The sequence below is a fragment of the Crinia signifera genome, chromosome 4, assembly GCF_055691185.1.
Source record: "Crinia signifera chromosome 4, ASM5569118v1, whole genome shotgun sequence".
NCBI classification, from domain to species: domain Eukaryota; kingdom Metazoa; phylum Chordata; class Amphibia; order Anura; family Myobatrachidae; genus Crinia; species Crinia signifera.
Genome location: NC_139220.1, coordinates 310,196,920 through 310,269,008, shown reverse-complemented (window position 1 = coordinate 310,269,008; position 72,089 = coordinate 310,196,920). Strand labels below are relative to the sequence as shown.

The 72,089-nt window shown below is 44.1% G+C and overlaps 1 protein-coding gene across 1 annotated transcript; it reads left to right on the top strand.

Annotated features, from left to right (window-relative positions):
• The first annotated feature begins 16,023 nt into the window (after positions 1-16,023).
• Positions 16,024-71,619, top strand: LOC146073333 (uncharacterized). Its single transcript, XM_083180510.1, has 17 exons — positions 16,024-16,210; positions 16,440-16,505; positions 28,495-28,569; positions 35,572-35,637; positions 42,527-42,598; positions 47,012-47,119; positions 49,239-53,006; positions 54,801-54,905; positions 56,544-56,659; positions 58,149-58,210; positions 59,229-59,359; positions 60,091-60,147; positions 61,704-61,872; positions 66,208-66,375; positions 67,681-67,778; positions 68,537-68,598; positions 69,997-71,619. The coding sequence occupies exons 1-17, from the start codon at positions 16,024-16,026 to the stop codon at positions 70,042-70,044; spliced, it is 5,358 nt and encodes a 1,785-aa protein (XP_083036636.1). The 3' UTR covers positions 70,045-71,619.
• The last annotated feature ends 470 nt before the right edge of the window (positions 71,620-72,089 follow it).

The following is a 72,089-nucleotide window of genomic DNA, read 5'->3' as shown; positions in this document are numbered from 1 at the left end:
TCTAAAGGTGGCCATACATACGCAGATTTATCTTCAGATCTGGCTGGATGGAACAAAATCCTGGTTATGGATGAGAGCAGATGACAATTGACCATTTGCTTGGAAATGCTGGAAAACTGTCACTCGTCCATGACCATGTTTTTGTTACAACGAGCCAGATCTGCAGATAAATCTTACTAGTGTATGGGCACCTTAATCCTGGTTGCCAATGCATTGATGAAAGACCAGACAAAATATATCATAAGGGGTGTACACAAGCTTCGATTTGACAGGTTTTCAATTCGATTTTGCTCTTTGAAGAAAAATTTAATGGAAACCGAATGGATTTTAAGATGCTTTGGATCTGTATTCAATTCGATGCACGCTCCCGTTTCCTCTATATCGAAAAGAAAAATAGACTGTGCAGGCAAGGAATTATCAAATTAGATGCAGTAAATCGAATGTGTGCACTGCACCTTGAATGTAAATCAAATTCGATATCGAAATCGAATCGAATTCAAAAGTGCAGATCGAATGTGAAACCGAATGGAAAATCAAAGGCAAAATCAAAATGTGGTGGAGAGGGGAAATCGAAATCTTATCAAAAGCAAATTGATGCGTCTGTACGCACCTTAATGCCAAATTGAATGCAAAGATCCAAAGAGCCTAATCTAATGGAAAAACGAATCGGACATCGAATCTAAAGCAGATTGAAGCGTGTGTACACACCTATAGCGTTAGCATACTGATTACAGTGTTGCCTACAGAAGTGTGTGGAGCAGTGTTCGGCATAAGAGACATGGGAGACATGTGAAGTTAAATTTGCAGGTTGTGTTGGTAGTTTCCATGGCTACAGATGCTGCCATGAATGGTCGGTTATTCACAACATCTCAGCTACCACAGGTGGCCAAAGGAATCAGGGGATGAGGAGCCAGGAAGTCTGTGTGATGTCACAGGGACACTTGGTTGTAGTTTCCTATTCCCTTCATGATTCCTGTGTATTTCCGGGAGATCCCAGCGGCTTTGCAGATATAAACTTGATAATGATTACTGTATACACATTTCCCAGAGTTACTATACATTGGATAATAAACATTTGTACTTGTCTCTGTTTGCACAAATTTAGATGTCTCAGGTTTTACTACAATAGAAGAGTCTTCAACTTTCTACACTGATCCGTCATCCAGCACTTCTCCAGGAGGTGAGACATTTATATCATATAGTACTGGGATTGTACCCGAATATTCCACATCACCTACAGGTACTGACAGGGCTGCCAACAGAAATCTTGGGGCCCGGTACACTGATATATCTGATGGGCCCAATACCCCGCCCCCTTGAGCAGATCATTTTTAGTACACTGCATATTGAACGTGTTTTTTTATTGTTACAAAAGAAAACTACTTAATAATCACTAATACCGGAGGGGGGATCCAGGCAAGTACCCTACAGGAATCCAGGCAGGTGCCTTTATTATCCATTGCTAGGCACTTTACTGCTGCAGATATGCTTACAGACCCTGAGCCCCTCAGAACCTTGGGGCCCGTCACAAGCTTGGGGCCCAGTACAGGTGTCCACCTTGACCCCCCCTGTCGCCTTCCCTGGGTACTGAACCCACGCCATCTATCTATCTATCTATCTATCTATAGAGTTCCGCCCTTTACATTCCACTGAAACTGCCCTGACCAAAGTCACTAACGATCTACTATCGGCTAAATCCAAAGGCCTCTTCTCTATCCTCATCCAGCTTGATCTGTCGGCTGCCTTTGACACTGTTAACCACCCTCTCCTGCTCATCACCCTCCGCTCCTTTGGCATCACTGGCACGGTCTTCTCCTGGTTCACCTCATACCTCTCCGATCGCTCCTTCTCCGTCTCCACTCCGAGCTCCTCCTCTCCTACTACCCCGCAGCCAGTTGGTGTTCCCCAAGGGTCAGTCCTTGGCCCTCTCCTCTTCTCCCTCTACACCACCTCTCTGGGCACCCTCATCAGCTCCTATGGTTTTCATTACCACCTTTATGCTGATGATACCCTAATCTATCTCTCCTCCATCGACTTATCCCCATCACTCCTGTCCAAGGTCTCCGAATGCCTCACGGCCATCTCAGGCTGGATGACCCAATGCTTCCTGAAACTAAACATGGCTAAAACTGAACTTCTAATCTTCCATCCCCCGAAAATCCCCTCTTCTCCCACTATCTCCATCAGCATTGGTGAAACCGAGATCACGTCTACCGACCAAACGCGCTGCCTCGGTGTCATCATTGACTCCTCCCTCTCTTTCACCCCCACACATTCGTGCTTTCTCACAGTCTTTTTTTTTTTTTTTATCCTTTTTTTATTGTTTTCCATACATTTAAAATACAAAACAATATACAAACAATTAACAACAAAATCACTAACATACAACATAAATTTACCACTTTTTACAAGAATGGGTACATAATAGGCTCAGCCTGGCGTAAAGAAACCATTGAATCTTTTCAATAGTACAGATTTCAATATTTCACACAACGAAATAGGATAAAAAAAAAATAAAAAAACAAAAAAAAAGTAAAGTGTGACAATTGTTGATGTGTTGTGATTCTTAATTACTAAATGTTTCTTATAATCTATTTAGTGTACTCGTTTGTGCCATATACATACAGTGTAAATGCCAACTTGTCTACTATTTGTTTACTATGTGTCAATTTTGTGCCCCTGTATATATAAAAAAAAAAAAAAAAGGCGTGTTGTGATTCTTAGCTAATGACCGTGTATTTTAATCTATTTAATGTAGTTGTTTGTACCATGTATATGCAATACCAACTAATCTACAATTTAATTACATAAAGAGTATGTAAATGTGCTTACTATGTGTGAATTTTATGTGCCCCTACTATACTTATATATCCCCCCTCCCTCTTACCCTCCCATCCTATTCTTTCCTTATCCTATTGTGTCATGGAACATTAAGCCAAGGCTCTGCATACCGTAGTTCTTAATGTTATATAGTAGAAAAAAAAAAAAAAAAAATTAAATAAAAATAAAAAATTTTTTACTTGCCAACATTCCAATTTTCATCCATTGTCAGTTGGTTTTTTCCCTTCTTTTTTTTTTTTTTTATCTTTCCCTTTTATTATTAATCTTACTCATTTTGACTCCCTTCTCACTTCTATATATATATCCATAAGCCATGTGTATTAATAATAGCTCCTCTTATAATCTCCTCCATTCATAGAGATTACTATAGTCTACTTTCATGATCATGTACAGAATTCCATAATATCTTTTTGTATACCAGTCTGTCACGGACCCACCGGTCGCCTGCTCCGATACGTCAATCTGAGCAGCTCCGGCCGTGACTGGGGTTCACTTAGGACACTCAGGTCCTTTCCTTGAGGTACACTGCCACCAGCCAAAACCTGATTTTAGCGCTTGAAACTGCGCAAGGGGCGGCTTGGCTCGCACCTGACCGCACAATACAATATACAAATGGTAACACGCTGGAGCGTTCTCTTCTGAGGCTAATGAGTCTTAAGAACACAGAACCAGGACTGAGAATATGTATTATTTATTCCTAGAAATACTACAGAGCTTTAGAAAATAGTTACAAGATTTTACAATGATTTTAAAAGTACACACGAGTTTTAAATGCAATTTCAGAAATAAAATAAAAAGGGAAAAATGACAGAACCGTAGCTTACACTTAAGTACCAATCCTGACGTGGGGGGGTTCTCCACAAGAAATCTCTCGTCACTTACAGCCTGTTTGCTAGACCCCCAGGTAGTGACACTGACTATAGGGAGAAGGGTCTTAGTTATACCTTGCAGACTCCCTCATCCCTCCCACCCTTGGGATTTTTAACCATTCCCTTGCTGAGCCTAGTGAAAGTCCCTAGATATAGGATCTTTCCCATAAAGAATTTGTCCCTGCTTTGAAGTAGATTTTATACATTCCTCAAGTGATAAGAGGTAATTTAGTGCAGGGCCAGAGCACCTTTTGGCCTGTTGGCTAGACACTATTGCTCTCCCCCCCAATCTGGTTTATGAGGGGTCTCAGATCTTATCTTACATCCTAACTCCAGAGGAGTCCACAGATGGCTACACTCCCTGGGTCACCAATAGTCCACACACATAATACATGACATGTTCTGATTCTCCCACATAATAATCACAGGCGGCATGATTTTACCAAACATACCAGACATACATTGATTGAACAGATAATCATAACAGGAGGCATACGTTAATTTGATCGATCACCTGATCTGATCGTTACACCTCCCCCTTTTAAAATGGTGCACCGTCTCATCAGTGCGCTAATAACTACATCACCTGGACAGGTAGCAGTGGTCTCTGTGCTGAGACAGACTGCCACTGATTCTGCGGGATCTGTACTAACACTTCCCTATACTTGGCATCTGTCATGGCACCACCTGACGCCATAGCCGTGGCTAGGGTGGGCAATGGGCATAGTCCCTGTCCCTCTCGCAGGAGATTGCAAACTAAAAGCACACAGGTGTCCTCGAACCCATAGTCTGTGAGCACACTGATATAGTGGGAGCTGTGCCCTTCCCGGCTGGTATTGACACAGCCCACCACAGCTGTGCGTCGGACTCCTGGACACGGATTCTCCCCTGCAGCTGGCAGTTTGGCCTTACTCACTGAGATCAGTACCAGACCATTCCGCCACACCCCAAACGCCCATCCCCCTGGGACTCATAACTCGGCACGTTTAACTATACCACAGGTGTGGGGCATTCTCCCAGCACTATATACGGACTTAAAAATGTCTTCCCAGCACCTCTCCTGAGCTGACTGACCCCCCCTCCTTTTCACTGGGGGGAAGGTCCACTCACTCAACACCTCACACCTCATCCTTTTGTGAGGAGATTCGCCCTCTGTGTCTGTGTGTGTGAATTGTGAAGGGGGGCACGTTTCTGCAAGGGGGAATACCAGCAGGTCATTGTCCCCTGTCTTGGGAACATCCCAGCTCGGCCTTTCCGAGGTTAATGGAGCTGAGTTTACCTGTGCTTCGCGGGCCCTCCCACCCTTCTGGTTACACACAGCAGCTTCCCTACTAGCCACTGGCTCTATTCCTGACACAACCCTCTCACTGTACCCAGGGGTATCTTTCCCACTTCCCAGGTATGGGGCAGCCTGTGCAGGGTTGATTCTCAGTTCTGCGTGGAAAGCCAAGCTTTCCATGGCAGTCCAGGACACCTTCCTGAGCCTGACCTTCCCTCCCAGACCCGCAGGTTCTGTGGCTGGGGTGGTGCCACTGAGGTTCTCAGGAGAGGCATCCGTTATCCAGTGATGCTGGAAAAATGCACTCTCTGGAGGATTCTCAGTGTCTGGAGGGAACCCCTGCTGTGTTCCTGTAGCTGTGTTTGTGTGGCTACAGTAAGGAGGGGGGTTTGGGAGGAAAGCTGCAGTAAGGGACACTCTCTCCCTATCTGACAGGTCTTCAGTGCACACAGGACCCACCGGGTCACTTATTATACCTGGTACCACATTTCCCACAGTAGCGCAAGACATCACATTATCAACAGTAACATCAATATCATAACCTGGGGAGACATCCTGCAATACCTGCAAATTAGCCTGTGCACCTACCACAACACATGGGGCCCATCCTGCTGGCTTACAATTGCACCATGGCAAACCCGCTATATCTGGATCCCATTGTCTCTGAGCAGGAATGGGGTTATCTGAGCATGTTATCACCAGTAACTTATTGGCAGGTACATGCGCTGCCTGCAACCAACTCAGATCTGTCCCATTTGTGCAATTAGCGTCCCCGGGCACCATGTCACAACCAGACATCACTGGAGGAACAGGGTTAACATCTAGCACAGCAACATGAATGACATCACCAGCAGCACTCCTACCACTGGTGAGTGAGGGTGTCTCATTCCCAACTAGATTAGGGCATTCATTTAACCCCACAAACTGGCAAGGATTACCCACTATACCTGTCTCTAACTCACCCTCCACCTCCACCGAAGGTACGGCACTATCACAGATCATCCCAGGGGCTTCACACAAAATAACAACATTGCAATGTTCAGCATGGTTACATACTACCTGAGATGCATCATATGGTTCAGAAGGGTTAGCGACATTGACAGATATGTGTGGAGTTAATAAAAGTCCCACATCAGTAGTCCCACACATACTTGTGTGCATACAGTCAGAAAGTCCCATTCCTATTTCCGACATAGTCTCTTCCCTGCATACTTTCACTATGCAGTCAGCCGCTTCCGGCAACAAATCTGGAGCAACGGGTGGGAACATGCTGCTCACATCTTCCAGCAGTTTAAACTGGGCCTTGTGATGTGAGGTCTCTGGAACAGGTTCCACACCGATTGTAGCAGGCCCGGGTACCATGTCCATGAGGGAAACCTTGGTAGGCTGTGTCGTTGGTTCCATAGCTGGTGATAGAAGCTGTTCCAGGCGATTCCTTTCAGCCTCTGCCCAGCGGCACTGCTCTTTCCACCATGGGGTATCAAGCTTTTTACAATCATACGCATATTGCTGCGCTATTTCAAAACAGTCCGTCAGGTCTCTCAGCAGCAACCAAGGAGTCGCATCGGGACCCCAGGTTAGAAACTCGCCGCGATACATGCCGAAAACATTGCGCTCATCATTTCGTGCATGGGTGAGCCGCTTGATCATCTCCCAGCGGGAATTGTTGGGGCAGGAGATACCTTGCAGCTGACATTCTGTAGTGAGTTCCTCTGGGCTCATAAGCCTAAACGGATAATCATCACCATATGGGTCAGAATACTCACTGGGCTCTTCTGGTGCTGTAGGGGATTTGTACTCTGCAGTCTCCCTGACTGCCACACATCCTACAGTCTCCCTGGTGCTAGCAGAGATGTCAGCTCTCTGAGCATCGGTGGTAGTGTCCAGGGCCAGCTCATTACTCACAACCAAGCTGACACTCACTTGGCTTCCTCTGTCTGCTTCCAAGACAGGGAACTGTGCATGACGCGGTCCGATGAAATTCGCGTCAGCGGTGATTTGGGACCTCTGTCCCTTGTTAGGCTCCCCATGATTGATAACAGAGTCCACATCATGATCCAACACATTATTTACTTCCGCAGACAGTAAAAGTTCAGTACGAAGCCCATCTCCTGCTAACTCAGTAGCCACGGCAGATAAAGTCTCACGTAAAGGTTCGCCATCATGATGCCCTGTATCATCCTCCACTGGTTCACCAACAGCGATCAGCCCCCTGAGCCTCACCAGTTCCAACTGGTACTCACGCTCGGCCTGACGCTCTGCAGCCTCTTGTACGGCTTTGCACTCAGCAACCTCAGCCTCTCGTCTGGCTTTGCGCTCCGCAGCCTCTCTGTCGACAATGGCTTTGCGCTCCGCAGCCTCTCTGTCGACAATGCCTTGGCAGAACTGCACCAGCTGCAAAGCGAATACGGGGTTCACATTCTTCAACTGCCTGCTAGCAGCTAGAAGGTCGCTCTGCAGTGTAGACTTGCTGGGTCCAGCAGAAGTGTTTGACCCTGGCGCGGAATCGTTTGTACTGTCCAGTGCTGACTGAGCCCCTGGGGTAGGATTGTCCATGGACTGGTTTCCTCCAGCAGCTAGAGTCCGATCGGCATCCACTAGTGCCTGAATCATACATTTTCTACTCTGGCCAGACCAAGGGATATTCCTCTGCACACACACGACCGCCAGGTCATCTCTCCTCATCTGCTGGTAATCAGCCATCCTGAGTCTCACACTTGTCAAATAAAATGATAGGAAAGAAAAACAAGAGAAGGGAGGGAACAGAAATTGCATCCACTGTGTGACTTTTAAAACTATAGTAAAGCTCTGAGTTATGATTCTGGTGATGTGGGTATTTCTCACAAAATTCTACCCACACTCACTTAAGTTCTTAAAGAGAAAAATGAATTCTCCACCCCACCGCTTGCCGCCAAATGTCACGGACCCACCGGTCGCCTGCTCCGATACGTCAATCTGAGCAGCTCCGGCCGTGACTGGGGTTCACTTAGGACACTCTGGTCCTTTCCTTGAGGTACACTGCCACCAGCCAAAACCTGATTTTAGCGCTTGAAACTGCGCAAGAGGCGGCTTGGCTCGCACCTGACCGCACAATACAATATACAAATGGTAACACGCTGGAGCGTTCTCTTCTGAGGCTAATGAGTCTTAAGAACACAGAACCAGGACTGAGAATATGTATTATTTATTCCTAGAAATACTACAGAGCTTTAGAAAATAGTTACAAGATTTTACAATGATTTTAAAAGTACACACGAGTTTTAAATGCAATTTCAGAAATAAAATAAAAAGGGAAAAATGACAGAACCGTAGCTTACACTTAAGTACCAATCCTGACGTGGGGGGGTTCTCCACAAGAAATCTCTCGTCACTTACAGCCTGTTTGCTAGACCCCCAGGTAGTGACACTGACTATAGGGAGAAGGGTCTTAGTTATACCTTGCAGACTCCCTCATCCCTCCCACCCTTGGGATTTTTAACCATTCCCTTGCTGAGCCTAGTGAAAGTCCCTAGATATAGGATCTTTCCCATAAAGAATTTGTCCCTGCTTTGAAGTAGATTTTATACATTCCTCAAGTGATAAGAGGTAATTTAGTGCAGGGCCAGAGCACCTTTTGGCCTGTTGGCTAGACACTATTGCTCTCCCCCCCAATCTGGTTTATGAGGGGTCTCAGATCTTATCTTACATCCTAACTCCAGAGGAGTCCACAGATGGCTACACTCCCTGGGTCACCAATAGTCCACACACATAATACATGACATGTTCTGATTCTCCCACATAATAATCACAGGCGGCATGATTTTACCAAACATACCAGACATACATTGATTGAACAGATAATCATAACAGGAGGCATACGTTAATTTGATCGATCACCTGATCTGATCGTTACACAGTCCTTCTACTATCTAGACACCAATTAATCTTGCACCTCCCTACTTAATCTTGATGTACACCATCTATCCCACTTTTCCTGATATTTATGGATGGCTCCACGAATTTTAAACATAAACCGTTCATGTCGAGCAACTTCATTGACCAGTACCCTCCATTTATATAAGCTAGGGGTATCTGAGGAGTACCATACTCTCGCTATTATTACTTTAGCTAATGTAGTAAGACATAATACATATTCATATACAGCTGCCGAGTGTGACTTTTCCAAATCAACAGCATATAAACAAGTCAGTGGATTGATAGTAGGGAGTGATGGAACTGTAGATTGTATGTCTCTCCACACTGCCTCCCAGAAGCTAAGTATACTCGGACATAACCATAACATATGCCAAAACCCCGCATTGTCACTCTTACACCTAGGGCAGCTTGAATTATCTATAAACCCTACCCGTTGGAGAAATACCGGAGTCCGGTAGGCTCTATGAAGAATATAGAAAAAAGTTTGTCTGAATCTGATATTCGGAGAAGTGTGCCTTAATGATCCTAGTATTTGTGCCCATTGTTCATTTGAAAGAGACCCCAGATCTATTTCCCATTTCAACCGTAGTTTGGCAAACTGATCTGGAATGACCTCATCATTAATCAATTCATAGATTTTAGACATTTTTCCTTTCTGCCCTAGTTTAAGTAGCATCTTCTTTATAGGTGAATTACATAGCTCAGGGGGGCCCTGTGGAAACTGAGCATCTACTGCATGTCTTAACTGAAGATACCTATACAGAGTTTTGTTTGATACCCCAGCTTTCCTTCAGTTGTTGAAAGGACCTGAACCCACCATGGCTATATAACTGCCCTATTGAAACCAGGCCCCTAATGCTCCAAATATTATCATTAGATATTTTGAACAATTCTGGGTACCTGGTATTAAACCATATGGGGGTAGATTCATCCAAACCCGACCAATCACAAAATTTATGAATAAATCTCCATATCATTAATATTTGTCTAAGGATATGTGGTAGTTTAGCTATTGACCAGCCGGATAGTAAAAATTGAAGAGGAGAAAGAGAAAAGGAGGGAGAGCATTTCACTTGCTCAGATAGAAAACCCGCCATTGTTAGATCTATCCTATCATTCACCCATTCCGTCATATATGCCAATTGTGAGGCTACGTAATATAAACGCATATTGGGTAGACCTAAGCCGCCTAATGACTGCTTCTTACAAAGGATTTTGATTGAGATTCTGGCTGGACCATTGTTCCATATAAATGATAATAATACATTCTCTATTTTATCAAATATTTTCTTTGAAATATATATGGGCGAATTTTGTAGTACATATATAAATTTGGGTTGAATGGCCATTTTAAATAAATTGATTCTGCCCAAAACCGATAATGGCAATTTTCTCCATGCCTGAGCTCTATCTTTAAAATTCTGGATAATTGGGTCAACGTTTTGTAGTATATAATCAGTGGTATGAGGCACAATCCATACCCCGAGATACTTGAACCGGGTGGTCCATTGAAGAGGTGAATCTACACATACACTCTCTGGAATCTGCCCTGATATAGGAAATATATGTTATTTTTGCCAATTAATCAATAATCCAGAAAATGCCCCAAATCTATCTATAATCTGAAATGCGGATTGTAGCGAGCCTTCTGCATCCTCCAAAAAGAGAAGTGTATCATCGGCATAGAGGGCCACTACGTCTATTGTTCCTCCTATTTTAATCCCTCTAACCCCCTCTGAATTTCTTAGTAACCATGCCAGGGGTTCTATAGCGATAGCAAATAATGTTGGTGAGAGGGGACACCCCTGCCTAGTCCCTCTCTCTAATGGGAATGTATTTGATGTATACCCGTTTACTGTCACCCTTGCTTGGGGAGCAGTGTATAGAAGCTGGACTAATCTAATGAATCGTGGCCCAAAAGCAAATTTACGAAGTACTCCCCACAAATACCTCCATTCTATGGAGTCGAAGGCCTTGGCGGCATCCAAAGACACCACCACTGCCCCCGACTCCACAGAAGCTCCCCTTTGGAGATGACAAAAGAGTCTGCGCAGATTCTGAGAAGTGGATTTCCCGGGCATAAACCCGGTTTGATCCGGGTGGATTATAGTCGTAATACCTTTATTTAGTCTAGATGCCAATACTTTTGCTAAGATTTTAACATCGGTTGTTAATAATGAAATTGGACGATATGATTCGGGGAGCAAGGGGTCCTTTCCTGGCTTCAATAACGCAATAATATTAGCTTTAGACATGAAAGTGGAAGAGATCCCCATTCATATAATGAATTAAATAAATTTAAGAGATATGGAGAGAAGAACTTCCTAAAAATCTTGTATACCTCTCCTGGAAGGCCGTCACACCCTAGGGCTTTAGATGCTGGAAGTGCTAATATAGCCGCATCTATTTCCGCTTCTGTAAACGGAGCATCCAACGCCTCTGCCTCCATCCTAGATAGTATAGGGAGTTTGAGTGACTCTAAATAATCCTCTAAGTGCGTCTGGGAATAGGAGGCTCGGGAAAGGTATAAATCAGAGTAAAAATCACGAAACGCCCCAGCTATATCAACACCTGAATAACAAATATGCCCACTTGGCTTCTTTATTGCTTGAATTATATTACTATTACTCAAATCTGCCCGTGACAAATATGCAAGATAACTACCATTTGCTTCAGCTTGAAAATATCTCTCGTGCCCCGCAAAAAGAAGCCTACGCCTAGATTTTTCATATAAATAATTCACCCATTCCTGTTGTGCCTCTTGCCACTCCTCCCTATGTACCTGTAATTGTGTGGTAACATATTTATTTTCCAGGTGTCGGGTCTTAGCTTCTAAACTTTCTTCTTCTTTTCTATGCTTCAGTTTAATTTTAGATATACTTTTTATGAATAAACCCCGCATATATGCCTTAAAGACCTCATGTTTGATAGTCGGGTCACCATAGGCTAAGTTGTCTGCTTGAAACCACTCCCATCCTATAACCATCTCCAGGTTATCCTCCATTTGATTCAACCAGAATGGATTAAGTTTCCACATCTTCATTCCTCTGTCTGAATTCGTCTGAATAATTAGAGAGACCGGGGAATGATCAGATATTCCTCTGGACAGGTAATCTATCTCGGTTACATCTGGAATTATTTCGGGTGAGATTAGAGCCATATCTATACGTGAGAGGGTGTGAAAAGTCGCAGAATAACAAGAATACTGACTAACATCTACATTACGCTTTCTCCATATATCTACCAAACCCATCTCAGCCACTAGTTTTGAAAAGGGCGTAGAAGAAGAGGTTTTCACCTTATGTGACTTAGCCTGACTCCTTCTATCTATATTAATATCCATAACATTATTAAAGTCACCAATACAGATTACAGGTGTGGTATGCGAGCTAGATATAAATTTGATAGCTTGGCGTAGAACATCGTTACTGTACGGGGGTGGGATATATATAGCTAATAAATGCACCAATTTGCTGTTAATATATGCCTTCAAAAAAACATATCTGCCATGCACATCAATCTCACTCTGCTCGACCTTAAATTGTACATTTTTACGTACCAGTATGGATACCCCTCTTGCATTACTGGCAAATGTAGAGTGGTATGCATGGCCAATCCAAGGCTTCCTGAGGGATAATACCTTGTTCCCAAGCAAGTGTGTCTCAAAAAGACATATAATATCGGCTCGATATTTTTTTACCTGTGACAAAACCAATGCCCTCTTGAATCTGTCACTTAACCCCCTCACATTCCACCCAACTAAGTGTATTTCTTCAAAGCCAACCATTCAAATAACAATAACGAAGGAATAAATATACATCAAATAGCTGTCTCCAGAAATACCCTCGTTTTCTGGAGTTAATGGAATTCTTTTTTTTTTTTTTTTTTTTTCTCCCTCTTCTTCTCTTCTCCACTTCCTCTCTCTACATATTCGTTCTGTACTAAGAGATGACATAGCTTCGCAAATATAAATGTCAAGTAAATAAATAAATAAAAAAAAAAAGACACACGACCCATTCCCATCCCTCCCTTACCCTCCCTGCATAACCCTAACATCCCAGGGTATACCTGCATCCCAAGAAAAAAAAAAAAACCAAACCCAGGAACGAGAAAAAAATAAATAAATAAATTTTGATCTGGGGAATAGGGGAATATCCAAAAAGAACCCCTATACTATCTTCAGCGGAGTCTCCTCTCTCTGCCGTCGATATTTTCCATCCTAACATACACCATATCAAGATACCATTAGGTTACACATCCCAAGCGTTACAAATTAATATACAGAGATATAATGCTAAGTTTGCAGAAGATCACAATTATTATCTTGCACCCTCTGCTTGTGGCTGTTTCTCTAGCCAACTCTCAGCTTCTTTAGGGGAAGTAAAAAAGAATGTTGTGTTGTGATAAGTCACCCGCAGTTTGGCCGGGAATAGCATTGAATATTGAATGCTGCGATCCCGCAGCTTCTTCTTGATTTGTACAAACTGTGAGCGACTCTTCTGCACCTCCTGGGCAAAATCCGGAAAAACAGAAACGTTCTGACCATCCCATTGCAAAGGACCTTTTTCCCGTGCCAACCGTATAATAATGTCACGGTCCTTATAATTCAGGAAACGCGCGATGAAAGTCCTGGCCGGGGCTCCTGGTGGTAAAGGTCGCATTGGTACTCTGTGGGCTCGCTCTATCGAGAATTGGGTAGTAAAAGCCACCTTCCCAAATAACTGAATCAGCCAATTCTCTAGAAAAGTCTCCGGAGCAGTGCCCTCAACTTTTTCTGGGAGTCCAATAAATCTGACGTTATTCCGTCTCAGCCGTCCCTCGATATTGGCCACTTTATTTTGCATACTGGTCATCTGGGTAGACAGGTCAGCCATTTTTTTTGCATAGGAGTTACATTGTCTTCTAGAGACGAAATTCTGTGTTCAGACTCCTTCACCCTTTCTTTAATTTTTTGTAAATCTTGCCGCACTAAAGATACATCTGTTTGCAATTGTCCAATTTTCTCTGTGACACGTTGCTCCGATAAAGTTATAGCTTGGAGAATTTGTTTTGTGGATTGTGCTGGGTCGGTGACTTCAGAAGTGTCACCCTCACTTACAGATGTTGAAAGACTTGTTTCACCACGCTTTGTGGTTGATTGTGTTGCCCTTGCAAATTTTTCTAGCTTGGCTGCCGCCGCGGCTGCCGCTGCCGCACCTTTCACCATAATCAATAATGTAGGTGTCTGGGGACTGCCCAGCCAGGGAAAAAAAAAAGATATATATATTATCCAATTTTAATCACTTTCTTCAGTGGCTGCTTTATTTAGCTTCTGCACACTGCTCACTGTTCAGCAATACACCTGGGCTTTAAACAATGTACAGTGGGCTGTAGTAACCGTGGCTCACAGCAACCTTTCATGCAGTTTATTTATAACTGCTATCACCTCACTGCTTCTGTTTGCTGTGTATATATTTTTTCCCCCCCACCAATACTCCAATGCTCCAATACTGGTACAGTCTAGTCAGCGGAGGTACTGTTTGATTCAGCCAATATATCACAGTCTATCACGGTCTCAGGTGCAGCTTACCAGGAGCAGGGGCATCCACACGCACACAATCCGCCCGGGCCAAATACCGCCTTCAATCCGACTGCCCTTACTCCACCGCCACAGGGCCCCACTGCAACCGGTAACGACGACCTCTCCGTATCCACGGGCAGCACGCGGCGGCTGAGAGAGTAAGCAGTCGCGGCAACCTGGTCAGCAGCGGTCGCGGCCGGAAATGACACAACACGTCTCAGCACGTCTCAGCATGGAACCCGGCGTCTTACTCCCGTTGCCAGCACTCACGCCCGGCCGACCGCTCCGGATTTTGATATATAGTAAGTCAATGCCCAGCGAACTTCCAATTTTATATTTCTTCTCCAAATACTCTCGTTATGGCATGTTAGTTTGCAGGATTACTAAAGGATTTTTCAAGAGGAGACGAAGCCCGTGACTGCTACTCCATGCTGATCCTAGCCCCACCCCGCTCTCTCACAGTCTTGCCGCTTTCACCTATGCAACATCTCACGCATCAGACCATTCCTCTCCACTGACGCGACCAAAATTCTCATTCACTCTCTTGTCATCTCCCGCCTTGACTACTGCAACATCCTTCTCTCTGAGCTACCTCTCACCCGCCTCGCACCTCTCCAATCCATTCTTAACGCTGCTGCTAGGCTCATCTTCCTCTCCCGCCGCTCTACCTCCGCCTCCCCCCTCTGTCTATCTCTTCACTGGCTCCCCATTTCTTTCCGAGTTCTCTTTAAACTCCTCACCACCACCTACAAGGCTCTTTTCTCCTCCACCGCTCCTTACCTCTCTTCACTGATCTCTATCCACACTCCCTCCCGTCCTCTTCGCTCCATCGCTGACCGCCGACTGACCTCTCACCTAATCACCTCCTCCCACTCCCGTGTCCAAGACTTCTCTCGTGCTGCCCCCCTGCACTGGAACAACCTCCCGCCACCCATCAGGCTTTCTGATTCCCTTACCTCCTTCAAGCGCTCCCTCAAAACCCACTTTTTTCGACTAGTCTATCCCTCCTCCTAACCTCTTTTGATCCTCCTATCCTGCCTCCGTTCCCCTCCGTTCCTACTTATCCTATTGTTTTTCGTTCGTCCACCCACCTATTTTTAGTATGTTAACTCTTATGAGTAGGGTCCTCCTGCCTCACGTACTCACCCTACCTCATTACCTCACCTGTCCTCCTGTCCTGTTCTTCCCTTCCTCTACTTCATCTTCAGTCTCCTCGACAATTTTGACACCTACTTTTGAACTGATGCTGATTTTATTTCTACCAGCTATACCCCTATTTATACTGTATTTTTCAACACACCCTGTACGTTACCTTGTAATTTGTTTTTTGTTTGCTATGTACGGCGCTGCGGACACTTTGCGGCGCCTTATAAATAAATGTACTACTACTACTATCTATCTGTCTGTCTGTCTGTCTGTCTAATCCTGGTTGCCAATGCATTGGTGAAAGACCAGACAGTATATATTATAAGGGGTGTAAACAAACTTCGATTTTACAGGTTTTTGATTCGATTTTGCTTATAGAAGCAAAATTGAATGGAAACTGAATGGATTTTAAGATGCTTTGGATCTGTATTCAATTCGATGCACGCTCCCGTTTCCTCTATATTGAAAAGCTTACTGATTACGGTGTTGCCTACAGAAGTGTGTGGAGCAGTGTTCGGCATAAGAGACATGGGAGACAACTGAAGTTAAATTTGCAGGTTGTGTTGGTGGTTTCCATGGCTGCAGATGCTGCCATGAATGGTCAGTTATTCACAACATCTCAGCTACCACAGGTGGCCAAAGGAATCAGGGGATGAGGAGCCAGGAAGTCTGTGTGATGTCACGATACCTGTGTATTTCCTGGAGATCCCAGTGGCTTTGCAGATATAAACTTGATAATGATTACTGTATACACATTTCCCATAGTTACTAATCATTGTATAATAAACATTTGTACTTGTCTCTGTTTACACATATTTCGATGTCTCAGATTTTACTGCAATAGAAGAGTCTTCAACTTTCTACACTGATCCGTCATCCAGCACTTCTCCAGGAGGTGAGACATTTATATCATATAGTATGATATAGTATAATAATAACAGTAATCTTACCTCATTACAGCTCTTAGGTACAGATGCCCTTAGGGTATGGGAAGGAGTTAACGACATAGGAAGAAGTTTCAAAACTCTATAATAGGTCGGACAGTGGGAATGGTGGGGAGGGCTGTAGTCTACTAAGGGGGAGGTGGGTACGAGGAAGTTAGGAAGGAATACAAATAAGTCCAGAGGAGAAATTCAACGCAATGTTAGGGATGCAAATAAAAATAAACATAAATTAAATGCCTACTGGCTAATACAAGAAGCTTAGCAGGTAAAATCGGGGAACTTGAAACTGTGGTCAGTAGGGATGATTATGACATTATTGGTATTACAGAAACATGGTGTAACGAGTCGCACAACTGGGCATTATGCATGGAAGGATATAGGGCCTTATTCTGGTTGGAGCGGCCGGGCCGTACGCGTACGTCCCGGGATTTTTTATGATCTGCGCATGCGTACATTCGCTAATGCGCAGGCGCGAACACTCCACAACGCTTACGGACGGGCCTCTACGTGCGAAAAAACCTATACGCGAGTGTACGGGCATTGGGGGCGGCATAGGGGCGTGAAGAGGGGAGCGGCCAAAATAATGAGGGAAAAAGGGCGTAAATATGGGCGTACACGGGGGTGTGCACCAAAAATGAGCGGTGCTACTACCGCACGATCGACTAAGGCACCGTTCATTTCGGACACAAAACAGGCGGCCGCCAACCGCCATCTCAAACCACCCCTACAGATACCGCATGCCAGCGTGCGCCTGGGTTTGCTAATTAACGCTGATTACTACTCAAACACATACACCTGAATGTAATAAGCAATGCTGCAGTCTATTAAGTCCAAACCATGATTTCACTACCTGCAAGCCACACACAGCACTCAAACACATTGGAAGCTTATCTTTCTATACTTCTCGACATTTAAAGGTTTGTTTAATTTAAGGTAAGAATCTTTTTAAGACCTGCTTATATATGCTAAGGTAGCTATTTGCTAAACAGTTACACACATTCACTACGTGCTTTCATAGACTTTACACAGTAGCACACTCAATCTACACAAGTCGACATGTGTCAACGTGTTCACTCTAATACAAACATAGGTTTTGTATTTATGATACAATAACATAAACCACATCTAACACCTACAAAGGATGTTTCAGCAATGTTTGAAGCCCATGCCCACTATTTTGCACACAATCTTTGTATAGTACCCAAAATACAGAACTGTACCACTATCTGATCTGCTATGAATTGGATTTGACTACACTCTGGATGTAAGATGCCACCAATCACATTATTGCACTCACATCTCTCTAACAAAGGATTCCTACATCTGCTTATGACACTGTAAAATCATATATATTTAAAAACTTATACATGTTTCTTCACAAGCAATTTTATCATGTTTGGCCGATTCACACATCTTTTTTTAGGGAGGACACATATGCATTCCTACACAAATGTACCTTTTGACCCTTGTTTGTCTGCCTCACCCACTCCATGAGGAAAGCATTGTTCTGGACCTGCTTTTACCTACTACTGTAGGAGCTACCTCACCTGCACACAAACTGCTTTCTCACCTATTAAGTTGCTCTGCACATGTGCTGACACAAACTAATTAGCAGGGAAAAGTTGGATAGGAACATGGGAATGACCATGGAGAGGGTTACACATAGGAAACTTCGACCACACTTCAACAAATGTTCAAAAATACCCTGGTCAGTAAGTACACATAAATCTAGTATTTGTTTCACACAAGAAATTACACATACAACAATTTTGTTTTAATTGGTAAAATAAATTTATTTGCTGTTCAGCATCACAGCTTAGTAGACACTTTCATGTCATAAATCAAATAAACAAATAAAATAGACACAAAAATAAAAAAAACAGCCAGAACAAGAGGTTGCATATCTCCAAACATGTGTTACCCTGCAAATGCAATGGTGAAAGAAATGGGGACACCAGAATACGTACTGCAACAACCAGGGTGAATACTAAGCAAGATACACACCACCAAAAATTTATCCTGCATTTGTAGAGGTCAAAATAAGAACTTTAATGCCCATGGCACGAAAATGGATAGATGGCCAACTCAGGAAGTGGATGTCCAGTGCAATTTAAACATTTGGGGTCCAACCACAGAGGAAGTGAACCAGGTCTCATTATTTGGGCCCTTTTCTCCCCCTTTTAGATGGGGCCTTGGGGACAGGGGCCTTTGGGTCAGATGGCTTGCGGCGTCTTCCCCTAGTGGACACAGGAGGGTCAGCAGAGGTGGAAGGTTGGGGAGCAGCTTGGGGTGGGGCAGCAGATGGGGGATTGTCCCTTAGGGACCTGGCGGTGGGCAGCAGCTCTGCAAGAATGTCATTCAGGCGGCTGAGGTGTTGGCCAATGTTTTGCATGCCAGCCGCCAGAGTGTCATTAATGCGGTTGAAGGCCTCACACTGCTGCCTGTTTGTGGCCTTCCAATCCTCCAAAAATTCCCCAATCTGCTGCTGACGGAGCGCAGCATCCACCCCTTGCTGCTCGATCCTCTCCAGCGTCACCATCATGCTCTCTTCCCATGTCTCCTGTGGCTGGGGCTGGGGGTGTCTTCTTGGTGGAGGCTGGACCACTTGCTCCACCTGTGGCTCTGCAGAGGAAGATGCTGCCGGTACATCCTGGGTTTCTGCTTCTGCTAGGATAATAATTGAAAACAATGTCACCATCACATACGCACTAAAAAATCTCTTTCAAAATACAATGTATTACTGTGACTTACCATCAAAAGCAGCATCAAAGACCTCCGCCGGGAGCTCACTGTCCATATTGGAGATCCCCCTGACCTCGGCCACATCAATGACGTCCAAGGCGTCCTGCTCCAGGGGGGTATACTCCAAAGTATCGGGCATAGGACCTCTCCCGGTGGACATGCTGTGGTTGTACCGGTCAGTCATCTTCCTCTTCAGTGTACTTTTGAAGTCGGTCCACCTACAAGTTTAAAAATACAAATATCACCATGAGATATGTGCACCACTGTGCTAGTGAACATCATGACTACGTTAAATTTCCTAGTGTGGGTGATCTTATGTTTTTTAGCCATATGTGTCCCACACACACATTAATGTCTCCATTAGGAGGCATTTCAGTGTCTCATCTCATTCATTAGGCCACTAAATGCACATACATAGATCACTATGCAGAAATGACATCATCCCTGGCCAAATTAGGCACCTCCACCTGTTGTGAAACTACACATTCCACCATAGCTTGACAGTGTGGTTATTATGGAGTCATTTAACTATGGGATGGCATACTGGGATGTGTAGTTTCTCACCAGCTACATGTGCACAGTTTGCTCATTCTTGTTTCAGTTGCATCATATGGAACATGTAAAGGTGGCCAAACACGTTACAATTATTGTATACAATATTGCATCTCATAGCATATCGGTTTTGCGATGAGATCAGATTAGATGAGATCTAGTACAAAAAGTATGTGCTGCACATACTTTTTGTACTCATCGCTAAACCGATATGCTATGAGATGCGATATTGTATACAATATTGTATACAATAATTGTAACGTGTATGGGCACCTTTACAACAACTCTTTCCAAAACACACTTTCTCTTGTCCCATCACATACTTCACATACTTCACATGAGCAGAACTGTGCCCATAACCTCACATCACACCAATGGTGCATGTTTCATATATCAATGTGGGTTATTAGACATGGTTGTGTTCACATGTGACATTGAAGTGTAGCACTATCTACAAACACACCTTTCTATTATTCTCAAAACATACATGTAACATATGTACACACATATGACATTATCAGGGGGACAAACACACTTGCCTTTTCTTCACCGATAGCCAATCTCTGACCACTGGTGACACCTGGTTCACTTCCTCTGTTATCTTGTCCCAAAGGTTTCTCCTTGCACTGGCACCCGGCTTCCTGATTGGCAATTCTATCCATTCACGTGCTCTGGGCACTAAAATTCTTAATTCTGCCTCTACAAATGCAGGGTTTCTCTTTTTGGAGGTGGTATCCTGCTCAGTCCTCACCCTAGATGTTGCAGCTCGTTTTCTGGTGGCCCCAGTTCTCTCACCATGCACCTGCTGGGTCACACCTGTTTGGAGAGATGCAACCTCTTGTTCTGGCTGGTTGCTTGGCCCTTGTGGAGCTGGTGGAGGTTGAACAGGGCCTGTTAGTGAGGGGCCCGCTTGGTCTGGCAGGCTACCTCTCTCTTGAGCCCTCCTTCTCCGCTCCTGTTCCCTCTTCTGTAACGCTTCAAGCAGGGATTCTGCTTGTGCTCTCTGCAGAGCGTCCTCAGCTGCGGAATCGTCTGAGTTAGACATGTTTGCAGCAATTCTGGCCTGCATCTGACTGAATATTTATATGTTAATCTCCCGCCATGAACAAGGGGGCGTATATTTTTTCCCGCAATGTACTTGCTAATTTACGCCGATATTTCCCGCCGATAATTGCCGCTTAAATTACGCAGGTCTCCACGCACCTGATCAATCACCTGTATATGCACATACACAGGTTATGGAGCATTGTGTTCTGCATCGTGAAATGTGTGCACCTGTCATTCCAATGATGAGTGTTGTCAGCTGGTATCTGTTGGAGTTCGTGTATGCTTTGTGAGTCACATTTCAAAACATCACGTTATAATGCTTTCCTTACATGTGTAATGAGTCTGAAATTGTCATACACCAACATGTTGCATTGGGCCCCTTTTAGCAGCGTATTTATTAGTAGACGCTTGCGTGTATTCTTTTATGCACACTGTATATACAGTACGTCTCTCCATGGAAATGGGTGTATTGTGCCCCTTTAAGCAGCGTATTTATAAGTAGACGGTTGCGTGTATTATTTTCCGCACACTGTATATACAGTTCCTCTCTACATTGAATGCATGCTGTTGGTTTTGGTCTGTGTATATCGGAACGGTCCGCGTAAGTTTCTATTCGCATCCAGTTTGTTAATGTAAGAAGGATTAATAAAGTCAATACCAAACAAACAATTTTTTAGACCAATCAGCAAGCACCAAAAGTGATATATGTACCTGCAATTATTAACTGCGCCATTGCCACTATGACTTCAACCAGGGCTAGGCCGTTTTCGACCCAGGAGCTGTTGGCCTTGGTTGAGGTCATGGACCGTCACCTGGGGCCCAGGGGCCCATATGTCTCAAATATGGACAAGCGGCGGGCGTATACTGCTGCCCGCCGCCTAATATACTCCACGACCGGCGTCCGCAGAAGCCTGGGGCAAGTTGAGCGGCGCTGGTCTGACCTGCGCCGGCGGCAGCCAGTGTTGCTATGCTCACTTCGCCGCCATATTGCCCGATGTAAGTTTTTATTACTAGTATGTCTGCGTTTTTTTGCAAATGTTTTCTGTACTTTTTATAAATATGTTCCTGAGTATGTGGGTGTATAGGGGGTGTATATGGGGTGTATATGGGTGTATATGGGGTGTATAGGGGGTGTATAGGGGGTGTATATGGGGTGTATATGGGTGTATATGGGGTGTATATGGGTGTATATGGGGTGTATAGGGGGTGTATAGGGGGTGTATATGGGTGTATATGGGTGTATATGGGGTGTATAGGGGGTGTATAGGGGGTGTATAGGGGGTGTATATGGGTGTATATGGGTGTATATGGGGTGTATAGGGGGTGTATAGGGGGTGTATATGGGGTGTATATGGGTGTATATGGGGTGTATAGGGGGTGTATATGGGTGTATAGGGGGTGTATATGGGTGTATATGGGGTGTATAGGGGGTGTATATGGGTGTATAGGGGGTGTATATGGGTGTATAGGGGGTGTATATGGGGTGTATAGGGGGTGTATATGGGTGTATAGGGGGGGTTAAGTAGTTGCTCAGTTTTTGGGTGTAGCATATCAATTAGTTTGCATGATAAATGTCTGAAATATAACAGCAATGATAATTTGGAAGGTTATGAGCATGACTAATGTGAATTTTTCTTTCCCCCTTTTTTATGAAACCCAATCTTCGATTTCTATGCCATCAACATGAACATTTCAGCACGGGCAAGAGCCCGCATAGAAGCCCGGGAGCAGGCAGCCCGGGACCAGGCAGCCCAGGAGCAGCCGGAAGAGGAGGAGGAAGAGGAGGAGGAGGAAGAGGAGGAGGAAGAAGAGGAGGAGGAAGAGGAGACAATGGGTCAAGCTGGGGCCCACACAATTTCCCTATCCCCTTCCCCCACCCCCTCCCCAACCCCCACACCCACCCCCTCCCCAATCCCCACCCCCTCCCCAACCCTTCACCCCCACCCCCTCCCCTACCCCCACCCACACCCCTACCCCCACCCCCTCCCCACCCCATTTCCAACCCCCCTACACCTCTCCACCACCCACCCCCAAACCTCTCCAATCCCCACTCACACCCACTACCAGCATCCAAATTCCAATCCCATCCCCCTTGCTCCTGACCCCCCCAACCACCGCACACCCAACCAGCGGCGACCAGGATGGCTCAAGTAGCCGTAAGTAAATAATGTGTCTAATGTTTACCTACACATTTCTACACATAAACAATCACAACAACCACATATGTGTATCCAACATCAACATTAGTTGCAACATATCACTGCAGGGCGACCATGAGGTGTGTCCTGTCCTTCTCCAGGAACAAGGGTCCCCTTGGTGGTTTTTTTGAGTGTGGCCATGCCTCACCCCTTGAATAATTGACATAACAGTACATCCAATGAGATATCCGACATTAGTGGTGTGGTAGTTATGTGGCTCCAGGTGTTGGGTAACTCCAGTTCCCAGCATGATGTGCAACATAAATGTAGAGATTGTTTTGTTAATAGTGTGTGAGGCCATGCGGATGCATGCTTTACAAACATAGCTGTGGTCCTATAATTTGTACAGCAATGTCCTAAATTTAAAATAGTAAGGAGTGCTTAAGCCACAACAATGTCATAACCCTTAAATAGCACAGCCTAATTGTGAGGTTAGAGGAGAGTCCCCCAAAACTAAAGTACCAATTGGGATACAGCATACATTCATCCAAGAAGGAGTAATTTAATTAATGTTATTTACTATGTACAGTATGTGTGTGTTAACATATTTTTTTTTAGTACTGTGTTTACAGCAGACCCATCTTCAATGTAGTTTAAAAATGTATGTGGCCTTCACACATAACTCACAACTTTTTATTATGTACAAATACAACAAACATTTGTGTATGTTATATATATATTTTTTTTTTTATCCCTTCACTACAGACACTGAACAGCAGCAGGAGGAGGTGGCAGCCCTTATTCGGGAGATATTCCTGACCCTTTTTTATTTGCAACTTCTTTTTGGCCTACTGGAGGCCCGCATTTAATTTATTTTTATCCCCCCCCCCTTATTATGTTTGTTATAAATAAAAGTTAATATTGTGTTATAAATTGCCTGTGTTTTTAATATTAAATATGTTAGAGGGCTTGTAAGGGTAGGTACATACAGATGTGTAATGTAAGTTATATTAGTAATTTGAGGTGAGGGGTAATGATTGATGTGTAAATGTGTGTGTTTTTGAGTAAAATAACACATAGTGAAAATGCATGAATGTTTAATGTTTTTCGATTAAAACATCACACATAACATCAGGGTAGGTATACATGTTACACATTTTGGACAAACTAATTATGGACATAATTTAGTACATATACAGAAACACCAACATAACTTGATTTAAAAGTAACAGCAATATGGGGACACATAGATAGTGATTAAAATGCCACATTAGAACATAACAAATATACATGTAATGAGGGTTAAAATGTTGTTTTATTAGGGTCTTTATTAAGGTAGACAATTGAGTTAATAGAAAACAATAATTGAATAACAAATAGATTAATTAATCAATTGTCAGAATTGTAGTTGAAAGGCAAGATTTGCAGGTCCATATATGTGAAGGGTATGCCAGCGTACACGGACGTACGCTCACTCTCACGAGCGGTGACATAAGCTGAGTTTTCCATTGAAAACAATAGGGACCCGTCCGTGCAAGCTGGCGTATGCTCAGATCTCCGCAAGAAGTCGGTGGGAAGACGGCCGAGAGACGTCCGTAAACGGCGGCGTACGCTCTGTTGTACGCCAGTTGTCGGAGTGCAAGGGCCGGCCCGTCCGTGTACGTTGGCGTACGCTCAATTGTACGCCACTCCCCTTTGACGTTATTTCTGGCCGTACGTATGCGGCTGAGTTGTGGGTGGACTTAACCCCAACGGCCGCGTACGGATAGCGTACGTTGTTTTGGAACGTACGCACGTTTGGCCGCTACGATCAGAATAAGGCCCATACACTCTACAGAAAAGACAGGGAAAATAGAAAGGGCGGGGGGGTGTGCCTATATGTAAAAAATAACTTAACATCGTGTGAGAAAGAAATAAGCACAGGTATAGAGGAAGATTACTCGCAGGCCGTGTGGGCAGAGATAACCGACAATAACAAAAACCTAATAACAGAATTTTAATAGGGGTATGCTATAGACCACCGAACATAAAGAAGGGGACGAGTCTCTTCTTTTAAACCAAATCAAACAATCATCAGATCAGGGTCAGGTATTAATTATGGGGGATTTTAATTTACCTGATATTGATTGGAAAAACGAAACATGTAAAACAGCAAGAAGCAATGGGTTCCTAAGCTTACTTAAAGACCAGTTTATTACACAAATGGTAGAAGCTCCAACTCGTAATAAGGCATTATTGGATTTGGTATTAACAAATAACATAGATTTAGTTTCATACACAAAAGTAATTGAACACCTAGGGAACAGTGACCACAATATGGTTTCACTGGAAATCAACTTCAGTAAATTACATCTTAAAGGATCGACAAAAATTCTAAATTTCAGAAAATCTAACTTTGAATTATTCAGAGAAGCCCTAAAAAGAATTGTGTGGGAAACAGTTTTTGAGGGGATAAATGCTGAGTAAATGTGGGATAATCTAAAAAATGTACTCAAATCATTAACTATTAAATATATTCCTAAAGTAACTAAGGGTAAATTCAATAAAAAAAAGCCACCATGGTTGGACAAAAAAGTTAGGTCAGCAATCAACAATAAAACAAGAGCATTTAAATTCTATAAAAATAACTTAAATGAGGAGGCGTTCACCAAATACAAAGAATCAAACAAAATTTGCAAAGGGGCAATCAAAGTAGCTAAAAGGGATTATGAAGAGCGCATAGCCACTGAAAGCAAAACTAACCCCAAGAAGTTTTTCAAATACATAAATAGTAAACGTATAATTAAGGACAACATAGGCCCACTAACCGATATCAATGGAAAAAGTTTTACGGAGGACAAGGGAAAAGCAAAACTGTTAAACTGTTCTTCTCATCAGTGTTTACTAAGGGAGAGCAGACTGTGGAACGCACACATACCACAAATGGGATGAACAAGCCGGACCTCAATATTGAATTTCCTACTAAGGAAATAATATTGAGGCTCAGCAAAATCAAAACAAATAAATCACCTCGGCCAGATGGGATTCATCCTAGGGTACTACTGGAATTAAGGGAGGAATTAGCTTCCCCTCTACATTATATATTTGCTAATTCACTATCATCAGGAAAGGTACCAAAAGGATTTTTAAGAGATGGTATCCAGGAATATTTAGACCTTCATAGTTTACTCAGTAATAACCAGCATGAGTTCGTGAAAAATCGTTCATGCCAAACTAATCTACTTGGTTTCTATGAAGAGGTTAGCAAAAACCTTGATAATGGAAATGCTGTAGATGTGATTTTCCTAGATTTTGCTAAAGCCTTCGAAACACAAGAAGTTGATAAATAAAATGGAGGACATGGGATTAGGGGCAAATATCTGTAGATGGGTAGGGAACTGGCTGTGTAATAGAGAACAAAGAGTGGTTGTGAACAGTGCCGTATCAAATATGATACCAGTGCTAAGTGGAGTGCCACAGGGTTCGGTTCTTGGGCCCATTTTGTTTAACATTTTTATTAACGATATTGGGATGGGGTTACTCAGCAATGTATCTATCTTTGCGGATGATACAAAACTGAGCAGAGTTATTAAATCATCAGAAGATGTCACCACGCTTCAAAATGATCTTGACAATCTAGAGTGGGCAAAAAAGTGGAAGATGAGGTTCAATGTGGACAAATGCAAGGCCATGCACCTTGGGAGACATAACCAGTGTCTTGTTATAACCTATGTGGGGATGAATTGGGTAATTCTGTACTCAAAAAGGATCTAGGAGTCCAAATAGAAAACAAACTGGGGTGTAGTGCTCAATGTAATATAGCAACAAAAAAGGCCAACAAAATTCTTGCATGTATTAAAAGGAAACTAGGGACCCAAAAGTAATGATGCCTCTGTACAAATCATTGGTTAGACCGCACCTCGAATACGCAGTGCAGTTCTGGGCCCCGCACTATAAAAAGGACATCATAGAATTAGAAAAAATCCAAAGAAGAGCAACAAAGCTTATTAGGGGAATGGAGAATTTAAGCCACAAGAAAAGATTAAACAATTTGGGACTATTTACACTAGAGAAAAGATGTTTAAGGGGGGATATGCTCAACATTTATAAATATATTAGGGGCCAATATAAGGAACTGTCAAACACCCTTTTTTCTACTAGAAAGGAATCTAGGACGCGAGGGCACGAGTTTAGATTAGAAGAAAAAAGATTTTGTTCATCTAGAAGAAAAAAATTCTTTACATTCAGAGCAGTCAAACTATGGAACTCTCTTCCTGGAGAAGTGGTGTCGGCAGACACTATAAATACGTTTACAATAAGGTTGGATAAACATTTATTGTTTAAAAACATCCATGGGTACGAATAAGTAACATAATCTGTCTTTAAAATATCAGAACATACTATACAACAAGGGATAAGCTACTATAAACATAGGTTGAACTAGATGGACGCAAGTCTTTATTCAGCCTCACCTACTATGTAACTATGGGCCTTATTTTGGTTCATTCTTTCTGACAAAATCCTTCTTAGATGGACAAAACCATGTGCACTGCAGGGGGGGCAGATGTAACATGTGCAGAGAGAATTAGATTTGGGTGGGGTTTTACTTCAAAGTGAGATCTATATTGCAGTGTAAAAATAAAGCAGTCAGTATTTTCCCTGCACAGAAACAAAATTACTCACCCAAATCTAATTCACTCTGCACATGTTACATCTGCCCCCCCTGCAGTGCACATGGTTTTGCCCATCTAAGAAGGATTTTGTCAGAAAGAATGAACCAAAATAAGGCCCTATGTAACTATATATAGTACTGGGATTGTACCTGAATATTCCACATCACCTACAGGTACCGAACCCACTCTATCTATCTGTCTGTCTGTCTGTCTGTCTATCTATCTATCTAATCCTGGTTGCCAATGCATTGGTGAAAGACCAGACAGTATATATTATAAGGGGTGTACACAAGCTTCGATTTGACAGGTTTTTGATTCAATTTTGCTTATAGAAGCAAAATTGAATGGAAACCGAATGGATTTTAAGATGCTTTGGATCTGTATTCAATTCAATGCACGCTCCCTTTTCCTCTATATTGAAAAACATACTGATTACGGTGTTGCCTACAGAAGTGTGTGGAGCAGTGGCCGGCATAAGAGACATGGGAGACAGCTGAAGTTAAATGTGCAGGTTGTGTTGGTAGTTTCCATGGCTACAGATGCTGCCATGAATGGTCGGTTATTCACAACATCTCAGCTACCACAGGTGGCCAAAGGAATCAGGGGATGAGGAGCCAGGAAGTCTGTGTGATGTCACAGGGACCCTTGGTTGTAGTTTCCTATTCCCTTCATGATTCCTGTGTATTTCCGGGAGATCCCGGCGGCTTTGCAGATATAAACTTGATAATGATTACTGTATACACATTTCCCAGAGTTAGTATACACTGGATAATAAACATTTGTACTTGTCTCTGTTTGCACAAATTTAGATGTCTCAGATTTTACTACAATAGAAGAGTCTTCAACTTTCTACACTGATCCGTCATACAGCACTTCTCCAGGAGGTGAGACATTTATATCATATAGTACTGGGATTGTACCTCAATATTCCACATCACATACAGGTACTGAACACACTCTATCTATCTGTCTATCTGTCTGTCTGTCTGTCTGTCTATCTCTCTATCAATCTATCTATCTATTGGCAGTGGCCGCACGCATCTGGCGTATACACGAGTAGAAATGTGGCTGTGCATGCACATATGCAAAACATTGGTCCCCGTGCGAACGAGCGCTGGCTGCAAAAAGACCAGAATAAGGTCCAATAAGTGCACGTAACCTAAACTCCTGTTCCCTACATTGTAGCTTGTAAGCATGTGGTTTACCTGTGCCTGTTATATATGTGTTTATTATTTTCTTTGACTGTCACTGCTTTTATGTTTTTTGACAAATTTTTATGCACAGTACAGTGGGAGAAGGCTGCAGCTTCGTAGCTTTTTAGGGCGTACGAGATAATTGCGGGGCACCTACCCTCTAATTATTGATGAGTTAGTCCCATGGGGATGGGGAACGGAACATGCTTCGAGGGGGTTTGGTAAGTCCCTACGATGTGCAAATAGGTCATTAAGTAAGGAAGTAGGGGCATAGTTGCCTCCCCTCCTGCATTCTGCTGGAGACTCCCTGACATAGCAGCAATCTCCCTCTCTCCCTCATTAGTCTAGCAATCTCCCTCATGTCACCTAGTCCACATTACACTGTTACATCATAGTTCACTCCCCTCCTGCATTCTGCAGGAGATTCCCTGACATAGCAGCAATCTCCCTCTCTCCCTCATTAGTCTAGCAATCTCCCTCATGTCACCTAGTCCACATTACACTGTTACATCATAGTTCACTCCCCTCCTGCATTCTGCAGGAGATTCCCTGACATAGCAGTAATCTCCCTCTTTCCCTCATTAGTCTAGCAATCTCCCTCATGTCACCTAGCCCACATTAGACTGTTACATTTTTTTGGGGAAAAAGGAACAAGAGATAGATACATTTACATTGAATCATCAGCACCATTTCCCAGCACTTTATCAAGTATGGTAATTCTTACTAACTGCTTTGGGCTCATCTACATTTGGATATAAGTAATTTTAAAAGATTCCTCTCAGATGTAGCAGTACACACCCACGCTTCTAGGTGCCACGTTCACAATCTCTTTTCACAATCTCTCCATATATGGAACTATACACGCCCTTTGGGTGGAGCATGACAAGGCCCCTCAGTGGGGCGCTGTGCAAAAGTCTATTACCAACTATAATCTCCCTGAAACTAGTTTTCAAAAGTAGGCAAGTACTGTATGAGGAGGGGTGCCAACAGAGGCGTAACTAGATATTCGTAGGCCCCATAGCAAAAGTTTGTAAGGGCCCCCTATTTAGCAACTGATGGTGATAAATGTATGTAACACATATTACTTACACAGCAAAAATGGGCCCCCTTCAGCTCTGGGCCCTATAGCAGCTGCACCCCTTGCACCTATGGTAGTTACGCCCTTGGGTGCCAAGTCATCCCTCTGGCATGGCTCAAGAGACAAAGCTAGATCGAAGCTTACAGCGACTCCTGGCCACATTTAAGCCAAGCAGTTATGGTGTGCGTGGTTATTATTTCTTAGGTTAAGCTGTTCAATAAGAAGGTTTAGCATTCATTTCTGGTTATAGCTTATATTTGTATGTTTAGGTTATCTAAGGGTTAAAGGTTAATTCAGTGGTGTAAGTTGAGATGAGGCGCCCGGAGGCAGTATAGATAGTGGTGCCCCCCACCCCAAACTATTTGTAGCTACCATATACGTTATCTAATAATAAAAAAATATTTATAAGGTTTACATACCCTAGCAGAATTTGTGATTTTATACCCATTTGTCAGAGAATCTGAATGATAACTCACAAACTTTTCTTTCACTCATGGTTAGTGGTTGTGTGAAGCCATTTATTGTCAAACAACTGTGTTTACTCTTTTTAAGTCATAATGACAGAAACTACCCAAATGACCCTTATCAAAAGTTTACATACTCTGGAGATTTTGGCCTGATAACATGCACACAAGTTGACACAAAATGGGTTTGAATGGCTACTAAAGGTAACCATCCTCACCTGTGATCTGTTATCTTGTAATCAGTGTGTGTATATATAAAAGGTGAGTTTCTGGTCTCCTGAAAGACCCTTGCATCTTTCATCCAGTGCTGCACTGACGTGTCTGGATTCTGAGTCATGGGGAAAGCAAAAGAATTGTCAAATGATCTGCGGGAAAAGGTAATTGAACTGTATAAAACAGGAAATGGATAAAAAAAAATATCCAAGCAATTGAGAATACCAATCAGCAGTGTTCAAACGCTAATTAAGTATTGGAAAATGAGGGATTCTGTGGATACCAAATCACGGTCAGGTAGACCAACAAAAATTTCAGCCACAGCTGAAAGTAAAATTGTTCGGGATGCAAAGAAAAATCCACAAATAACTTCAGCTGAAATACAGGACTCTGAAAAAAAGTGGTGTGGTTGTTTCAAGATGCACAATAAGGAGGCATTTGAAGAAAAATGGGCTGCATGATCAAGACACCAGGAGAAGACCATTACTACGCAAATGCTAAAAAGCATTCCGCTTACAATACTCCAAACAGCACAGAGACAAGCGTCAAAACTTCTGGAACAAAGTCATTTTGAGTGATGAGACCAAAATTCAACTTTTTAGCCACAACCATAAACGTTACATTTAGAGAAGAGTCAATAAGGCCTATGATGAAAGGTACACCATTCCTACTGTGAAACACGGAGGTGGATCGCTGATGTTTTGGGGACGGGTGAGCTACAAAGGCACTGGAAACCTGGTCAAAATTGATGGCAAGATGAATGCAGCATGTTATCAGAAAATACTGGAGGAAAATTTGCACTCATCAGCCCGGAAGCTGTGCATGGGACGTTCCAACATGACAATGATCCAAAACACAAGGCCAAGTCGACTTGTCATTGGCTACAGCAGAATAAAGTGAAGGTTCTGGAGTGGCCATCTCAGTCTCCTGACCTCAATATCATTGAGCCACTCTGGGGAGATCTCAAACGTGCAGTTCATGCAAGACAGCCCAAAAATTTACAGGAACTGGAGGCTGTTTGCCAAGAAGCATGGGCAGCTTTACCATCTGAGAAAATAAAGAGCCTCATCCACAACTATCACAAAAGACTTCAAGCTGGCATTGATGTTAAAGGGGGCAAAACACGGTATTAAGAACTGGGGGTATGTACATTTTTATCAGGGTCATTTGGGTAGTTTCTGTTGTCATTATGATTTAAAAGAGTAAACACAGTTGTGTGACAATAAATGGCTTCACCCAACCACTAACCATGAGTGAAAGAAAAGTTATCATTCATATTCTCTAACAAATGGGCAGAAAATCACAAATTCTGCTGCTAAGGTATGTAAACTTATGAGCACAACTGTATAAACATACATATACAGTATATATATATATATATATATATATATATATATATATATATATATACTGTATATATATATATATATATATATATATAAAACAACTCCACCGAGTGCCGGATATATCGATTGTATATATATATATATATATATATATATATATATATACATGCTATAGGATGCTTGTATGATCCGGTACTCCTCTGTATCTGGTATAATTGCCCAGGTGCCTCCAAGGGTGATGAGTAGGGAAACAGTGATTTGCGGCACTCAAAGGGTCTTTTTTCATACGAAATGTGTATTTCAAATATAAAGCATATATCTCATGGGTGGATGCCCCGACATTTCAATGCCGCCACTGGCATTTTCTTCAAGGGCCCATGATGGTGATAAATTGTACAAAAAAATTATTAAAATTTTTATTTAATTACAATTTATCACCATCATGGGCCCTTGAAGAAAATGCCAGTGGCGGCATTGAAACGTCGGGGCATCCACCCATGAGATATACAGTATGTAACTATTGCTTTATATTTGAAATACACATTTCGTATGAAAAAAGACCTTTTGAGTGCCGCAAATCACTGTTTCCATATATATATATATATATATATATATATATATATATATATATATATATATATATATATATATATAATGCACACAATATAATGCACACAATACAGCCAGTCTTACTTATTGGATGCAGGAGGTTACACAGAGCGGGAACTGCTCTGTTCACACAGGGATCCACCATCCTACCTCCTCCAGGCAGCCAATCAGGGTGCTGCCGGATCAAATATAATGGGACAGCTGAGCCATCGCTCAGCTGTCTACACTAGCTCTGCAGCAGCGGCACAGCCACCTGACGTGATACAGAGTGCAGGGTGTGTATTGCAGTAGGGACAGTATTCGGGATGCAGTGACAGGAGGGTTCTCCTGTTATTCGCCCTCCTGATGGCCCAGAGGCAAAAGTCTCCATTGCCCCGGGAGTTACACCACTGGGTTAATTCATTATTGGTTCAAGGTTTTTAAAAGTTTAATCAGCGCTATATAAATAATTAGTTGTATATTTAAATACAGCGCAGAACTTAACTGGTGTCGGTAATTCGCTCTTTAATAATTCTTTTTTTGGTTAAATATCAACTGTAGAACTGTCACTCTGTCTGCCTATTACGCTACTCATTGGCAGAGCTGGTTCTACCGATAGACAGCTTTAGGCCCCTGAGGCTAACACACAAGTAAGGGTGACTCTCAGAGAGCAGTCCATGTTAAACTTAATGCACACGTCACATGTCTGAAATGCCACCTCCACCCGTTCCCCTTAGGTTCTGTACAGTCGGTATTGGTGTTGGGGGAGGTGCTGGATGCAATAACTGAAGTTTAGACATTTGTTTCTGAACAGACGCGTTCCACACCTTACGCTGACATTGTGGAAACGGCACGGTAAGAAACTCCCGTTTTAAACACCTGGGAGCCCATTTAGATGTGCACCGGACCATTTTTGCTACTTTTGGTTCTTATTCTAGGTTCGGTTTTGGATCTGTGCTAGGACTGGTTTTGGTTTTGGATTTGTGCCGTGACTGGTTTTGGTTTTGGATTTTACAGTAGTAGTAACCTCAATAACATTAATTTCCACTCAATTTTAGTCAATTTTGACCGTCTTACAGCTCATAAGTTTTTCATCTGCTTTAGGCCAAAGGCTGCAGTGATTTGGCCGGTTACTAAGCACAAACACATGGCAGTTTATAGTGCATCTATAAAACATTGCCACACAGCAAATGACATTGTAAAGTCCCACTTACAGTATGTGTACGCAGTGGGTGTGGCCAGCATTGTCACGGTACTTGTATATTATTATATATATGTTATAGCTTGCAGAGTCACAGTACTTGCACGTTCGGGGTGAATGACCTCCGTAGTAACAGTACTTGGGCGTCTTAGTACTTCTATATCATGGAAATACAGTGACGTATGGTCTGTGTTTTCACAGTATTTGTGTTTATGTTCACACAGTAGGGTACAAAAAAGACAAAAATGGAGTTTCTGCGCTGTTCTTAAGTATCTAATTGCACCATGGATGAAGTCACTTCACACACACATTTTTGTTAGTTTTAGATAGTAATTTTTATATATATATTTATTTTCATATAAAAAGTATCATAAAAAGCAATACAATTTTATAGGAGGCCACCTACAACTTCACAAAATAATATAATAATATAATGACATAACCATTTGTATAATCATGCAATCAATACGCAAATGTCAAAAATACATATCATTTCAGTTAATATATGCCTTGGGATAAAAATAGTATATTTCTCAGTCCATGTACCTAGGATTAGAAAGAGATTATTTCTTTTTGAAAAAGTTGGATGGATCTTTTTTTTATTTATATAAAAAAGACACTAATAGCTTTTATCTCCAGGTATAGTCCTTCTATTGAAGGTATATTGCAGGGTTTGTAGTGTCTATAGACAATTTGGGCACAAATGGCACGGTAGATGATATGGGTGCACAGCAGCGTGCCTCTTATAAGTTTTTGGGCAGCAACATGGTGACTGGTATTATCGCACAGCGGTGCATCTCTCACCTGCGCACACTGTGCGTTGGTATCAGCGCCGATATGGAGTGTCACTCCGGTGAGCGGGTTGGTTGGGGAGGACGCCGTTTAGATGTTTGGAGCTGGCGTGTCACTCACACATGCAGTTGGTCCGGGCGGCTAGCGCTGCTCTCACCTGCGCTGCCGTATCTCCTCGCTCTCACCGGAGTTCTCCTGGCGGCTCGGGAAGCGTGATGACGTGGAGCTTGCTCCGTGATTCTCCCAATCAGATGGTGCTGGTAGTGTTATGCACAGGAGACTTGCAGGTCTTAGATAACGGAGTCCGGACAAATAACTCCAATTTTTCTCCAAAGACAAGGCTGTTAGCTCGGTAGACCTTCTAACGCATTTCACCCTATCAGAGGGCTTTTTCAAAGAGTGGTACACAGTAGGGTACAGCACAAAACATTTGTAAAACTTTTGACATTTTTTTACTTGATTATAAAGTCTTGTATAGTTGTTGTTTTTTTTTTTTTACTTTTTTAACTTTTTTAATGTTTTAAAAACACATATACACACAAATACTAACATCTGTTTATCCTCAAAATCATATTGTATTAAAGAAAATGAGTAAAGAAATAAACTGTATAACAATTCATTCCTTTTTTTTTATGTATATTTTAGGCTGTTCCATGATGACGAATAATATAAATACTTACATTTACAGTATTGTATAGATGAGAAGGACGGTCAGACAACAAATATACCTAACAAATATTTTTTGTTTCATTAAATGCATAAATTCCAATTATGTTCGTTTGTATACAAAGTCTCTACATTAGCATTTGCGATACAGTAGATAAAGCACATGCGGATTGTAACTGTAGTTACCTATTCCCTTCACGATTCCTGTGTATTTCCGGGAGATCCCGGCGGCTTTGCATATATAAACTTGATAATGATTACTGTTTATAGATTTCCCATAATTACTATAAACTGGATAATAAACATTTGTACTTGTCTCTGTTTGCACAAATTTACATGTCTCAGATTTTACTGCAATAGAAGAGTCTTCAACTTTCTACACTGATCTGTCATCCAGTACTTCTCCAGGAGGTGAGATATTTATATCATATAGTACTGGGATTGTACCTGAATATTCCACATCACCTACAGGTACCGAACCCACTCTATCTATCTATCTATCTGTCTATCTATCTATCTATCTATCTATCTATCTATCTGTCTGTCTATCTATCGGAGGGACATGTCTAATGCCCATTACATATAATGACACCCACCTTAATTCCCATTACATATTAAACCACACAACATAATGCCTATTACACATTATACTACACACCATAATGCCTGTTACATATTATGCCACATAAGTAAAGCTTATCTTCATTATTATTATTATTATTATTGTTGTTTATTTATATGGCACTATAAGGGTTCCGCAGCGCCGGACAATACATACATGAGCAAAAAAAAAAAAATATATATATATATATATAGGGTTTCTGATCTCATCTATAAAGTAAAGAATGTACTTTCGTATCAAGATTTGAAAAACTTATATGTGTTTTTTAAGAAGAATCACATTTTAATAAATTTTATATGTATGAAATTGCATGTATGGTTCTTTTAGAATAAGGAAAGACAAGGAATTACCATTCAACCAGCTCTAGGGCTCCTAAACACTACTGTGGTGGTATTTGGTTAGTGGCGACTCCGCTAGTAGGGGGGTCTAGTGTTAACAGCGACCTCACAGGATTATAGCACAATTTTATATATATGTATATATATATTGTAACACTGTAGGGGAACTGGATGCCTTTTCCTGGGGTAGAAGGCAGCCAGCAGCAGCTGAGAAATCATACAAGTCCAGTCTTTGTGGTGCAACTGGCCGCAACCAGTTTTATTCAGCAGAAAATAAAATAAACAACAAAAGAAAATACCTTGCCTGTGTAAACACAGGATATTCCTAACTATCTCTAAACAAAACACAAAGTTTCCCAGTCAACACTTGGTGGCTCACTTGTATAAGGCAGCTTGTTTCTCACACAGAGATTCTGCAGTCTCCCCAGGCAGTCTGCAGACACTGCTCACTCTGGCAGCCTTTTCACAGCTTGCTTGCTGATTAGCCCTATGTGAGGCAAAACACCTGTTTCTAAAAGGTGTAGGACAAGAACCTGGGAGAAATATACCTGCCCTCAAACACTACTCCAGTGTTCTTGTCACACATCCCCCTCCCCTGTTTCAACCTAGGGGCCGGAACACTTGTAGCCCCCAAACAGAAGGTGCGGGACATCTGCATTGGCCAACTGTGAACCTGGTCTATGTTCGACCTTAAACTTGAAATCCTGATCTGTCACTAGCCTGAACTGTCTTCCCAAGAGGTAATACCTCAAGGTATCCAATGCCCATTTAATGGCCAAAGCCTCCTTTTCCACAATGGCATACCTTTTTTCATGCTCATTGAGTTTCCTACTCAAATAGATGATAGGGTGTTCATCCCCATCTCTGGTTTGGGACAACACAGCCCCTATCCCTACCTCTGAGGCATCTGTCTGTACAACAAATTCTTTTGAAAAATCTGGCGTTATCAGTACAGGTTGTGAACACAAAGCCACTTTTAACGCTTGGAACGCTTTTTCTGCATCAGGGTTCCATTTCACCGTATTTGACTGCTTCCCCTTGGTAAGGTCTGACAACGGCACTGCTGTGGCTGCAAAATTAGAAATAAATCGTCTGTAATACCCAGTTATTCCCAAAAAAGCCCTTACTTGTTTTTTATTCAACTGGCCAGTTTTGAATAGCATCAATTTTATTTAATTGGGGCTTAATCAGACCTCACTCACTTTTTCCAAAATCTCAAATGGTCCCTGCCATTTAGCTAGGAACTTGCTTTCCACAGTGGGCACCAACACAAGAACTCTATCCCCCGGAGCAAATTCCCGTATCTTGGCACTCCGGTTATATACCCTCTGTTGAGCACTTTGGGCTTGTTCCATGTGCTCTCTGACAATAGGTACCACGGTTGCAATCCTATCTTGCATTTGTGATACATGTTCAACAACGCTTTTATAAGGGGTGGGTTGTCCTTCCCACGTCTCCTTGGCAATGTCCAACAGCCCTCTGGGGTGTCTACCATACAACAAATTAAACGGAGAAAACCCAGTAGAGGACTGTGGAACTTCTCTGATGGCCATCAACAAGTAGGGCAACAAACAATCCCAGTTTTTCCCATCTTTGTCAACAACCTTTTTAAACATACTTTTTAACGTTTTATTAAATCTTTCCACCAACCCATCAGTTTGGGGATGGTAGATAGACGTCCTGAGGTGGGTGACCTTAAACAACTTGCACAATTCTTTCATGACCCTTGACATAAATGGAGTACCTTGGTCAGTCAAAATTTCTTTTGGTATTCCCACTCTACTGAAAACCTGCACCAGTTCCCTAGCTATCGCTTTGGTTGTGATAGTGCATAAAGGGACAGCCTCAGAATATCGAGTGGCGTAGTCCATTATTACCAAAATATACTGATGGCCCCGAGCGGATTTTAACAAGGGCCCCACGAGATCCATGGCTATTCTGTCAAATGGGACCTCTATAATAGGCATGGGAACTAGTGGGCTCCTGAAATGAGGTCTAGGGGCATGATACTGGCATTCAGGACAGAAAGAACAATATTCAGACACTTCTTTATACACCCCTGGCCAAAAGAACCTTTGTAAAACTCTTTCAGTGGTCTTTTCTGCCCCTAAATGTCCTGCTGTAACATGACTATGGGCTAAATCTAGTACCGTTCTCCTATAGGGCTGGGGAACTACCAGCTGATCCACCACTTCCTCACCCTTTTTGACAACGTGGTACAAAAGCTCATTACAAATAGCCATGTGGGGATAAGAAATCTTGGCACCTGGTACCACGGGTTCCCCATTAACAACTTTAACATTTTCTCTAGCCTTCAATAAAGTAGGGTCCTTTAACTGTTCAGACATAAATAAATCCTTCTTTACCTCTAGATCGGGCACTACTACCTCTCCGTTTCCAGCAAGAGGGTCCTCACTGGACTCTCCATCTGTCCCCTCCCCAGCCAAACTAGCAAAAGGTAAAGGGTCAGAAGGTTCAAAGGACCCACATACATCCACAAAATCATTGGCATTAACTACTGACTCTTCACTTCTCCCATCTGTGACTAAACGTGATTCCCACAGCTTCCAAAAATGAGGAAAATCCCTCCCTATTGTGGCCTCATGCACCAAAGAGGGGATCAGTCCTACTTTCACAATTGCTGACCCACAACAAGTTTCTATATGTACTTCAGCAGTGGCATAATGTTGGGTATCCCCATGTATACAAGTAACCCCAATAGGTATTTGCTGGACCTTTAAGGGATTCACTAATCCCGCTTTCACAAGGGTAACCAAACTTCCTGAGTCCAGCAAAGCCTCTACCCGGTTACCCTCTAAGAACACATCACACATTTGTCTTTCGAGTTTAGGAGAAGGCACCACAGTACAGGCTAATCTAGCAAAGAAAGACATTCTGCGATTTTCAAAGGCAGCATCGCATTGCATGGGTTCCTGCATAACTGGGCAATTAGCAATAACATGACCTGGCATTCCACACCTGAAACATTTAATCACACGATTATCAACCCGTTTGGGCAGCATAGACCTTTCTAGTCCCATTGGCCTGTCTCCAGGGCCAGTGTTTACAGTCTCTCCAGCCTTGCGCTCTCTTAACTGCCCAGCAACATTTTCCCATGGAACAGTCTTACCAGTCTTCACTAAAGGGCGCTGTCGGGGATCTGTGGGGTGCTGGGTGGTCATCAGTAATTCCTCTGCCGCCAGATACCTCTCTACCATGTCCACTAACCGGTCAGCAGTATCCGGATTTCCATGGCTCACCCACTTGCGCAGGACCACAGGCAAGGATCTCAAATAGCGGTCCATGACGACTCTTTCCACCATCTGGGGACCAGTCAATGTCTCTGGCTGTAACCACTTTTTGGTTAGCTGAATAAGGTCGTGCATCTGTGAGCGAGGAGGCTTCTCCAGGGCATATACCCAGCGGTGCACCCGTTGGGCTCTTACGGACATTGTGACTCCCAGGCGGGTTAGGATCTCAGTTTTTAACTTGTCATAGTCCCGAGCATCTGCAGGGCTTAAATCAAAGTATGCTTTTTGGGGCTCACCCGAGATAAAAGGTGCTAGCAGACTGGCCCATTGTGCTTCCGGCCAGTTCTCACGCTCAGCAGTCCTTTCAAACGTGGTCAGATAGGCCTCCACATCATCAGTCTCTGTCATTTTCTGCAGGAAGTGACTGGCCCGGATAGAACTAGAGCTGGCTGGAGCACTGACGGCCACATCACCGATCCGTGTTGCCAGGCTTCGTACCACTTCGGTTAAGGCCTCTCTATCCTGATGCTGTTGCCTGCAAAGTTCATCTATTGCCGCCTGCTGAGCTGCTGTGGCCTCCCGCTGTACCGCTGTAGCTTGCAGCAAGGCTTTAAGCAGTTCCTCCATGTTGGCAGATTTTTCAGGTGGCTTTGTAGCTGCTTTCACCCAGGACCAGTGGTGTAGCTTGGCTCCACGGTGCCCGGAGCAAGGGCATGTTTCCCCCCCCCCCTCCCCCCCATCGTCATGGCGCCACACCCCTGCCTCCGGCATCCCAAACCGGCGCATGCGCAGTGAGAGCGCTCGCCGGGTTTTAACTGTCCCCACAGACTTGCACGGGGTTAACACTGCGCTAAAAAAAATGAATTAAGCTGCTCAATAAATAATGCGATAAAAAATGAGGGTGAAAATCCCCCCTCTGCTAGCAATGGCACAGATGGGTGTCAGGGATTAGTCCTGCCTGTTCCTCTGGGTACCCTTGGAGATAAGGCCACACTGGCCAACTCACGTGCCCTGGGCTGGTGTCTGGGGTGGTCTGGTTCCTGGACCTTCCTATTCTGTGCCACCGGATGCTGGGGGCCATCACTGGTCGCTGCCTGATGTGGGGTCAGTTGCTGTGGCCAGGTAGGTGCTGGCTCCCTGCCGCTCTGGCTGTTGCTAGGCGCGCTGAGTGCTGTGCCAAGGCGACACTGGATACTGCGGCCAGGTGCTGGGTACATAGGCTGGGTGCAAGGCCTGGGCTCTCCGTCTCTCCTGTGGCCACCAGGACTTGCGGCCACCAGGACTTGCGGAACAAGGAGCCCACATTGGCCGTGGAGAGGAGAACAGCTGTCATTATTGCTGACACTAATGACTTTATCCATCAAAGTCATATTATAGTATCTGTTTACTAACATCTTAATATGTCACCGTCTGGCAACTGACAACAATTTGTCATCTCCCTACAGATCTCTGCGTGTGGAATAATGCATTTCCTCCAAGGAGGTTAGAACGCCTGGAAAAAAGACAGATAATAACAAATAAAGTTACATACTGTACACTTTACTTTTTCCTGGTCCCTGGAGAGGAAGAGGAAGCCCGGGTTAGGGGGTCAGCGCGACGAGGAGGAGAGTGAAGCTCCGTGGCGAGGGGCAGGAGGAGGAAGAGCAGCAGCATGGCCAGCAGCGCGTGGGAGCAGAGAGAGGGACGGAGCGGAGATTGACAGCTCCAGTCCCTGGCACCCGACAGCAGCGCCCAATACCCGGCAGCCAGGTGCCGTGGACTGGTGCGGTGATGCAGCTTCCAGGTATCGGGCGCTGCTGTCGGGTGCCGGGGACTGGAGCTGTCAATCTCTGCTCCGTCCCTCTCTCTTTTCCCACGCGCTGCTGGCCACGCTGCTGCTCTTCCTCCTCCTGCCCCTCGCCACGCAGCTTCACTGTTGACTCTCCTTCTCGTCGCGCTGACCCCCGACCCCGGGCTCCCTCTTCCTCTCCAGGTACTATGCACTTCTCTACACGGCCAATGTGGGCTCCTTGTTCCGCCCCCCACCAAAGTCCCCTGCCGTGATGCCCCGTCACAGGGGTATTACACAGGCACAATGGGGAACGGGCGAGCAGGGCAGGGGAGCCGGCTGCAGAGCTCCGGCGCCAGGTGACATGTCTGCGCCCGGAGCTGGTGCTCCGCCGGCTCCACCCTAGCTACGCCTCTGCCCAGGACATATATCAAATCCTCAGGTGAGTCTCAGCAACTTCACACTGGGCTGTATCTGCATAAACCACAGTTTTCTGCAGGCCTCACACAGCTGCTGCTCTCACTTATGCGCAGAACAGGTTGCTCGCATTCTCCACCAAGTTGTAACACTGTAGGGGAACTGGATGCCTTTTCCTGGGGTAGAAGGCAGCCAGCAGCAGCTGAGAAATCATACAAGTCCAGTCTTTGTGGTGCAACTGGCCGCAACCAGTTTTATTCAGCAGAAAAAAATAATAAACAACAAAACAAAATACCTTGCCTGTCCGGCACTAACTAAACACAGGATATTCCTAACTATCTCTAAACAAAACACAAAGTTTCCCAGTCAACACTGGGTGGCTCACTTGTATAAGGCAGCTTGTTTCTCACACAGAGATTCTGCAGTTTCCCCCAGGCAGTCTGCTCACACTGCTGATTCTGGCAGCCTTTTCACAGCTTGCTTGCTGATTAGCCCTCTGTGAGGCAAAACACCTGTTTCTAAAAGGTGTAGGACAAGAACCTGGGAGAAATATACTGCCCTCAAACACTACTCCAGTGTTCTTGTCACAATATATATATATATATATATATATATATATATATATATACGATATACAGTTCAAATGCAAATTAGGACAAGTACATGGTAAATAAATGACAGTCGAAGCAGACATTGACGCGCACTGTGGCGAGTTTGCAAGAGAAACACCATATGTAGCAAAGATGACAGTGTATCTGTACACACATAATTAGGAGATCGTGTTGGCTTCGCAAAAATAAACTGGATGATTATTATACAGATTTACCCTAGTTACTATACAATGGATAATACGCATTTGTACTTGTCTCTGTTTGTAATGGAGAAGTTTCCTCTTCCATTACAGATGCAGAATCTACATTGCCAACCACCACAGGCATGATCTGTCCAGGAACAACATCATTGGATACAACTACAGGTACTAAACCATTCTAGCTGATTATCAATAAACTGCACATGCGCATGGCCCGTAGCACGCATGCGCAAGGCCTCCCGGTGTGGGAGTACACAGTAGGTGTGTGGGATTTGAAACCGGCTGTTTCAGGGAGTGACATGGAAGACGCAGGCGTGCAAAAGCTTGTTAAGGGGAAGGTATGTGACGTCAGCAGCAGCCCAGATGTTCCTGATTTCATCGCAGCCACTGAGTATGACCCGGGCTACGTGGCGACTGCGATGACTGGAGATCAATGGTGAACGGAATCTGATGGGATTTGGATATATTCGCTATGTGCGAATGGATATGCACCAGTACACACCGATACCCACAGCGAGCACTAGGGATGCCAATCCTGGGCATTTGTTCAATCCTGTGAATCTTGATCCCGTGGATTGGCATCACTAATTAAAAAAAAAACTCCCATGCACCCCTATCCGCCCGCCGCGCACATTTACTTACACACTTGGTGCATCAGGTGGTGCAGCTGGAGAGTGGGCCAGACGGAGCAGCCGGTGAGCGGGGTGGGTGGCGCAGGGGTGCCTCACTGAGCTGCCGGGCCAATGGCAGAGGAGCGAACGGGGAACGTGGTGTGGGGCTGAGGCCTGAGCAGCGTGACCTTTAGTATCACGTCATGCTATGCAGATCCATGTGCCAGGTCGGGACAGCCGTTGCTCGAAATCCCAGGATCAAGGGATTGAAATTGTGGCGATTTTTGGGACCACATCCCGGGATCCCGACGATCCCGATCCCGGGATTGGCCACCCTAGCGAGCACATAGTTTCACTAGGTGCAATATCACTGGAGCGGGGTGGATGATAAACTGATTTCTGGCCATACGAATTCTTTTTTTGAATTGAGTAATATTTTATTGATTTAAAAAAAATAAAAAACAAAGCAAACATAAACCCCCAAAAAAAGCAGTTATATCATTGCAATAACAATATCTAATTTACGATGGCAATAAAAATGTTCCCTTTTATTTACTCAATTTCCCATATCAATTAAAAGCCGAAGTTGAAAGATATATATGGGATATAATGAGATATAGTGATATTTATAATACATAATATACAGATGAGTCCTAACCATATATATCTTAATACTATATATAAAAAAAAAAAAAAATCGCACATCAATTTTCCCAGGGGCTATCATATTAGGATAACATGAAAAAAAAATTTAAAAAAATTTGTCTTAATCAATTGTGGAATGTTGTGGAGATGCATATTTTGAGGCTAACCACCGAAACCAAATACGATTAAACTTGGATTCAACCTTACGAGTAATATATAAAGATCTCTCATGTTGTACTTTAGCATTAACCATGGAAGTCCTGGCCTTAAAGTCAGGTGCCGAGGAAGCCATCCATAGTCTAACTAGGCAGACTTTAGCCAATGTACATAGATTAATTGCATACTGCCTAGTATTATTATCCAGGACATCATCACCAGACACTCCAAGGCAACGAAACCTAGGTGTTAAATTACAGTGGGGAATTCCTGAAACAATCATAGCATAGCACCTGAGCCCAAAAGGGTTTCACCACCGGGCAGTCCTACAGTAAATGACGAAAGGATCCTGACCTACCCTGACATTTAGGGCATGCATCAGAAGCCCTCCCACCAAATTTTACCATTCTAGCTGGAGTCAGATAGGTTCTATACAGAATGAACAATTGAATTTGCTGAAATGTAACCGAAGCAGTAGATTCCCGCGGACAAGCAAGTGCTTCGCTCCATTCATACTCAGACAACCTGCCCACCTCCAATTCCCATTTGTGCTGCAGATTAGGTAAATCAGAGGCGTGAGGGTATGATAGAAGGAAAGAGTATAGGCATGAGAGAGAGCACGTTTAGAGCCTAATTGTAAGAGGAATGTTTTAATAGGAGAATGTCTAATAACAGGAGGGCCCTGAGGGAATGGAGAGGACAAGGCGTGGCAAAGTTGTAGGTATCTAAAGAAATACATAGATGGAATACCTAACTCACCAGCCAACTGAGTAAATGATTTTAAGATTCCATCATGGTATAACTGACCCACAGATACCACTCTAGGCTTTAGAGAGGAAAGTTTAGACACACGAAGAGAATTCCATGAAGGAGTGTCTGGATCAACGTCCGGAAACTGTAATAAAACATGTATAGCTCTCCAAATTTTCAGAGCTTGAATAACAAGCGGGAGAGTCCTACGAGAAAAGGTGTTACCTAACAGGGCCTGAAGGGGTGTATGACCATGTGCCATTTCAGAAACCAAAAGGCTCGGAAAGGAGTGCAGTCCTGGAGCCACAATCCCAAATGAGTCAACTGAGCCGCATAATAATATAACCTAAAATTAGAAAGGGCCAGGCCACCAGACACTTTGGATCTAGTAAGTACCTCTAACTGTATGCAAGGCCTCTTGTCCATCCAGATCAGAGAAGAGATCATGCTGTTGAGTTTCTGGGAAATCGAATTAGGGAGATAAATTGGGGCCTGATGAAATATATAAAGGAACTTAGGTTGAACGATCATTTTAATGAAATTAACTCTCCCAGTAAGTGTGAGAGGAAGTTTACACCACAACCTAATTTTATCTTTATCTTTCAATTAGGAGAAAAGAGGCATAATATTCAATGGGGCATATTCCTGCATATCATTAGACACCCATACACCCAAATATTTAAATGAGGTAACCCACCGTAAAGGGAGAGAGATAAGCGGTGTGACAGGGGGCTGTCCCTTGAGCGGAAGGATAGAGGACTTGGTCCGATTGCTGGTAAGGTCAGAGTATTTCCTAAATTCTTCCATCATTTGTAGAACCACTGTCGTGGAAACTGAATAGCCCTTAAGGAAAAGCAACATGTCGTCTGCGTACAAAGCAACAGTATCAACCCGATTATTTATTTGAAGGATAGAAATTTCAGGATGTGCCCGTAGAAGGCATGCCAGTGGTTCAATGGCCAAAGCAAAAAGGGCTGGAGACAGTGGGCAACCCTGCCGGGTACCCCGAGAGAGGGAAAATGGAGTGGAATTGTAACCATTTACCGAAATACGAGCAGTGGGTTTAAAATAAAAAAAATTCATTGGACCCACTTCAAAAAGACTAGTCCTACTTCTATACATCGCATAACCTCCCAAAGGAATGGCCACTCCACTGAATCAAAGGCTTTTGCTGCATCCAATGATACAATTACAGAGGAGGACTCATCCCCATGAGAGATCTTGAAATGAGAATAGAGAAGTCTAATGTTAACTGAAGTCGACTGCCCCGGCATAAAGCCAGTCTGATCTGGATGTACCACTTTTGTTATAACCTGATTTAGGCGTATAGACAAAATTTTGGCCAGGATCTTCGCATCGGTGGGAATCAGCGATTCTCACCTACCTTCCTCTCTTAAGCTATTATGAATAGCCATAAGCTCTCTTGGCCATACGAATTCACTGCTGTGCCATCACGTCCAATCTGCAGATTTGCAGGTTGGTTTGGTTGTTGCCATGGTTACAGATGCTGCTATGGTGGGTTAGGTACTCACAGCATCTCAGCAGGGAGTTGGAAGATTTCAGCAGATGATTACGAAAAAAAAACTCTATTTCAGGTATCAGGAGGTATCAATAGTAAGATTCAGTAGTCACAATTATATATTTAGTTAGATCGTCGGTTTTAAGCTACATTTGAACTTTTACACATTCTTGCAGGTAAATAACCCTTGTTCAACACACACCAATTGTACCTTCCCGGTGCCTTTTAAATGTTCATAAATCAATTAACAATGATGTATTTACTGGACCTGTTTCTACTGCAAATCTTGCAGCTTACCGAGTCCTTGTGACGCAGCTTCGGCAAATACCTCCGCCCCACCGCCACCATCGTTTCCCCTTACAACCATGCGAGGGGATGGGTTATGAAGACACATCCCCTCGCATGCGCCTGCAGCAGGCGGTGACCATCAACTGATTTATCCGGCCTTTGCAAATATAAGTCAGTTGAGACTGACTTATATTTACGGGTGCCTGGATGAAGACAGGGGAGCGGATGACTGACGTCATGTGATGTCAACCGCCCGTAGCAGATTGTGTCCCACCCACATTCCCATGGGAATACCCAGTGTTTTCACAGTGGGACACCCATGAAACACTGGGCATTCCCATGGCTCAGCTCCGCCCCCCGTCTGCCCCATCCCTTTCTCCCCTCTGCGAACTGACGAGCGAGTCAGCAAACCTTGACCATCGGGGCAGGGGCAGAGAGAACCCAAACCGGCCCCTTAGTTAGACAGATGATTTTAAGCTCCACTTAACTAGGAGGTTTTGTTGGCTTTGCAGAAATAACCTGGATGATGAAGGCTGTATACAGATTTCCCCTAGTTACTATACAATGGATAATACACATTCGTACTTGTCTCTGTTTGTACATATCTAGGTGTCTCGTCTTCCACTATAGAAGGAGAAACTACAATACCCACCACCACAGGCACCATGTGTCCAGAAACAACAAATGAGATATCTACATCATTAACAACATCCACAGGTACTACACCAATTCTATCTATATATCTCATCTCTCTATCTATCTACTGTATCCATCTAGCTATCTACTTATCATTTAGATTTCAGACCCATTTGGGCTACTGCACATTTGCAGCCTGTCCAATAATTGAAATACCGGTCATGCACGCGGTACTCTGTGTGCATGCTTGGGGACCCCCTGCCTACGGACCATTGGAAGGCTAGCCTTCACTGGCCAGACGCATGGTGATTGACAGGTGGGAAAATCATTTGATGGTGACTGAATTCACCCTGGGCCCTGGGGGGGGGGGGGAATCAGCGGGGTGGCTTTTACCTGCTCGCTGGGCACTGAACACTCACAGACCTGTCTGAATCAGGCCCTGTGTATTGTATGTGTTTTCATACAAAAGAAAGACCAAACTATCGGCCAGTGCACTCCTCATGCTCCATTCCCACGACACTAATCTTACCGGAATGAAATAAGGCCACTGACAACTACAAATGGGAAATCTATTCTGAATTGAGGTAAGGTATGGCGGTTCGCAGAAGGAACCGCTTAGCAGAAGCATAGCATTAAATTATTAAAAACCAAGGATACTTGCCCTTCCACAATACCCTTCTGCTGAAGGTCTCTGTATAAAAAACAACTCCCAGGGTAGCAGGCCATCAGCCCTAACCCTTGTGGGGCAAAAAGTTCAACACAAAACAAAGGCCAACGGCCTTCCACCCAACAAGCCAACTTAGAATGTGACTCATGCAGCTGAGAAGGCAGGACACACCTGGACCGATGATGCCGTTTGCTGTCTGATGCCATGCCATATGCCTGCTCTCCGCATGGGCAACATTCCAAGGCACACAAACACCTAAACCTACTGCACATACATATAGAACCCGACACCATCCAAAAACAAAGAAAAGCCAACACACAACAACCTACTGTATAAACTAACACAAACTACATATCTGGAGAGATAGGCATTTGCCTAGGGCGCCAGCCACTGGAGGGCGGTAGTTGTGAGCAGGGACCCCCGGATGGAGGTATGCGGTGGTCATTACCCCCACCCCCTTCCCCAAGTGAGTTGTCAGCATCATCTGCGCAACCCCCCCCCCACACACACACACACACACCTGATCAGCACGGCGGCCATATCTCGCCCTGTAATCACAAATAAAGAGACGTTATATGACCATCTATGAATTATCCAAGCCACAAAAATGTATCCATGGTTAGGGTATATCAGATCTACAATGTCTAGGTCTACAGTCAAAGGGTTGACCACTTTTGGTCGACAGGGTCAAAAGGTCGACATTGTCAAATGGTTGACAGTCAAAAAGTTGAAAGGGTCAAAAGTTCAACAGTCACAAGGTCGACATGAGTTTTTCATAGGTAGGGGGTACAAATTACCCAGGCCAAAGTCTGATGGAAGGGCCCAGTGGGGGCCCCAGGCCCCCTCCCCTTAAGTGACAGCAGCAGCTGCAGCTCTTCTCCTCTGCCCAGCACACACTGCTTTGTGCTGGGCTGCAGTGTGGCCATAGAGGTGCTTAAAATACAATATTTTCTCAGGATTTTTTTGTAAGGGTATAATGTGAATAATGTGAGGAGTAATGTACATAAGGTAAAGTGGTACTACTGTGTGATGTAACGTGAATAAGGGAAACCATCGCATGATATAATGTGAATAAAGTTGCACTACTGTGTGGCATAATATGAATTGGGGGTACTATTGTGTGGCCATGCCCCTTCCCAGCAAGAACATACCCCTGTTTGGGCTGCGCACCTAATGTGTGCACTGTTTCTATTTAAAATATTGCGGGTAGGAGCACCAAAATGATGACTGCTATGATGAGGGTTGATGGTGCTAGGAAAGGGGAGCAGGGTCAGAGGCGGAACTAGTGGCGGTGCTAGGGGCACCAGCCAAAATCTTGCCCAGGGTGTCATTTAGGCTAGGGCTGGCTCTGATGCACCTCAATGTTTAAAGTACAGTAGATACTGTGACAGTGTAATTTAGTGGTTTCTAAATAATTTGCTTTCTTCGCTCTCTCTTTCAGAAAAGTCACTTTTTTATTGGATTTTATATCTGTATGAAAAAAAGAAGTTTCTTATTAGTGAATCATCTAATAACAACTTTTTTTTGCAACAGAGAGTGAAACTACAGAATCTACAACACAGCCTATCACTGTTTCCACCACAGAACAACCAACAAACACTGAAACTACCAGTGAAAATACTACAGAATCTACAACACAGCCTACACCTGTCTCCACCGCAGAACCACCAACAAACACTGAATCTACCAGTGAAGAAACAACAGAATCTACAACACAGCCTACCACTGTCTCCAGCACAGAACAACCAACAAACACTGAAACTACCAGTGAAGAAACTACAGAATCTACAACACAGCCTACCAGTGTCTTCACCACAGAACCACCAACAAACACCAAAATTACCACTGAAGAAACAACAGAATCTACAACACAGGCTACCACTGTCTCCACTACAGAACCACCAACAAACACTGAAACTACCACTGAAGAAACAACAGAATCTACAACACAGCCGACCACTGTATCTACCACAGAACCACCAACAAACACTGAAACTACTGCTGAAAAAAGTACAGAATCTACAACACAGTCTACCACACTCTCCACCACAGAACCACCAACAAACACTGAAACTACTACTGAAGAACCAACTGAATCTACAACAAAGCCTACTAGTGTCTTCACCACAGAACCACCAACAAACACCGAAACTACCAGTGAAGAAACTACAGAATCTACAACACAGGCTACCACTGTCTCCACCACAGAACCACCAACAGACACTGAAACTACCACTGAAGAAACAACAGAATCTACAACACAGCCTACCACTGTCTCTACCACAGAACCACCAACAAACACTGAAACTACCACTGAAAAAAGTACAGAATCTACAACACATCCTACCACTGTCTCCACCGCAGAACCACCAACAAACACTGAAACTACCAGTGAAGAAACGACAGAATCTACAACACAGCCTACCACTCTCTCCACCGCAGAACCACCAACAAACACTGAAACTACCAGTGAAGAAACTACAGAATCTACAACACAGGCTACCACTGTCTCCACCGCAGAACCACCAACAAACACTGAAATTACCAGTGAAGAAACGACAGAATCTACAACAAAGCCTACCACTGTCTCCACCGCAGAACCACCAGCAAACACCGAAACTACCAGTGAAGAAACTACAGAATCTACAACACAGGCTACCACTGTCTTTACCAGAGAACCACCAACAGACACTGAAACTACCACTGAAGAAACAACAGAATCTACAACACAGCCTACCACTGTCTCTACCACAGAACCACCAACAAATACTGAAACTACCACTGAAAAAAGTACAGAATCTACAACACAGTCTACCACTGTCTCTACCAGAGAACCACCAACAAAAACTGAAACTACCACTGAAGAAACAACAGAATCTACAACACAGCCTACCACTGTCTCTACCACAGAACCACCAACAAACACTGAAACTACCACTGAAAAAAGTACAGAATCTACAACACATCCTACCACTGTCTCCACCGCAGAACCACCAACAAACACTGAAACTACCAGTGAAGAAACGACAGAATCTACAACACAGCCTACCACTCTCTCCACCGCAGAACCACCAACAAACACTGAAACTACCAGTGAAGAAACTACAGAATCTACAACACAGGCTACCACTGTCTCCACCGCAGAACCACCAACAAACACTGAAATTACCAGTGAAGAAACGACAGAATCTACAACAAAGCCTACCACTGTCTCCACCGCAGAACCACCAGCAAACACCGAAACTACCAGTGAAGAAACTACAGAATCTACAACACAGGCTACCACTGTCTTTACCAGAGAACCACCAACAGACACTGAAACTACCACTGAAGAAACAACAGAATCTACAACACAGCCTACCACTGTCTCTACCACAGAACCACCAACAAATACTGAAACTACCACTGAAAAAAGTACAGAATCTACAACACAGTCTACCACTGTCTCTACCAGAGAACCACCAACAAAAACTGAAACTACCACTGAAGAAACAACAGAATCTACAACACAGCCTACCACTGTCTCTACCACAGAACCACCAACAAACACTGAAACTACCACTGAAAAAAGTACAGAATCTACAACACAGCCTACCACTGTCTCCACCGCAGAACCACCAACAAACACTGAAACTACCAGTGAAGAAACGACAGAATCTACAACACAGCCTACCACTGTCTCCACCGCAGAACCACCAACAAGCACTGAAACTACCAGTGAAGAAACGACAGAATCTACAACACGGCCTACCACTGTCTCCACCGCAGAACCACCAACAAACACTGAAACTACCAGTGAAGAAACTACAGAATCTACAACACAGGCTACCACTGTCTCCACCGCAGAACCACCAACAAACACTGAAATTACCAGTGAAGAAACGACAGAATCTACAACGCAGCCTACCACTGTCTCCACCGCCGAACCACCAGCAAACACCGAAACTACCAGTGAAGAAACTACAGAATCTACAACACAGGCTACCACTGTCTCTACCAGAGAACCACCAACAGACACTGAAACTACCACTGAAGAAACAACAGAATCTACAACACAGCCTACCACTGTCTCTACCACAGAATCACCAACAAACACTGAAACTACCACTGAAAAAAGTACAGAATCTACAACACAGTTTACCACTGTCCCCACCACAGAACCACCAACAAACACTGAAACTACCACTGAGGAAACTACAGAATCTACAACACAGCCTACCACTGTCCCCACCACAGAACCACCAACAAACACTGAAACTACCACTGAAGAAACAACAGAATCTACAACACAGCCTACCACTGTCCCCACCACAGAACCACCAACAAACACTGAAACTACCACTGAGGAAACTACAGAATCTACAACACAGCCTACCACTGTCCCCACCACAGAACCACCAACAAACACTGAAACTACCACTGAAGAAACAACAGAATCTACAACACAGCCTACCACTGTCCCCACCACAGAACCACCAACAAACACTGAAACTACCACTGAAGAAACAACAGAATCTACAACACATTCTACCACTGTCTCCAGCACAGAACCACCAACAAACACTGAAACTACCACTGAGGAAACTACAGAATCTACAACACAGTCTACCACTGTCCCCACAACAGAACCACCAACAAACACTGAAACTACCACTGAAGAAACAACAGAATCTACAACACAGCCTACCACTGTCCCCACCACAGAACCACCAACAAACACTGAAACTACCACTGAGGAAACTACAGAATCTACAACACAGCCTACCACTGTCCCCACCACAGAACCACCAACAAACACTGAAACTACCACTGAAGAAACAACAGAATCTACAACACATTCTACCACTGTCTCCAGCACAGAACCACCAACAAACACTGAAACTACCACTGAGGAAACTACAGAATCTACAACACAGTCTACCACTGTCCCCACAACAGAACCACCAACAAACACTGACACTACCACTGAAGAAACAACAGAATCTACAACACATTCTACCACTGTCTCCAGCACAGAACCACCAACAAATACTCTAACTACCACTGAAGAAATGACAGAATCTACAACACAGATTACCACTGTCCCCACCAAAGAACCACCAACAAACACTGAAATTACCACTGAAAAAACTACAGAATATACAACACAGCCTACACCTGTCTCAACTACAAAACCACCAACAGATACTGAAATGACCACTGAATTAACCACCGAAACAAGTACAAATCCTAATACAACAGCACAGAAAACACCACTGCCTGTCATTCCCAATACCAGTCAGTCCACAGCCACTGTGTCAGGTAAGTGCCGCATTACAGTATTATTTAGTTGTTTAATAATTTATCCAATTGATTTATTTCTAGTAGACATTGATAACTGTTATGAATGATGAAATGAAATAAAGGCAGCCATACTATAATATAATACACAATTAATATAATTTTTAGCAATCTTTGCTCATGTATTGATATTTCTGGTCACTTATGCAAATTGGACAACTGTATCCATTGTATATGTGGTTTTGGTTCTGGGGCTGATGCTTGGTCACATGCTGCTGGTACCCATATAGCATATTTTGCTGTAATCGTAGCTGTCGATATACGCCAATGCTGGTATCAGCCGTTTATCCAGTGTACATGTATATGTCACATAGGGGTTTATTCTAGTTCATTCTTTCTGACAAAATCCTTCTTAGATGGACAAAACCAAGTGCACTGCAGGGGGGCAGATGTAACATGTGCAGAGAGATTTAGATTTGGGTGACTTATTTTGTTTCTGTGCAGTGAAAATACTGACTGCATGATTTTACACTTCAATATAGATCTCACTTTGAAGAAAAACCCCACCCAAATCTAATTCTCTCTGCACATGTTACATCTGCCCCACCCGCAGTGCACATGGTTTTGTCCATCTAAGAAGGATTTTGTCAGAAAGAATGGACTAGAATAACCCCCTTAGAGTGCAGCTTCTTTTGTCTGCGTATGGGCCCACGATGGCGCACCCACGACAGTCCCCTAGCACGCCCATAAGAAGGACCCCATCTGCTTATTAATTATTTATTAACAGTTTCTTATATAGCGCACACATATTCCGCAACGCTGTACAGAGAATATTTGAACATTCACATCAGTCCCTGCCCCAGTGGTGCTTACATTCTATATTCCGTACCACATGTACACGCACGCACAGACATTCTAGGGTTCATTTTTTGTTAGGAGCCAATTAGCCTACCAGTACATTTTTGGAATGCGGGGGGGGGGGGGGGGGGGGGGACCGGAGTACCCAGAGGAAATCCTCGCAAGTACTGGGAGAATATACAAAGTCCGCACAGTTAGGGTCATGGTAGGAATCGAACCCATGACCTCAGTGCTGTGAGGCAGTAATGCTAACCATTACACTATCCGTACTGCCCAATCCAGTTTATTTATTTACATTTCCGATGACATCAGCAGTGTATGCAGCCATTGCAGACATATAATTCCTCCTTACAGCCTGAGAACGTGCTGGCTTCAATCTGTAGACACCACACTGTGGGGCTCATTCAGATGGTTGGAGTAGCTGTTGCTTCTGCTGCCTAACATAGCGATATCTCTGTCTATAACTGCAGCATTAGGCTTCTATTACAAGTAGGCGCCTCCTGCTAGTGATGTGAGATGTGTCCTAGGATGCAGGGATCAGATCACAGAGACTCCATCGGGTGGCATGGGACAATCATGGCTTTTTGCGGGTGCTTGGAAGAGGTCAGGGAAACTCTATCCATTGACGGAGATCCAGGCCTCTTCGGCCAATAATTACGTAGCTGCAAATACATTGGCATGGTGTACATAGCTGACTCAGGCCTTATGCTACGGGGGGGAGATGTGTCAGGTATTGGAAAGAGGCCAAGCAGAAGTTGGCCAATGCAGCAGAGCATCTCCTAACTCTCATTTATCTGGCAGTATCTCCAAGACTTGATACCTCTTCTCCACTCAGAAGTATAATCTCGGAATGTGTATCTGTATTACATATATATATCTATATATACTGTATGTGTATGAATATGTTACAGTTCTAGACCAGAATTCTATGATGGGGTTTCCTTTGTCATTATTTAGGGGGCGGCTGTCAAAATGGAGGCATTTTCAATGGAAAAAAGTGCCAGTGCCCAAAAAACTTCTACGGGCTGAAGTGCGAATTCATTACAAGCGAACAGACAATAGGTAGGTTTGGCCATCAGAATTCTACCCAGACATTTGGCTTTTGTGGGTCAGGGTGATAAGATACTGTTCCAGCCTAGTGGGCACCTGGGGGTGTGGCCGGTGGGTAGATGGGTAGTTCAGGGTGGAGGGCGGTAAGATCGTGTCACCGTAGCCACGCCCCCGCTATGCAGTACTGAGAAAACCCGCCTAGCAGGGGCGGGGCTACGATGATGTCATTCAGTGTGATTTAGGTTCAAGTGCAAGGCAAGGTCTGAAGGCATGAACTGTACCCTCTCGGCTGTTAAGTCGGCACTGCCCCATCCTAAGGTGGAGCTATATGTAGCTTCTAGTCGCTTAATGAGTTCATGCTGGATATTATGGTGCCATTATTTTGGGAAACCAAGGGGTATATTTACTACAGTGAAGGTTTATCGGAATAGAGATGCTGGCCATAGCAACCAATCAGATTCTACTTCTCATGTATCTACTGCCTTCTACAATATTGATAATGATGTGCATGATAATGACCACCATTAACAATACCTTTGTACATGTCGTCTAGTGTGTATGCACTATATCGTTAACGAAGCGCGCTCCTGCGGGTCATTAGCGATGTTCTCTGTCGTGTGCACATTCAGGATAATCCACATTGCACTGGGCAGTTTACATAGAAACATAGAATTTGATGGCAGATAAGAACCACTTGGCCCATCTCTTCTGCCCCTTTGCTTTGGCGGCACCAGGGGACGGTCAAGAAATCCCCTGCTCTCTCCAAAGCTGCACCTGTCTGAAAAGGGGGAGTATGGCCACCTGTAACGGGGTCTTGATACCTTGAATCTCCAATGACATCACTAAAGGGGGCTGGCTTAGCTAGGAAAGCCCCGATAACCACATTCCAAGGGTGTGCACACTGATAGAGACTCGTACAGTACTGTTTGGGGCTTCAGGGCAGAGCAGAGGTGATTGGTGTAATGGTACCAGAGGGGAGGGGGATCCTGGTGTGGGCATCGTTTGGGTGGAGGTGTTGCTGGGGCTGGTTATTAATGGGAGGGAGTACCCACCAGTCCCCCCCCACCCCAAGGGTTTAATCTGACTCTGCCAGCTCCTTCTCAGTAATAGGAACCAGGTGCTGCAGGTTAATGTCACACTGCAGCACCTGGCTGATATCACTGCGGAGCAGTTGGCAGTTTGGTGTCACCCCTTGAAAGGCCCACACCCCTTGTAACACCTCTAGTTATAATGACTAACCCACTGTTCTAGCAAGTGAGAGGAACAGAGAGAACCGGGGGTCATCAGCCCTTGCAGCAGTCCCACGCTATAGTCCATAGAATTTGGCAAAGGTACCGCAGAGTAACTTCTCGGTGTAGTGGGGTGTCACCAGGGGCGTTTCTAGAGAGGATGAGGCCTCACACAGAGTGGGGAGGTTGCCCATAACAACCAATCAGATTGTAGCTATCATTTCTCTTTTGCATAATAGAAATTGATAGGGAAATGATAGTTAGGATCTAATTGGTTGCTATTGACAACACCCCCACTCTTCATCATTAGAACCTTTGGTAAATTTACTTCCTACTGTACATGTTAATGGTGCAATTTGCATGAACATTTATGTGCTGTACATGTTACATGCGTGCCTTCATGTGTCTTGTTGTATGACAGATAATGTCATCGTCAAAGTGGAAGTCAATGTCACCATCAATGACACGCTCACTGAGACTCTCAAGGACAGAACGTCACAGGATTATAAAAAGTTTGCAGAGAAATTCAACAGGACGGTAAGTGATACATTACCAAACACAGCCTGAAATACCATCGTACTGCTGACACACAGTAGAGTCATAAAGAATTTCTGAATTAAAAGTTATTTACAAAATGTTAATACCGTTGGCCACATTTGCCGAACCTGCACAGATATCATGAGATCCTGGAGAAGCGGGGCCAGAGTGGTGGGCGTGGCTCTGTAAACGGAATCCTTGTGGCTCCGCCCCCTGCTGTGCAAAGCCCCAAATGATGTCATCTACTGGTCGGAATCCATACAACTGTTCTATTCTCCTGGGAGGCCAAGAAGTGAAACCAAAATGTTATTCTGGTTCGCACTCAAAGCTGCAAAATATGCAACTCTGCATGTGCTTTAAACGTCGCCCCTCCCCCCCCCCCCTTCTCGCACATATGCACGCCAAACAGGCTTTCTCTGTGCGCCAGGTCCCGTGAGACATGTCTAGCATTGGGCATCTTTTCTGCAGAAAATGCATCTTAGTCACAATGCAGGGTGACCAGGAATAAGTGCGAATGAGTCATTGGCATGACTTCACCACTGGGACTGGACCAATTGACAGGGTACGGGAAGGGAAGAGGTTTAGTACAGCTGGCTGCTAATTTTTTTTCTTTTTTTAGTCATTTGGTGGGGGAGAAGTTTAAAATGTATTTATATGCGCTGCAGCCCTCTGTGTTCATGAACCTCGGGGCCCGATACGGGTGTCTCCCTGTCTCTGGGCCTGGGTCGAGCAGGCAAAACTACTAGGCAAACGTAGGTGTCTGTATACCTCCCACATCACAGTGTATCGGGCACTGTCCCATGAGAGATTGGTGTGGACACTTTGAGTGACAATTAATAGTATGCAATTTTTTCGTTACTTTCCAAAATCGCACATTATCGCACTTTTTAAAATCACATTTTCCCCCGTGAATGCGCATATTCAATGAGATGCGAATTCCAGGCAAAAAAGTACGATAAAGTGCGATAATGTGTTATTTTTAGTCATGAAAATATGCGATTTTTAGTCATGAAAATGTGCGAATTTGAAGAAATGTGTGATTTTGTGTAAAAAAAATAGAGTGAGGTCCCCCCCTTCTGAGCATAACCAGCCCCGGGTGCATTGAGCCGATCCTGGTTCCAAAAATATGGGGGACAAAAAGCATAGAGGTCCCCCGTATTTCTGAAGCCAGCCCGGACTCTTGGACCGGTCCTGGTTCCAAAAATACGGAGGACAAAAAAACTGGGTGCCCCCCTATTTTGAAACCCACACTGGGCTCCAACAGCCCGCTGTGTCATGCCACAGCCGGGGGACACTTTTTACTTAAGGTCCCCTAACCGTACCATGAGCACCGTGGCTGGTCAGCCTTGGACGGGGTACCTGGGGGAGCGGGGACCCCCCCATTTGTGCCAGTTCTGTTACACATGTATGTAGATATTGTAAGTGGGTATTACTACCAGATGGTTATTCTCACATGTCAAGTTACGGTTCTCTCTTTCTTTTGTTGCAGATGTGTGCGTTTTATACAAAACAAGGAAGTTTTAATTGCACAATCAACATTATATCTCTTAAGTAAGAACTGAACATATGTGTAGTCACGTACAGTTATAGGTGACGAGTGTTCTTCAGTTGGAGAAACATCTCCCTTCGTGACGATTATCACGCCTTGAAGAGAGATAAATGGGGGGAGTTGTCCAGAGCAACCAATCAGCTTCTCTGACATTTCATAGGCTGTTCTAGATAAATGACAGGAGGTAATTCTTTTCTATTAAGGCAAATTCTCCATTTGCTCTCTCTACAAGGCTTACATGATCTGTGTGACTTACATACAAGGCAGAACATTGCTCCAGTACAACTGGGCAGAAATCATTGACGTACAGTCATGGTGGACTCCATGGCTACGTCACCTTAGGCTCCAGCGGGCCCAGTCCATGGCTACGTCCCATAAAGTCATAGGCGTTTCTATAATGGGTGTAGTGTGTGCACACGGGCCCCTGGGTCCAGTTGGGTCCACAAACACACAGCACACATATATATATCTATAGTATACTTATCTCGGCACCGAAGACACAAATCACTAAAATTGGGTGCCACGGCGGCCATTTCTGAGTGATTTGCGCATGCGCACTGGATATGTCCCCAGGAACAAGGCTCGGATGCCATGTTTCTGGAGACCTGCACATGAGCAGTTAAAATGCTATATCATCTAGTGTGATTTTATTCATGTGTATGTTTTAATAAATTGTTTATATATTTTTTTGAGAAACGTCTGATACAATTATTTGGAAGCAGCCAGCGCAGGCACAATTTTCTTTATTCTCTACATGAGCAGTAGACTCTGTCATAATGCCCGGGTCTTGTCGCCGTCAGAGAGGAGGGGGCCCACAGCAGAGGCTGTACGCGGGTCTTCTCCTCTCTTAAAAAGCCCTTGCCTTAGGCATATGAGTTTCAGGCGATGGGTAATGCCCGCACATGACCGGATGTAGGGGCAGCTGTCCTGAACACAAAGGGATGTGCGCTGCTCTTTGTTGTCCTTAGTAACAATCCAATTACTGCTTTCTCTCCACTAACGTGTACATTCTGTCCCCAGGTCTGGCAGTGTTATTGTACAGCATGAAGTACTAGTGCGTACTGCTTTTACATCTGCCGTAGAACAACAGGACCAAGCTGTTGGAAGCATTGAGCAAGCCCTAGAGTCAAACTGCACATCAGAGGAAAGTGGTGAGTACAGGATGTCTTTGTCTGCACTGTATGCGTCTATATATAGATAGATAAGTACATCTTGCCTGTAGTAAGCTGCAGTATAAGTCTTCCATACTATGATTAAGCGGTCTGTAATTAACTACAGTACCAATATGTCATGAGTCACTTACATCAGCGGGGTGTTGGATGTGAGCCAATGAGAAGGCATCACCCCCCCGCCAACTGAATCCCAGCACTAGCATGCAAGCGGATGTGGTCTCTCACCATTGAATGATTTCTACGGCCTCCGCCGTGAAAAGGAAGCCTGCCCGCTATCCACCGCTATCATGTGACATCAGCCGCCCGCTCTGAGGATGCATGGGTACGCCCAGCATTTCCATGGGCGCGCCCACCGATTTTGTGGGCAGTCCCATAAAAATGCTGACCGGTCCCCTGCATCCTCCACCTTCCTGCCCACCATTGAATAAGAAAAAAACAGTGGCGGCTCCTTTGCAGCACAGTTCAAAATTCAAAGGGAAGAGCCACACCAACTGCCAATCAAAACTGACTCACTGGCGGTGCGGTTCTCCTATTTAAATTTTGGACAGTGCTGCAGCCCTCCACCACTGTAAATAATGTGTCCCAACTCTATGACTGTGTGACCCCCCCAAAACAGAGTGCACCCTGGCCAGCAATCCATTTTGCATGATTTGCAGATTGACGGATTTGTGATTTCCAGTATATCTCACTGCTCTGTTTTCTGTCTGCAGCTGATTGGTGTTTTAAAGACTCATCCTCCGTTTTGCCAATACCGATTGTAGTAAAAGGTAACGATATCTCCATGTGATCATTAGATAAACGTAATAGCCTCTGAGATCGGAGGTGCAGGACAATTGTGCGGTCGGCCTGTTTTTATTTTCAAGCAGCAATAATTTGCAAGGCAAAATACATTTCATCATCACCCACTGCATCGTACAGTATGTACTGATGGCGCGATGTACTGTAAATTGTTTGCGCTGCAGCAATAAATTGCCGGGTGCACGCGCCCGTGTTCAGCCTCCTCATGGTCGCTGTTTTCCTCTGCGGCTCCCCCCGACAGAGTCTCCTATTCATCAGCGACCATCTGTGGTCGCTGATGAAAACTGGACACTGAGCAATATATTGCACCGTGTGTACGCAGCTTTATGTCGCATTGTGAATTTGCTGGGTACACACATCATTAGTGAGCATTGGAAAAAAAGACCCTGGAACTTAGTAATGTGGCTTTACAAAGGTATGATTAAAAATGGCAGATTTAAAATGATAGCCGGTCTTGGAAGTAGACAATACAAAAAATAAGCAAAGTGTATTGTGTTATTCAAAATAGTGCCTCCAGTGGTGACCATCCACCAATAAACACCATAGTCTCCCCCAGACATTGGCCACCACAGGGAGAAATACCTGGTTTGTGACCCTTACATCATTTGCCATTTTTCCATCTATTATTAAAGCCTCTTCCACATTATGCCACACACCATAATGCCACGCCCCATTAATTTTACCAAGGCCTGGCCGTCTTGTCGGCATCCCTGCATATCATGTCCCCAGTAGTGCCAGTTGCAGTTATCCCCAGTGTGCCAGTTACATATCCTGTCCCAAGTATTGCTAGTTACATATCATGTCCCCAGTAGCACCAGTTACAGATGTCCCAAGTAGTGCCAGTTACATAACATGTCCCCAGTAGTGCCAGTTACATAACATGTCCCCAGTAGTGCCAGATACATATCATGTCCCCATTAGTGCCAGATACATATCATATCCCCATTAGTGCCAGTTACAGATGTCCCCAGTAGTGCCAGATACATATCATATCCCCATTAGTGCCAGTTACAGATGTCCCCAGTAGTGCCAGATACATATCATTTCCCTATTAGTGCCAGTTACAGATGTCCCTAGTAGTGCCAGTTACAGATGTCCCCAGTAGTGTCCTTTACAGATGTCCCTAGTAGTGCCCATTACAGATATCCCAAGTAGTGCCAGTTACAGATGTCCCTAGTAGTGCCCAATACAGTTGTCCTCATTAGTGCCAGTTACAGATGTCCCCAGTAGTGCCAGTTACAGTTGTCCCTAGTAGTGCCCTTTACAAATGTCCCTAGTAGTGCCCATTACAGATATCCCAAGTAGTGCCAGTTACAGATATCCCCTGTAGTGCTTTTAGCAAAAAAAATTGGAATAATTTGGATAACAGATATCCCTGTATACATAAGCACAGTAACAGTAGCGGTACAGAAGCTTGTGAGGAAGGGCGACCAGTGGGCTAAGCCTGACAGCACTGACCTCACCACATGGGTCTATAGGATGTCTATCTGGATACTTAATTTAATCCTATGTTTTGTTTCCTTAGATATGTGTTCTGATTCCCCTGATATTCCTGAACAAATTTCTCAGTATTTTTATGGTATAAATGATACAAACAGCCTCCTGTGCGTGTCAAACTGCAGTGCGGAAAACGTGTATTTCGTGGACTGCATCCATGGGCAATGCTCTCTCACGGACAATGGACCCTTTTGCTAGTAAGTACTTTCCTTATCGCCTCTTCAAAACTTCCTCATCATGCTATCTCAGGAGCCAGTGCCAGAGTCTTCTGTGCCCATCACTTCTTTTATTTCCACCCGAGCACGTGCACATATACCAAGGGTCCTCCTGCCCTTCTTCCCTATATCCTTCTTTACCACCTCTAAAGATCCTTAAATGTCTTTTTCTGTGGCCTTATTTGTGGCCTTTAATTTAATCTCACAACTATTCAGTGCATGCAACATCATTACACCACTTTAGGAGCATCAAAGTTCAAACATGGAGTTTAGAAGGAGCCTGGAAATAGTGTTCTTATGTGTCTTCCAGGCCATGTTTAACCTTCTTGGTCTCCACTATCTGCTTGTCTAAACCTCACACATGCCCTCATCCAGTCTTCTTCATCTTATCTTCATGTTGTGTTCTTCTCATTATCCTCCTAACACTCCTCAGCCTCCAACATCACCTTTTTATCCCCCAGACATATTCAACAAAATTTCTCCAAAAACGACCATCTTTTCTGTACTCCGTATGGGACATCTTCTCTAAACACCATCCCAGATCTTACCTTCTAGAAGGGTTTCATTGTACAGATAGAAAGTGTCTAGTTGGGCAATCTGTAAGTTGACCCCATATGGTCAACATATAATAAGTCAACAGGAAAAAAAGGTCTACAGGTAAAAGGTTGACTTTGTTTACAGGAACAAGAGGTCAACAGCTAAAATGTTGACTGAACCTGTTGACCTCTTGTACCTGATGGTCATAAACACAGCCAACCTTTTACTTGCTGACATCTTGTACTTGAGGACCATAAACACAAAGATCTACTGTGTTTATGGTTGACAGTACAAAAGGTCAACAGGTTCAAAAGGTCAACAGGCTTAATGGTCGACACACAAATGGCTGACAGGTTTCTTTGGGGGATTTTTTTTTTAAATTCTTGCTTTAATTCTTCAACAGGCAAATACATTTCAAGTATACATTACACCACACGTCTTCTTCTGGTGTAATGTATACTTGAAATGTTTCTGCCTGTTGGGTGTCAACCTTTGCTATTTTAAATGCTCAAGCACGGATAGGAATATCCAAATTAACATGAATTGAAAAATTTAAAAACTTCTTCAGGACTCCATATAGATTATCAGGAATGTGTATTCAAAAGTTCATATCCAAACCAGTAATAGGCATAGAAGGTATGGCATGACCAAACATCCTTATCGGCATAAAACAGCTAATAGAACTGTGTAGGCATCATAGACAGTCGTCCATTGACGGCTGCCGTTTCGGTGCACCCTTGCACCTTTATCGAAAAGAGGGAATTCCTAATAAGTACACTGGACGCTAAGAAGACACTATTGATATTTGTTGTTCATTTGTAAGTTCCTACTAGAAGGGGACTTAGGGCCTTATTCTAGTTGATTCAGACGGATGTGTATTTCGGACAGGAACCGAGCATTCTTAGCCCCGCCTAGTGTACGGATCGCTCACAGGGTCTGAATGCGGTATGACGCCGAGCGTATGGACCGCAAGTAGATGTTTCATGTGAACACCTCCTCCATCTGTGGGAACCTCCTCCATCGCCGACCATCGAATGATGGACCAAGTGGTCAGGCAGCACCGAGTGCTCCAGAACACTCAGACATTTCTCCATATCAAAGCAGGGATATGGGCGGCCAGCTGACATCCAGCTATGTCAGCTGTCCGCCCAGGGCCGGCGCCACCACTAGGCAGTGTCATGATTGGACGCCATCCTGTCATGAGCGACCGCCATTTTTACGCCAGAAGGAGCGTAATTGTACCACGATATTCTGCCCTAATTGTAAATGTAATTGAGAAAGTGACCTGCCTTTGCCCTGGATGGTTTGGAGGAATGGGGGGTGAAGCAGGAAGGCAGATGGGATCCCTTTCCTTTGAAGTCCATGCTCTGTTTACAATAATGTTTCTGATATGGTGTGCTATCTACTCATCCTTGGAACAAAGGGAAGCAATTTCCCCTAGGACCCAGATCAAGATCTGGTCTGCCTGGTATGTCTCAACACGGTCTCAAAGGTAAATTAGCCAGCCCCTGGGTATATCCTAAGGAAACCCCTGGACAGGGAGATTCCTGAGGTGGGGGCTGTGATTGTGTGTGTTTTGCAAATCTTAAAAGTGTGTGTATCACAAGACATGTTGTTCATTTTCTTTGGAATGGGATGGGTCCGATACCTGTCTCTGAAATGATCCAGTATCCGGAGAGATTTCCACTCCAAACCCCGCTTCATGCTGTGTGTCCTGGAAGCGGTTTGTTTCTTTATTCCCATTTGGTTTTATTTCAAAACTGTTTTTTTTACGTTTGACTTACCTATTAATCATATATCTTGTAACTTATGTTTCTGTAATATACTGTAAGCCTTGTAGTGTTTTCACTTAATTAAAAGTAATAATTAGTTCTGGTGTCTGCTGTTTCCAGCCCAAGCCTCTGATGAATTCGTCAGAGCGCTACCGTGTAACTTATAATTTGGTGTGTCGGCAGAATCAAAGCTGTCGCGGACTAAGTCCAAAAAAACCTTACTTTGATTGGTGGCAAGCGGAATCGTGGTGAAATACGCACACGCTTGGGATACTCAGTAAAAGTTTCACGTGCCCGGGATTCTCAGATTGCCGTATCTGGGGAATCGCCGACTAGGGTCGTGACAGGCAGCATTAGGATGTTATGGGAGCCCAACTTAACATCCATTGTCAAAAAGGCCCAACAGCGGCTGTTCTTTCTGAGGCAACTGAAAAAATTCAATATTCCGCAGGAGCTGTTGCAGGTCTTTTACACTGCTATGGTGGAGACTGTTCTATGCTCCTCTATTACAATCTGGTATGGAGGGGCCAATGAATCTGACAAAGGAAGACTGCAAAGAGTGGTGAGGACAGCAGAGAAGATTATTGGGATGGATTTCCCCCCTGTAAGGGAACAATACTTAAGTTGGGTCAAGAAGCGAGCTGGGAAGATTGTGGCGGACAAACTCCATCCTGGCCATAACTTGTTTGATATTCTCCCATCAGGTATAGTGTTCCCTCTAGAAATGAGGACGGGCAGGGCGCCGCTGCACAGGGGCAGCGCAAGGGGGGCGGACCGGGCCCGCCAACGTCACAGTTGTGGGCGGTCCCGGGCAGCCGACATCACAAAAGGGGCGTGCCCGGGTCGCGACGTCATGAAAAGGGGCGGGTCCGGTCGCCGGCGTCACTAAAGGGGTTACGAAGTTACCGTGCTGCCGGGTAAGGCCGTCTAAGGCAGCGCTGCGCTTCCCCATGCACACAGCCAGGGCAGGCACCAGGCTGTTTTAGCGGTGCGCTGCTAGCAGGGCGCATCTTGCCCTGTAAAAATCGGGCAGGCTAATACAGCCTAGCGGGAACACTAAGGTAGACGCTTCAGGTCCATTCCTGTCAAGTCGTCAAGAACCGCAAAAAGCTTCTTCCCGATAGCTATTCAGCTATTGAACAATGTACTCTAAGATACTGCTAATCTAAACACCTAACTGCTCTATCTAACCTTGCAAATCCTAACATGTGAATTGTCTTTTATATGCGCAACTGATGCAATGTATGTATGTCCTGTTATCCCTCTTGTACCATGCTTGAAGCTGCACTGTATCCACAAAAAATTCCTAGTATACCAGAGTATAAATATGACCAATAAAGTGATTCTGACTCTGATTAAATGCCGCAAAATGCAGCAATCGCATCATTTCAGCCCGCCCCCTCCCTGCGGACCCGCAATTTTACACTAATTAAACCAGCGGGCAAGGGGGGAGCGGGGGCAATCACCAGAAAGTGGGAGACTTGCCCACCTTCCGGGGGGGGGCGGGAGAAGGACCTGATTTTCGGGAGGCTCCCGGGCCATTCCAGGAGGGTAGGCAAGCCTGGCCTAGTGTATTGGAGCCTTTAGTCTATGGAGACTGGACAAGGTGAGAGTGTGTACTCTGGATGCAGGGCCAGTTCTAAGATAAGGCAGCTGCCTAGAATGCCAGGATCTAAGGGGAGAGGATCTGGTGGGAGTAGGTTGAAGTTTTGCCTAAGGTGCTGAGACGTCTTACACCGGCCCTGTGGGGGTCATTGTAGGATTAGCCTTGGAGGCAGGCTTAGAAGGAAGTGATTGTGAGTGAGGCAGCAGTTAGAGAAGGTGGGAGGGTCATGTGGACTGAGATAATGATATGAATAATAGGCAGAAATATGTATATTGTTCCATAAGTATTATATTGTATCATAGGCACTGATATTGTATATCAGTATTGCATTGTATCATAATCACTATTACTATCAATAGGAGACTCCTTCACCTTACACGTTCCTTCTTTTTATCTCTGCAGTTGTGAGCTATCAGACCAGTACTGGTACACAGGAGATCGGTGCGAGACGGCCATCAGCAAACCCGGAGTCATTGCTGGAGTGACTGTGGGCCTGGTCGTTCTTCTCATTATTATTGTGACTTTGACTTACTGTTCACGCAGAAATCGCACGCACAAGGACAAAGTCTAGTAAGTGTCACAATATTGGATTCTCTCAGCATTTTAAGGCTAAGGGTGAACCAGCGGAGGAGTGGTCTGTAGCAACCAATCACCTTCTACCAGGGGCGGATCCAGGAGAAAATGATAGGGGGGGCACCAAGATAGGGGTGTTAGTGGTGCCAGTGTGCACGCTGAGGAGGAAGGGAAGGAGCTATTTTAAAGCTTAGCTCACGCTGCCGCGGCCACCTGTTGGGACCGCGAGCCAATCAGAGCTTGCTCGCGGTCCAGTAGCCAATCAGGAGTGGTGGCTCCTGACTGGCTGCCGGACCACGAGCGAGCTCTGATTGGCTTGCGGTCCCGGCAAGCGGCCGCGCCAGCACGAGATACGCTTTTAATATCTGGGACTCGGGAGCTCAGCTGCCCGGGACCTAGCGGCTGCTGCACAGCTGAGCCTGACGCGCACACTGTATACAGCCGGGCATCAGGACGATCTGCCCGGCTGTTAATTCTTTGCGGCAGCCGGCGGCATTTATATTTTAAAAAAAAAATGTGTCAGAAATGAAAGGGGGGGCACGTGCCCGGGTGCCCCCCCCCCCCCCCCCTAAATCCGCCAGTGCCTTCTACCTATCATTCTGTACAGTCTATAAAATGACAGCTGCAAGCTGATTGGTTGGTTTCAGCAACGTCTTCTACTGTCCTCCTTAGCAGGTTTGATGCATCTCCCCCAAGGTCAGCAAAGATTTGTTTTATATTTCTTATATATTATATAATGTTAAATGACTGGAGAATTCTACAGCCAAATATGTAGAAATTTATTTGATGTTATAACTAACTAAAGTGACCCAATTAATCTATTTGTGAGGAACATTTCACATATGTTCCACAATAAGGCAAGATGTTCATATATTGCTAATATTATTACATACTTGCCTATTCTCCCGGATCGATCAAGAGGCTCCTGCAAAATCATGTGACCCTCCCGGCCCTCCAGAAGAGTGGGCAAGTCTCCTAACTTCTCTGCGCCTCAGGATCCATCCCCCTGCTTTGCAAGATATTAAATAAATCATGTCATCTAGCCTCAATGCCAGCTTTATAATGCCAGTAATCCCAGCAACATATAGAGGCGGGGCCAAGATTGTGTGTTTCGGCCACCATGCCACCTGTACCGCCCCCTCGCCTCCAACCCCGCCCTCTGTGAAATTTCATATGCTGATTGTAAGCTCACCTGGGGCAGTGACTGATGTATAAGAAACATCTCAGACCAAAAACCTGAGCTTTGTCTACAACGTGCAATAACAAATGTATCTGAACTTCTTCCACCTCTCGCCCATACAGTTTGATAGAGCCAGAACTACAATGGTATGAGCATGGAAATGAGAAGAAAAACTATGAACGCAACATCAGAAATCTGAAATCTCCCAACAGGATGCAAGGTGTGAAATCTCCTATGCATTTGTGCAAGGCTAACCCGACACACATTTCTACTGACATAGCAGGAACTACATTACATCTCTTTATCCACATCCAAATAGTGTATACAGTGTACTTGTCTAGTGTCCCAGACTGTCCGGGGGACTCACAGGAATCTCCTGGGAAAGCAATGAACCATGCACTTCCCAAGTGTCATGGGTGTAACTTGATGACATGAAGGGGCTGGGCTAGGGTGACCAACTCATCCCTTTAATCCGGGACACATATTAATTACACAGGTTCTGTGGCTGGCTTTCGCCTGGTTTTAAACTGCCACACCTCAAGACTCCATTTCACCTGGTTTTAAACTGCCACAGAACCTGTGTAATTAATATGTGTCCCGGATTAAAGGGATGGATTGGTCACCCTAGGCTGGGCCTAGGTATCACAAGTTAAGTTAAATCCTCTTGCGCTTACCACTTGGACCTCCCAAAGAGGGATGAGGAAAATGGACCTCCTTGCTTGTGACCTCCAGCCAGAACGGAGATCACAAGATTTGACCAATATGGTATTAACCACTGCATAGGGTGGCTTGGCGGGTAACCCTACTGGCGCACATTGTTCCTTGAAACCACTGTTGTAATTCCATTGTCAATTCCTTTAAATCTTTTTTTTTTTTTTATTGTGTTCAGATGTGATTTCACTTGGGAAAGGACATCTAGCTACAGTTCTATGTAGAATAGAAATTGGCTTATTTGTCATTGTCTTATGACTGTTCTAGGGTCCCAGAGTTCCAGTGCAAGTTTTCAACCATCCTTGGAAAGAGTGAATACAGATATAAGGGTGTGTAATACAAAATTGAGGAATGCATTAAAATGATCCCCAAATTTTTAAAATTTTAAACATTTTTGCAAAAATATTCTCCGCTCTTCCTCCATGACCTCCTTGTTGGTGGAGAAATCAAGATGCATTGTTATTTTGCAGTACAGAAGGGTGCATTAGACCATTTTTTTGTCATGCTATTCAAGGTTGCACAAGTAATTAAGGAATTGATTTCCATCATGATGCAGAGAAAGTTTGGGCACCATGGTGGCTTACTGGGACCTCTTTTGTCAAGAAACCAACTTAATCGTCACAGACTCTGGAAGCAAGGACCCAAAATCCAGAGAGTGATTATTACTCATTGTTATTGCAATGCATAACTAACATTCAATCAGAGCTGGAGCTTGTGAACCGGCAGCCAATCAGAAGCTGTGCTTGGCCGATTTTGATTGACTGCTGGTTCGCAAGTTATGATTGGCTCATGGACTACACCAAAGTTGAAATACTGCCATCTCTGACTCTTAATGGCTGTTTTTTCGCTATCCAGCTGGCGTTCTACCCCAATCCACACTTCTGCCACCTGGAGTCACTCTCAATACACACATGGGCCATTGCCATCTCCGCCTCCTGCCTGTAATTATACAAATAAGGCAATCATCACCAAGAATGATAATATGTTGGGGCTGAAGGATGAGCGGAATGTGCAGTTATGCATATAATGCATTGTTCCCTGTAATGAAGGGTTTCAAATACCAACTAACCAACTAAAAGTTCCATACGGGTCCTGGACATTGATACCAATATTAGTATCAGTGGTTTATCCAAACATGACAGCCTGGAGAAGTTACAAAGTGTGTAGATTGGATTGAAGAGCTGACACACTGGAACAAACCACAACCTTTGTTCTTTCAAAGAATCCCAGACTTTTGTGGTTGGCGATCCAACTGTTACTAGCAATCAAATTCCATGTACTGGACCATGGAGGATGTATTAGTTGGACAGAAAGTAGTATATTTGCAAAAACTAAATTAACATTTTCTCTTGTGCACTCAGGGCCTGATTCTGGTTCACTTGCAAAAGAAAATTCTTTCTTTAATAGACAAAACCATGTGCACTGCAGGTGGGGCAGATGTAACATCTGCAGAGAGTTACATTTGGGTGGGTGTGTTCAAACTGATATCTATATTGCAGTGTAAAAATAAAGCAGCCAGTATTTACCCTGCACAGAAACAAAATAACTCACCCAAATGTAACTCTCTCTGCACATGTTACATCTGCCCCATCTGCAGTGCAGCATGGTTTTGTCCATTAGATAGAATTTGCTTTTGCGAGTGAACCAGAATCAGGCCCTAAGTATAATGTTTTTAAAGTTTGACATGTTGGCCACTCTAAGATCACTGTCTATATTATCGCCCACAGGTAACCACCCCCAGACCCACATTAGTCAGCCCAGGACCTAAGAAGTGAATCGCCTGGTGATGCCATTTCCCCGAAACATAGTGTCGGAAGAACTTGCAGAGAAGAAGCTGCTCTGTCTATTTCCAGTGTTTATTCCAAGCCAACATTATCTCCTCAATGAACTAATGACTATAGACGGAACCCAAATATACATTCTGTATGAAGAATTTCAAGAAGACGTTCTCAGACCTTTAGCAGTACTTCTAGGAGAACTTTGACAAAGTCAACCCATCTGTATTGTGATTAATAATTGTCTTTTGGCAACGTAAAATTTACAAGTAAGGTATCTGGTAACCACTACAGAAAACATTGTATGTCCATGAACATCGGGGAAAGATGGGTGCTCGGTAGAATTGGTTAAAATCCAATAGTTTAATAATTCATGTTATTAGAAGAGAAGCACAGCCCCTCTGTACCAATTAAACTCATATATGTTTTATTTATCATGATTACCACTATGTTAAACAGAATCATTTATATCTAAAGGCTGACAGAATTTTTTGATTTTTAAAAAAACCAAATTGTAATACATTCTAGAGGCTGATGACAGCACTAAATTCATAATGGATAACCATCAGAGATACTGTAGAGTCAGCTATAACAGGGACAGATGCAGGGGGAGGGAAGTGAGTACAAGTTTACCCAACCATAGGGCTGGCCATTGACCATTGATGGTCTATGACCAATGTTGAATACTTTTGTCTTTGATGGGGAAGGACCAGATGGCTTTCTACCATTGATGATGCAAAAGCAACAATTTTTTTTTTACATAGTCGGGACACAGAGCTTGGCTCCGCCTCTGACCCTCTCACAAAGCTCCGCCCCTGGCTCTTATTGTCCCACAACCAACTGTATTGTAAAGCAGGTGTGACCATCAATAAGTAAAACCATCAATGGTTCCCTTGCAGATGGTTAAAACCATTGACGTTATCTTAATGGTAACCCACCGATGGCCATCCCTAACCACCTCTCCGGCAAAAGCAATACCACTACTCTGCAATAGTGTGTCATAGCTTCCTCATATACCACTTTACACATATACACCATTAGGATTAGGGGAAAATAAATAATTTTTTTATATTATATTTTTTCGCTTATAATTCTTCAATACTGCAATCACCATTTACTTAATCATGTATGTTATCAAAGCAGGCAAATCGTGCAAACATCAATCATTTATTATAATAATGGATTTGGTGCTAATTAATTAGCATATATGCAATTGGTGGAAGGAAAATTCAGGGAAAAAAAGAAGCCAACCATCTACATTTAACTTGAAGACACAGATAATTTCTGCCTCTACACAACTGAAGTTGTTGAAAGTGTGTGTGTTCCAGGAGGGCTTCGTGCCCTATCCCAAGATGGCCCCCAAGATTTATTCTGAGCACATGCAGTGGCCATCTTGATACTGTGAAGGGTATATGAGTAGGTACTTTGAGAGATCTGATTGACTCATTTACACATTTGCAGTATACACACTGATGAATTAAACCCCACTAGGCTCAAGCTCTGCTCCATCATCATTTGTACATGTAACAGTGAGTACAGCTGTGCCTGCTATGTTGCAATAAACCAACACCACTGTTTAGGGAACCAGGCTGTTTCTAATGCTGGGTACACACCAGGACGATAAGGGTCCGATTCTGTCAATTTAGATCCAATTCCGACCGGTTGTATGCAGATTGTATGTACTATCGTGTGTTTTTGCCATTTATTTGATCCGATTCCGATCCAATGCGCGTTCACGCCACTCGTTTGGTCGCATCTTTGGTCCTACGTGCTGCAGGTAGGATCCGGCAATCCCAGGCCGACCGACCGTCAATCGTATGCAGATCGTGAGTGTTTTTTGCTGCCTCCGTCGTACGTCCGTCGGTGCGTCCGTCGTTTGATCCAGCCTATTTGAGTGGCATTTCCTAAACACTCCCCCGGCGCCATGTTTTTCCACATAGCAAACAGCGCTGGCGCAGCAGTTGGACTCTCCTTCTTGTCTCAGCTCCCAGAACAACAACCTGGTATGTTTGCACTCCCAATGCGCTGGGCTCTCTGACGTCTGA

Bases quoted from the DNA above. Each gene is read 5' to 3' on its own strand.
- LOC146073333 (XM_083180510.1), top strand. From the start codon at position 16,024: ATGCTTTGGATCTGTATTCAATTCGATGCACGCTCCCGTTTCCTCTAT. The intron at 61,873-66,207 runs GTAAGTACTTTC...TTATCTCTGCAG, and splicing joins GACAATGGACCCTTTTGCTA to TTGTGAGCTATCAGACCAGT. The intron at 67,779-68,536 runs GTGTGAAATCTC...TGACTGTTCTAG, and splicing joins ATCTCCCAACAGGATGCAAG to GGTCCCAGAGTTCCAGTGCA.